The 72,089-nt window shown below is 39.8% G+C and overlaps 1 protein-coding gene across 2 annotated transcripts; it reads left to right on the top strand.

Annotated features, from left to right (window-relative positions):
* The first annotated feature begins 17,625 nt into the window (after positions 1-17,625).
* On the top strand, positions 17,626-71,768 carry AGPAT5 (1-acylglycerol-3-phosphate O-acyltransferase 5). Of its 2 annotated transcripts, none has more exons than XM_015859300.2 (8): positions 17,626-18,080; positions 32,653-32,722; positions 32,920-33,035; positions 38,093-38,182; positions 46,501-46,591; positions 55,654-55,815; positions 68,185-68,308; positions 69,207-71,768. In XM_015859300.2, exons 1-8 carry the CDS (start codon positions 17,862-17,864, stop codon positions 69,430-69,432), a joined length of 1,098 nt encoding a protein of 365 aa, XP_015714786.2. In that variant the 5' UTR covers positions 17,626-17,861; the 3' UTR covers positions 69,433-71,768. The 2 variants fall into 2 exon arrangements, with proteins under 2 accessions (XP_015714786.2, XP_085400020.1); XM_085543894.1 differs by lacking the exon at positions 17,626-18,080 and adding an exon at positions 19,328-19,544.
* The last annotated feature ends 321 nt before the right edge of the window (positions 71,769-72,089 follow it).

Here is a 72,089-nt window from a genome sequence, read left to right as displayed (position 1 = left end):
TTGCCCCCTCTTTGACCATTGCCTGTGGTCTTCTTAGTTCAAGCCAATATTTGAGCTGGCTCAGCACAGGCTCAGCCAGTCCACTAATCCTGAAAAACAGTCTGGTGGTCTGGACTTCTATTTTCCCTACTGTTTTTAACTACGCTGATGTAAAATGTTTTTCTATTTTATAGAGAAACCAGCTCAACTCTTGATGAATTTGATGACTGAAAAAAAGGGAACACTGCAACAGGAGAAATAAAATAGAAAATTCCCTTTAAGAACACCCAGCACAGTCTTAGGTAATACTTAAGAAATATGCATATGGCTGCTAATAAGGCTGTAAATGGCTGCATTACTGCCAATAAAAGAAACCATCTGGTAGGTCTGCCTATTAAAACAGAGATTTGTCTGCAGCCTTTTAGTTCTGTTTTTTTTTTTTTTTCCTTGCTGCAGGACGTTGCTTAATCATTAAAAGAATTATGGCAATGTTAATAAGATGATTTATGAAGTTATCAAAACGCCAGTCGTGATACGTTAGATCCTAAGCTTGAATCATGCTCCATTTGGGCTTTATCTGTGCCAAACTAACTTTGGCCAAACTGTGACGTGCAGTAAAAGCATGGATACACCCAATCAAGGCATCATAGTTTTCTTCTTTCAACAGTAGAAGCCAAATTCAGACCTGGGGAGGTTATTCTGTGTGTGACTACAACATCACTGTGAAGCCTGTTATACCTGAAGGAGGGGTAGATTTAAAAAAGGATGCCTTCCTTCGAAAGGCCCCATTCATTGCCCCAGGAAACCAATTTGGCCACCCCACTGTGGGTCCCTACAGAAATATTGGCAAGTTAGGGTAACGAGGGTAAGATAAAAGAACAACATGCAGGCAGTTTGAACCTGCATGTATCCACACATGTTTTTATTTACAGATATTGTAGGCACAGACCAAGGCGGTATAGGCACCTAAAGCAAATTTGCTTGTCCCAGGGGCTGGAAGGATCAAAGACAGCACAAGCAAGGGGGAAAAAAAACCAAAACACTTTTAATTAAGAGGTTATCACCTACTTGATTAGCAGGATGGTCGTGCCACTAATGCAGCAGCTCTTTGCTGATCCTAAAAACATGGCAAACTGCAAACAATACAAGGGTAAAGACACATGCACAGATCTCAACATTAAGCTTTCACTGCAGGACATTCTGGCTTAGAGGAAAAACAGTAGTAATAATGATCCAGTTTGTAAAATAGCAATAATAATACTGTAATTTTCTCACTACAGCTGTTGAAATGTTTTGTAAAACCCTTTAGAATACAACTCCCCGAAAAAAGAAAACATCATAGCAGACACCACCAAGTGTGACTGTCCCCTGCTAAGGACGGGTGGCATTGAATTAATTCACAGCTTTGAACTCCTCTGGCAAGGTCTGGGGACAGTGTCAGACACTGTGAGTGCCTTGTCCTAGGAGGTGTTCAAGACTAGGTTGGTAGGAGACCTGAGCAGCCTGACCTAGTAAGTGCCAGCCCTGCCCAAAGAAGGGAATTAGAACTGGGTAGATTTTAAGGTCTTCTCCAACCCAAGGCTTTCTGTGATTCTATGGTGATGCCGTTGCTCTAAATGCACCAGTCTGAGGTACTGAAAACCAGCAGTGGACACACAGCAGGTGCTCAGCCAGGCCCACCCCCTGCAGGCTCCATTTCCTGTTTTCACAGCACGAAGGGCATATTGGCCCTGCACTGTACCAAACCAGCACTGTACCTTGACTTCCATTGCTCCTAGTTTCCATAAGCCTCGCCTAGTCCTGACCCATGGTCCAAACCACCATTTAATGCAACCAGTGGGTAAAAAGCGTATGCAACTTTTTCAATCAGATTTCTGGCTTCACCCTTTTAACCCAAGAATAGCTATAAATAGTTTATAAATGTCTGGGATTTCCACAGCCTAAGTGCGGCTATAAATAGTTCTAAACATTTTCCCACTTCATGCTTTTGAAAAGAACATTCTCCACTTCCTTTCTTGGAGGGCCCCTGGGAATAGCGCTAGATCGCAGCTCAGAAAATAATGTATATGAAGGGAGCTGAGCAAAACAGAGCTAACGAAGCTGCTGCTAGCAGAGACTTTCCAATTAGTTTTGCACAAGGAAAGGGTCAGGAGTCTCTTCGTGTTCCTATTGCGCCCCAGGATGCTCAAGGAGGCCGTTTGTGGCGCGCCTCAGCTCGCAGAGCCTGTGAGGGCATCGGGGGCTGTTTGTTTTTGCAAGGAATCCGTTGTTCTCCAGTCTCACAAGCGATGGCAAGATTTATTTGTATTTACTTGGAGTACGTGTGTGTTCAGCGCTCGGTATTTTAAACGCTGAGGCAGAACACGTCCCTTCGGCTTATTTTTATGCACCACTTCGGCGGCCTCACGCAGACGCCGGGCGGATTGGAAGCTCTCAGGAGAGCGAGGCGGGAAGGCCGCGGCGCCCCCTGCTGGCGGGTCCCGGCTCCGGGAGCCAGTGCCTCAGGGGAGCTGGAAAGAGAAGTTTGGCCTCTCAGCTGAGTCTGTCATTCTGCATTTCATTTCCTGCCTCTTGCCTTGTTTTTATTTTTATTTTTATTTTTTTCCTCCCTAAAGTCCTGTCATGGTCTGACTCCTTTCTTATAGCCTCCCTTGAAGGCCTGAACAGCTCCAGCTCTTCTAGACTGATTTTATATCTTTCCAAAATAGAGTGCCTTTATGAGAGCATTTTATGCCTGACTTACATATGTACAAAAATCCAAATGAGCAGTAATGAAAGACCAGATTCAAAACAAACAGTTTTAAATTGAGCCTCAGAACTGGCAGGGATGCTGAGTTCCTAATATTAGATGGCAATGACTTTTGTAAGCAAAGAGCATGAGAAGAGAAAGTCCTAACCCCACAGTACTCTGGCAGCTTGGAGAACCTCCACAGTGTAAGGTATAAGTGTGTGATGACAACGACTGAGAGCACAATGAAATGGCTTGCAGAATGGATAAGGTCAAGCCGAGATGCCTCCAAGCATCTGAACTTGTTTTCTTTTGATGCTCAATTTTATAATGTGCGTCTGTGCTGTGACAACAGTGAATGTAGTAAGGCCCACTTCAAAAATGTCTCTTTTCTCCATTGACTCAGTTTTAGTTGGTCCAGATAAAAAGTTGTTGAAACCATGGAAAACTCCTCAAAACAGAGAGGATCTGACTCTGATCTCAGCCACCTCTGACACAGCCAGCCCTTAGAACCTTGTTGAAGGCTGTGGAAGTTCCCTGTTACAGAGGTGACTGCATTTTTTTCTTGGACTCTTTACAGGCAGCATGTGGAAATACTAACAAACCTTTCTATCACAGCTGTTCCACCAAAAAGCAATAACTGGACCAGTGAGTGCACTGTGGTCTTCTTACAGCACTCCATTCATCACAGATCATCTCTCCATTAAGCTTAACTGTGTGGAAAAAAGAAGCAGTGGCTCCAGGGCTAACAAGACAATGTGAGGCTAATCTCTTGGTCAGGGAGAACAGAGAGCGGCCAGTTCATACTCTCATTCACAGGATTCTGTTTCAGAATTGAGATGCCTGTGTGACCATTGAAACAATTCTGCTATTTTGATAGCAGAAACATTAACCACAATTTTCGCAATGCATTTCTCCCTCTTTGGAATAAGCACTGAGAATGCAACAAGGACTACAGTTACTTGGGATAATCCCAGATATTTGTGTGAAGTCAAAAACAAAACCAACCAAACAAACAAACCCACCAAGCATTTATGTTCCTCAGCCCATATTTTTTTCCTTACAGTCTTGGTTTTCAACTGTGACTCCTTTGTTAGTAAGTATTCATTTTAAGAGCCATAATATGAGCCTGGTCTCTGAACCAGCAATTTCATTCTTCTTTTCATGCAGGGTTTTACCTTTGCATGTTTCTATCTCTCTAGAGTGTAATGCAATTCGCTCTAATGTATTCAGCCCAAAATGCTGCTCCTATTTGGCATGGAGCAAGGTCTTACAGAACCCAAAAGCCAAACATGTGATTTACAAGCCCAATTAACATGCTGGGAGGGGATGGTTCAAGGAGAACACTTAGCACTATTTTAGGTAACCTCTAATTTGCAGCTGAATATAAAAATATGCTAAGCTAGGAAGGAGTTAAATGATTGAGCTAAAGTGTTATTTAAATATGATGAATTAAAAGCTCCGGCTTAGTTGCAAAGAATAAAAAAAGGGCACAAGCTTGGCAATGTTCCTAAGGCAGTAAAAGCACTGTTCAGAGAGAAGGAAATCTTTGTCTAAATGCAAAAAAGGAAACTCAAATTGGCAAAATGGAGCAAGGAAAATGTATCTGGGTGATAGCAAGCTGGGAGAATACAAATTTCCCTCAACACAAGGAGAATCTTCACAAGCATTTTAGTATGGTCACTATCAGAGCTTTCATAGCATAGTCAAGGTGAAACCCCAGAAACTTCATAGCCTAATTTTAAAACTTCTTTTAATTTCTAATTCTTTCTGTCACATCTCACTCTCCTGTTTTCTACTCTGAAGGAGAAAGGACACTCACTCCTTCATTTCTCTGTGTTACAAGAAGTGCTGCCTTACAACTGAAATACATTTTCATGGGTGCCACTGGGTCTTTTGCTGATTATTTCAGTAGAACAGTGACATGGTCACCAACCTCCTTGCAGCAAATGGAAAGGAACCTTAACCTGTTTTCTTCTTCAAAGGAAGGTATGATGTCTCTACATCCAGGTGGAAGCTAGTCCATCTTGGGTCCAGTGTTCTTCAATATTTTCATCAATGACCAGGACAGTGGGACTGAGTGCACCCTCAAAAAGTCTGCTGGTAACACTAAGCTCAGCGGCACAATTGATACAGTAGAAGGAAGAGATACCATCCAGAGGAATTGGACAAGTGTAAAAGTGAGCCCATGAGAGCTTAACCATGAGAGAGTCTCAGCAGTGTCAAATGCAAGGTTTTGTACTTGGGTTGGAGCAATCCCAATATGTGTACAGACTGGCCCTGCTAGGCAGGGGGGTTGGAACTACATGATCCTTGAGGTCCCTTCCAACCCGGGTCATTCTGTCATTCTGTGATTCTGTGACTAGGAGAACACGTTAAGAGCAGCCATGCAGAGAATAACTAGGGGGTTCTGATGGACAAACAGCTTGATGCAAGCCAACAGTGTGCGCTCACAGCCCAGAGGATAACTGTATCCTGGGCTGCATCAAAATGGGGGTGGCCAACAGGGCCAACTCATTGTCCCCCTCCACTCTGCCGTAGTTGAGGCCCTATTTGGAGTACTATGTCCAAGCCTGGGGCCCCCAGCACAATGGGGGATGCAGAGCTGTTGGAGCAGATCCAGAGGAGGGCCACAGAGATGATCAGAGGGCTGGAACACCTCTCCTATGAAGACAGGATGAGGGAGCTGGGCTTGTTCTGTTTGGAGAAGACTCTGGAGGGACCTCAGTGCAGCCTCCCAAAACTTAAGGGGAGATTAAAAACAGGAGGACGTCTGACTTTTTACACAGTCTTATAATGATAGGATAAGAAGGAATGATCTTAACTAAAATGGGAAATTTATATTAGATATTAGAAGAAAATTCTTTACTCAGAGGGTGGTGAGGTACAGGTTGCCCAGACAAATTGTGTATGCCATATTCATGGAGGCATTCAAGGCCAGCTTAGATGGGCCCCGGGCATCCTGATCTAATGGGTAGCAACTCTGCCCATGGCAGGGGTTTGGAACTAAATGACTTATAAGATGTTTTCCAACCCAAGTCATTCTATGTTTCTGTGATTAGCTAGAGGTGTGAGAATGCACTGAGGTAGTATGAATGCTAAAGCCGCTAGACTGAGTAGGCTGGACGGGGATCCCTGTCAGTCAGCATGGTGGCTGACTGGACAGTCCATTTCCAGTCCACAGACACAGTGAAATGGTTTTTCAGTGGTTTCACTCTGCCTTACATGGCCTTGCAGCCCAGTTCACAGCATGGCTGGCACAGAATTGCAGAATGACAAAGATGGAAAGGTATCTTTGGAGGTCATGGGTCCAACATCTGCTCAAGCTCAATAATAATTGAGCTACAGCAAAACTAATCACTTCCTGTAGCTCTCTCCTCTCTGAAAAGAGAATTAAAGCTTCATCCCAACTGGGAGAAAAGGGACATTCCTCCCCCACTGTGAATACAATGAAAACGTGTCATGGTACTTCTAAGGAAACTCCATTTAAAATGATTGTCTCTGTTGAGCTGCCTGTAAGGAAAAACCCCAAAATAACCCAGTGAACATCCAGTTTAATTCATCATTGTTGTTTGCAACCAATGCCAAACACATCCGAGAAAAGGCCATTACTTGCATAAATTCCAGCAATCGTATGAACAAGGAGAAATGTCTTCCTGGCCTGGTCTTTGGCCAATGATACATTAATAGCCTTTGTAATTTTCTTTTTGGTAGTGTTACCACAGAGCTCTACATTGAAATAAGTAGGACATCGGAGATTCCCTAAACATGCTCCCATGAGAGAAGGGTTTGTAGTTAAGTTTTCGGAACACTAGTAAATTGCTCAGGCAGGAATTTAATGCCATTATTCTGTGCAGTGACAGAAAGAAAGAAATCACCAGATAATACTGGGAATTGATCCCTCCAAAAGGTAATGTGATATTACATGACATGCTGGTATTTCTTTCTGTCTTTCTATTTTCACAGAAAAGTGGATGAATGGTACCTATCATCTACTGCACTGACAGTGATAGTGGAAACAACTCGGAAATTATCCGCTCCTAGACTTATATGCTTATTTCTCTTGTAGTGGAAGGATGGAAGTTTAACCGTGTTCAGCACTTTTATAGCAAGCTTTTCTTATGAATCTGACTTCAGTTTTACAGGACTGGGCTCTGTGAAACTAAGGAGTACACTGTGCTGCTGCATGGGAAATGTCTTGTTTTTAATGAGTTGCCAACTTAATGACCTGTGGGATTTCAAAGTTCCTTTTTGGTTTTAAAGGAAATGATTAATATATATTCTGTCTTTAATTATGGTGCTATAATTGTGTGAAAGGAATTCCATTCATTCTTTACTTCGTTTAAGTGTTTTACATTTATGAATGTTAGACAATATATTCTTATAAAAGGTCTGTCTCTAACAGAGATGTATAATGTTATTCACTTTCAAAATGAATATTGATGACTATAATGGTGTTCCTTGGTTTTGGGGCAGAATATTCGGATTCTTACTTTAAAAAGTATGTACACAATGTTTAAAAGATTGCTTGATTAAAATAACGTGGATTTATATGGAAATAAACAACATGACTCCAAATATCTACTGGTGTAATATCATCCCTTATTTTTTACAATAACAAAAAAATATTAAACAGGAACTCTCATGTGGATATTTTTGTTGATATTTAATAGGCTGCCATAGCCCACAAGCACATGCCCTTGTTTAAATTTGGATGAGTGATATTTACAATATACTTTAGAAAGCAAATCTTAATCCTGCTGCTCCACCTGCATAATCTAAAGAGTTTTTAGTTCTGAAAATGATTATTGACCTCTTTTTTTCTGTTTTTTGCCCCCAGTGACCAGGAAAATATCTTTCTGATTTATTTAACATAGTCTATATATACCACATAGAAAACCCATCCCTGCGACTCAGCCACTTTGATCCCTTGGTTATCAGCCGGTTATTTGTCAATGATCTGTGAATCTCTGGAAATAAACTCTTTTCTTTGGCTATTCTTTGTATCCAAGGAGAGCTTGATTTTTCTAAAGCTTGATTTAGATTCTTTTTATTTATTTATTTATTATTTTAAGTGCATGAAAAGAGAAAACAGACAAACAAACAGAAATACAGAGATGTAGGGCAACAAGGCTTGTGAAGGGCTTGGAGAATTAGCCCTATGAGGAGAGGCTAAGGAAGCTGGGGCTGTTTAGTCTGGGGAAAAGGAGGCTGAGGGGAGACCTTATCGCCCTCTTCCAGTACCTGAAAGGTGCTTACAGTGAGAGTGGGGCAGGTCTCTTCTCACTGGTGACAAGTGACAGGACGAGGGGAAATGGCCTCAAGTTGCGCCAGGGCAAATTTAGGTTGGATATTAGGAATAACTTCTTTACAGAAAGGGTAGTTAAGTACTGGAATAGGCTCCTCAGCGAGGCGGTTGAATCGCCATCCCTGGTTGTGTTTAAGAGCCGTTTGGATGTGATGCTCAGGGATATGATTTAGTGGAGGGTTTTTAGAGTTAGGGTTCTGGTTAGGCTGCGGTTGGACTTGATGATCTTCAAGGTCTTTTCCAACCTGGGTAATTCTATGATTCTATGATTCTATGTAGAGTACCTTTCTCCCACAGTTTACTGAGCTTTTCTGTAGCCAGTGCCACACCAACCACCTTCCAGGTGCTCAGTGTCAGTGACATCTAATTTGCTCTCCCAGGTTGTTTAGTCTATGGATCAAGATTCACACCAAAACATGGCTCACAAGCACAGCACTAACTTAGCTTCTGTGACCAGAAATCTTTCTTTCACATGCCTCACAGATCTTTGATTCTTTAGGGTTCTGAATAGAAAAAAAAAAAAAAAAAAAAGATGTGGAAAAGACATGAAACTAGCATTGGCTAATGCAGTTCACAGCTTCTCATAGGCTCTTCTCCTTCCTGCCAGAGAAAACTGGCTCTTGCCCTGGCAGCAGTGTTACCATGAAAAGAACACAGACAAGGAAAGGACCATCCCCACCAACAAATTCCAGTTGTCTGCTGTCTATCTCAGGACCATGTCACATAATCCATTTATAAATGTACCAACATCCATCTTAAAACTACTTTGGAAATGTTGCTTTTCTGCACCTGCTAGAACGCAGAGGTGTTCCCAGAGATAAGCTTCCATCATCTAATAAGAATACCTAGTATTAATCCTTCAGTGTATAGACTTGAATTTTGCATGATTACATTTAATTCCACTGCCACTTCCTCACTTCTCATTGATCCAGTTAACTGTAGGCATTTTGCCTTTACAGAACTGCATCGGGAAGGATATAGTTTAATAAGCTGATGTGCTACACAAGAACTGCATTACAGTTCTGTTAATAAACAGAAACTACTCTTCTACCCTAGGAAAGTTACAGTGTCCTTTCCTGTTACTTCGGACAGGAAGCTATGCCTGCTATTTCTGCTAAATTAGTGTGCCCAAACTCTCTGCTAGAAGGGAAGAGCAAAGTACAATTGCAATAATGCATTACCACAGGGTTATGAAAAGAATCACAGAATCACAGAATTGTAGGGGTTGGAAGGGACCTCTAGAGATCATCGAGTCCAACCCCCCTGCCAAAGCAGGTTCCCTACACCATGTCGCACAGGTAGGCGTCCAGGCGGGTCTTGAATATCTCCAGAGAAGGAGACTCCACCACCTCCCTGGGCAGCCTGTTCCAGTGCTCCATCACCCGCACTGTAAAGAAGTTCTTCCGCACATTTGTGCGGAATATCACGGAAGAAAGAAGCATCAAGGTAATTTTCACAGATGTAATTGTGCAGCAAAGAAGAATTCTGCTACACTAACCAACACAGTTATAACCTAATATATCAACTGAAGAACCCGCATGGTTAGAGACACTTGGAAAAATAGATAAAAACATAAATAAAGCTGATTTTCTGAAGCTTCTCTTCAGCCATGCTTCATGAAACTCTGCCTCTGGTTTAACTGGTTTATATACCAAAATAAACAAGACAAGCAATTCAGTAAAAAAGAAATGATAATTTGATTTCTCTTTAAGTAGGCCTGTAGTTTTCATAATAATTTCATTGTGCCCACAGGTGAACCTGGCAAAGGGAAGCAGTACACTGAGACACCATGGTGAAGGGCCACATCATCACAGCTTCCTCTGCCCTCATCCAGCTGCTCAGCTTTGCACCACTAGGAAATAACCTACTTTTGTGGCAACGACATTACAGAAAGCACTTAACAGCATCAGCCCCAAGACCAGACTTTGAGGAGCTCTGCTTTCACCCTAGTTCTCTTTTCTTTTTAGACAGTTTCTCAGTTTGCCTGCAGCTCTAACACTAATTTTCAGGTTGACCACATTTAATAATTTTCCATCTGGCACTGCATCGGGTCCTTTATAGAACCTAATGGCTCTATTGTATTTTATCAGTGACCTTACAAAAGAAAGATACCACGTTTGTCTGGCATCAGCTACTGTCACCAAATGCATTTTGCATTTTATCCTCTTATACAAACCGTCCAGAATCACAGAATGGCTGAGGTGGGAAGGGATCTCTGGAGGTTGTCTGCTCCAAGTGCCCTTCAGCTTTAGCCTCTTTAATTGCCCATTTAGCCTCTTTAATCCTTTTTTCCACCAAAAATAGATTTTAAAGTCCTGTGAAGTCAGACTGACAGACTATCCGAAATTCTTTACCTAAATATAGCACCATGTATTGATATAATTGAGACCTCGCAGGCTGTGGAATCAATGTTATCTGTTTTCTTCATGCATGCGGTACATTCTGCCTACCCTCAGCAGACCGTGAAAGCACTGCTGATAGAAGAGCAGTAATTAAAAAGTCAATACATTCCTCTGTCAGGCATTTTGAATAGATTAATAAGAAATGAATAAATTCTATATTGCTCAAAAGGAGAATTGGAGAACTTCACTTAGTTGCATTTACTCTGGAATATATTACCAGTAACTCCTGTACCAGTGCTGCAGTTCCCCAAATGCCTTTGGGGAGCAAGACCATAATTTCTGCAGTCTACAGAGTTGATTCCCAGCTATGTTTCTGACTTCTCCAACAGATGATTATGATTATTCAAATGATTATGTCTGACAAGAGGAGTAAGGCAGATGTCATAAAGTGTAGAGCTGTGGCATGTCATGTCCTCAGTTTTACAGTCCACAGTATATGTTGATTATCCTTCCCTATTACACTTCAGCCACCCTTGAGAGAACAACACTGCTCTATCTTTTATTCTTTCTTCTTACATAACTGCCTCTTTCAGAATGTCTTCTCAGACATTACACCACTGGTCCAGGGGTGTTCACACATGGTTCATCACTTTGATTCTACCTTTCTGGCTGCTTTGTTAATTGTTCTGCTCTGTACAGGGGAAGGAATAGTCAAGAAAAAAGCAAGTAGGGAGGGATTTAGTATATGTGGTCTAGAAATAAAAGATTGAGAAGATTATATTTGTTTGCTCCACAATAAGGAAGACTGAAAAGGCTTCAGGGCAAATGTCTGATAACAACCCTCATAAAAAGTGTAGAAGACTAACTAGGTATGTTTGAGATTTTTTTAATGCACTGCATCTGAAATAGACGATCTTCCAAGATCTGTCAGTTTTGCACTTCTACTCTTTTGTCTGAAGTCAGAAAGTCAGTACAATTGCCATCTGACACATCCGAGGCCTAGAGATTTCACTATTAGAGCACTGAGATGGTTATTTTCATGTATATATCTGAATAGTTTTATTTTTCTTTTCTTGAGTACCTCCCTGCCGGATACAGACCTAAAGATGGTCTGTAGCAAAAGCAGGGGCAGCCCTCCTCCTTGTTACATCTATTCAGTTACAAATTACACATGAGCATATACAGAATTATGACTTTGCCTGTGCGTATCTCCCCTGGATCTTCTGACTGTTGTAGGTCTCCAAAGGATGAAGATGAACAGAGATCACATTTGCTGATGCTAGGTGTATTATTAAAATATTACATACACTATCCTTTTTCTTCACTTTTACAGCGTCAGAAAAGGACATCACCTCTCTACTGGGAAAGCGAGAAGACAGAGTGAAGTTCAGCCAACTACTTTCACATCTGTTCTTGCACTTGGGTCCCATCATTAGGCAAATTGTCTGAGAAATGCATCTACTGTTCTGGAACTGGAAACTGTGATGAAAGCATTGTGGGAGGCAGTGAGAAGACTAACTGCTGTGTCTGCCTTCTTTCTACATGGTTTATTGCTTCCTAAGCAGATTTTTATACCACTTGTCTACTGCAGTGTACCAGCATTGAAGCAAAAGATAGTCCTGCTCTAAGAAGGTGAATAGAGAGGGGTAGCTTTGTTCTTCAGAAGACTGTGATATTTCAGAATGCGGATTCTTTCTGTCTGGAACAAACCTTTCTTTAGAAAAAGGGTATGACGGCAGCTCCTAAGATCCGCATGAGGTGGACTGTCTTACAGTCATGAGCCAAGAGTCCCCACAGCAGGCTGCCCCATGAATGAGGACACAGAGATCCCCAGCCATCAGGGAAGAATGTGCTTGGACACGCTGAGAGCCACAGCCTGCAGCACTTCCCAGGTCTTTGCCAAGGAACCAGGTCAGCAAATAGTCAGGAAGCTGGGTAGAGTTCTCATTACAACACTACGTTTTGATGACTCAGCATATGCTCAATTAAAAACATACAAGAATTTTTCCAACCAGCTCTTCTTGTAATCTGAACAAATAAAGGGTACGGGGAGGAGATAATGTCCTTACTTTATAGCAGAGGGACTGAGGCACAAAGATATGCCAGGTGCTATAGAAAGTCCACACCTGGGAGACAAACTCAGATTTCACACTGTCCCTTAACCTCAAGGGTATCCTTCCTCTGAACTTAATTAATTTGCCATTGCAGTGACCATGTGATACAAGTATTACTTTCATTTTATAAATGGAAACCAAAATAGCTTGTACAACAGCAAATAGGAAGCCTGTATCTGAGCCAGGACCATGTTTCTAAAGCTGCTAAGCTTTTGTAGCAAGCCTACCTCTTTCTTTCATGGACAACATATGCAGACAAGATATGGTCAGATTTGGTGGATGATCTTACTTACATAATCACGCTAGCTGTAGCAGTGGTATATATTCCTATGACAAAACTATTCTGCATCGTGGTTAAAGTAAAGCTATATTGTCCATACAAAAATGATGTTTTCTTAGGAAAAAAATCCTTGTATGTAGCTGTGGGTAGTACAGAACTAAAACTTCAGCCAGGAGGTAACCAATGCTTCCCTAAAATCTCATACATACAATTCTCCTGGCTTTTCTGGCCCTGCTAAGCACCAGAAGCTATATGTCTACCTAGGCACAGTATATAAGATCTTTTCCTGAAGTGTTTATGATCCCAAGTCTTTCAGACACCTGTAAGCAAAGATTAACTTTGTCCTTCAGCTGGGTTTCCACTCTGAGCACAAGCCTATCTGCAGGCAACCACCGTAATATCACTTGATATGATAGTCAGTACATATTTTATTAACGTTCTTTGATTTCAAAACATTAGGCCCTTTCTTTTCTGTTGTATCATTGCTTATCTAAAACTTGGGGCTGAAGTTTCCTGAAGTGAGTTCTTCTAGGGAAAGCAGTTAACAAAAATACGTTACTCTGCTGGTATTATAATCCTGGTAACATTTTTCTACCACTTCTGTTGTTTAAACAGGAATTTGAAAAGTGATAATGCAGTGAGAGGTATTTGTGCAATGGATGCAACCGCTGCTGCTACACTGAAAATCTGCTCAAATTTGGAGCAGGCAAACAGGCTGTGCCATGGTACTTTATTTCTGCTGCTCTTCCAGTGTTCTCCATGCCCACCTGAGTGCCACAGAGGAAGAGGTCACTCAAGTTATGTTTAAAGAGAGTGGGAGCTTGACCAAAGGAATAGGAGAAGACATAACTAGATTTGTTGGTTGAGGATGAAACTGAAATTGAGAATTGTTAGAGAAAGGCTGGACTGTGACCAAGAAGACAGGAAGTAAAAATTAGAAATGCTTGAACAACAAGACTTTGGCACAGAGAGGAGGGGATAACAGGATTAGGAGCTCTCAAGGGAAATTAAGAGCTAACTAGGATTCACTAGGAAAAAAAGAGACTGACATTGTGTAAGAAATGTGACTGGGATGCACAGGAGTCATGGGAGTAGAAGCAAGGTTTGCATGGGAAGGAGGTTGGAAATCAGCATGTAGAAACAAAGCAGCACTGAGAACAAAGGATGCAGTTTGGAAGAGAGACTGAGAATCTGAAGGGTGAAGTCTAGAAATGTGGTAAGGATTTCTTCTCTATGAAAGGAGAAAATTTGGAGGCTGATGAAAAGTGCTGTGGATCCAAATGATGCAAAAAAGATTTGTGTTCATAAAACGTTCCTTTGGGATCTCACTTAAGAGACTGGAGAACCACAGTTTCTCAGGGTCATCAAATACGTTCTAGAATCATTGGCAAAGTGTGTTTCCCCTCTTAAAATAGCTTGGTTTAATTATGGATAAACCTTATGACAGTGAACAAAATATCTCACATGAATTTTCAGTATATTTTTTTATGTAAAAGAAGAATCATTTTCAAAACATGAAACCTTAGAAGTACGCAAATGCCATGACTATCCCTGCAAGACAGAAAACACAGGATATATGGAACAAAGATCAGTAAAACTAAGTATGGAAAACAGTCTAGAGGGAATATTATAGAAATGACAAAAACTCGTGAGTGGCACAGATAAGAGGGTGGAAAGGGATTTTCCATCTCTTTCAATATAAGCTCTGAGGTAAATAAAATGTAATTAAAATGAACAAATTTAAAAACAAAAGATGATTTTACTGCTTGCTAAAGGATATTGTGCAAGCTGGCCTGGAGCATCTCCCCTATGAGGAGAGACTTAGGGAACTGGGTCTGTTTAGCCTTGAGAAAAGAAGGCTGAGAGGGGACTTGATCCAGGTTTATAAATACCTGAGGTGTGGGAGCCATAGTGGTGAGGCTGGTCTCTTTTCAGTAGTGCGTGGGGATAGGACTAGGGGTAATGGGATGAAACTACAGCACCGCACGAATGTGCGGAAGAACTTCTTTACAGTGAGGGTGACGGAGCACTGGAACAGGCTGCCCAGGGAGGTGGTGGAGTCTCCTTCTCTGGAGATATTCAAGACCCGCCTGGACGCCTACCTGTGCGGCGTGGTGTAGGGAACCTGCTTTGGCAGGGGGGTTGGACTCGATGATCTCTAGAGGTCCCTTCCAACCCCTACAATTCTGTGATTCTGTGAAGCTAAAAGTCTTTATGGACAAAGAGAAGAATGGACAGGTATATGTAAGATAAATCTACTGGTGATTACCGATGTGTATATAGAAGTCACACCTGGCTCTAGGCATTGACATACATGGAGAAGGCTGGAAGAGCATGGGAGAGGCTCACCCTCTCCTTATTCCATCTGCATATGTATGCTGTCCTTATTCAGTTGTAGGCAGGAAAAGTACAGGCAAGTAAGTAGAGGTTTCACAGGAGGCAGAGAAGGACTGAAACCTGCCTCAGTTAATGCACATCTCAACACGAGTTTCCCTTTCAATAATAAAGGCATGATGCAAAAGAATATATGAATGCAACTACACCCACTGCCACCCAGGGGCGAAAGACAGCAAATCTTGTTGTGGGACATACATTTAGCTCAAGATCTAAGTTGCTCTGCTGGATTCCTCATAATTTTCTGGTGGTAAGAGACATAGTCTCTGGGCACCTAATGAAACTGAGGAATGGAACAAACTGAACGCAGGCATGGAGATGTGTTTCTGTTGTACAGCCTCCTCATGCTCTGTCTGAGGGGCAGCCAAGGAGACCTAATTACAATAGCAATGAAAGATGTTCATTTCTATTACCTTGCATTGCTATTACCCTCCTTGGTGATGGAAGGTACAAGTCTGATAGCCCCAACAAATCGAATCCATGACTAAACCAGTTGTCTACGTATGCAGGTGGATAAAATAGGTGATACTGGCTTCTTCCTTGTCCACACTTAGAAAAACAAGAGCATCACCAGGAGAGACTTCTTTGGGTTGTGGAGCTCAAGCTGACAGACATGTTTCTGAAATTCAGAATGAGATCCTAAGAGGCAGTTGTTCAGACACAACACTGTCCTCAGCCTTTCTTTTCTTTTTATCTGACTTTACACAAATACACATTGAGCGCACTAATTTTAATCAACTTCCTGCTCAGACTGTTGATTGCTGTAGATTTTATTTCTAATTTCTACTATTTAGTTTCCTGCATGACATGCACTTCATAGAAAACCTAAGTATGCACTGTGTCTTGGATTCCAGGAATTGAATTAAGATGATAAAAAACTTTATTTGGATCAAAGGCCTCCTATGGCCTTAATACCTGTCTCATTTCTCAATACATAAATGGAAGTAAAACCTACAGATCATCTTGCTGGATATTGTTGAAGATAAGACCATGTACAAAGGAAAAATTATAAACCTTGAGGCAGTTTGATGTGTATCTAACGCTATCTGGCTTCGCTTAGTCTAATTGATAATTAGAATGAGTGGGTGACAGAGTTGTGAAACACCGTCATGGGACTAACAGCATGAGAAAATCCCTTAGCATTCTGAGTGAGTACTCAGAGGCACAGTTTATGGTTGGCATTAGAGCTGAGGGAGGTGTAATTATGTCCTATGCTTTCAGAAGAGTAAAAACACCAGTAAAGAATGTGCCTTTTAATATATAATGAATTCAGAGGGTATTGATGCTCAATTTTTATCGCTGGACTAAGTCAGACTCAAGATAAGAATATAGAATAGTCATGTATATAGACACACATACAAAAGGGCTCTTATAATCCTAAACTGAAAGAATATTATTAGGGTTGTGAAGTCATGCACTTAACTGTATCAGCAAATGTCAGATTAAGACTACTTCTTTTGAGTTCAGCTATGGGATCTGGTACCACATTTCCACTAGGCTTCCAGTGCATTCAGTGCACAGAATGTGTGTTATTTCTTGATGAGCTTGGTATTTTATCTTCCATTTTGATCAATGTGTATTTTCAGCTCTTATCTTATGTGACAGTCAAGCCATCTTCCAGTGACAGAACTGTTCATTTCTGAACATGTTTTTAATGATTCAGGTTTTACAGAAGTATGAATAAACTGATCTTCACAGTAGCCCTGCAAGGAAAGATACGTTTGTACATATATAGAATCAGATGTCACAAGTTCATTCCTTCATACAAATGCTTATATTCCTTTCACAGTCTCTTCACTCCAACACAGATTTACAGTCTGTTTACTTGAGACATCAATCCCATCTCACAAGCCCACACTGTGCCAGCTGAATTTCCCCATATTTTCCCAACCCTCTACCATTTCCCAATTCCAGCTCACATTTTATTTAACAGACTGCTGATCTACATGTTCTACTTGTAACTGCGGTGTAATTAGCCAAACACACCTACTTGCCCTGAAACCTTGTCTCTCTGCAGTCTCCTTTGTGAAGCAGCACTGGATCCTCCCCAGCCTGTCCCACCATTCCAGTTGCACAAGAGTGCTAGTTCGTGTAACCTCATTGTGTCTCCCTGGCCTCAGCTTTACCTGCCCTGCACTGACTTGGATTACTTTCTCCATCCTGCACTGTGGTGAACCGCTTTCCCTTTCATGCGGCCATACTGTAGGCAGCACTAAACAGAAGCTCCTTCCTCAGTTTTCCATTAGAAAATAGGATCCATATAGGATTGTGTGGACTGTAGCTGATAAGGAGCTGGTGAAAGCGGCACATCTCCTGTTCTTAGTGCTGCACTAGCAGAAAACGAGAGGGTGAAGGATAAAAAAAGAAAGAAAGCTGGCTTTAATTGCAGCCTCAGCTCCCAGCCAGATCCACCCCTCACCCGCCCGGAAGTTCCCCTGTGCAGCGAGGGGCCGCCTTCCTGCCGGGCGGCTCCTCCCCCTGCCGGGCAATATGGTGGCGGAGGCGGCGTTCGTGGCTCTGTGAGCCGGTGCCCGCTCCGCGCCTCCCTGCTGGGGGCGGCCGCTATTGCTGCTCCCCCCGCACCGCCCTCGCCCGGAGGCTCCGCTCTGCTCTGCTCTGCCCAACGCGGCGGCGATGGGGCCGGCGGGCCCGGCGTGCCGTGTGTGAGTGCGCTGCCCATGTGGGTGTCCCGGTGAGGCCGGGAGCGAGCGGGAAGATGCTGCTGTCGCTGGTGCTGCACACATACTCTTTGCGCTACTTCCTGCCCGCCGCCGTCATGATGGGCACGGCGCCCACCTACGTGCTGGCCTGGGGTGCCTGGCGCTTGCTCTCCGCCGTCCTCCCCGCTCGCTTCTACCGCGAGGTGGACGACCGGCTCTACACCATCTACCAGAGCATGGTGCTCTTCTTCTTCGAGAACTACGCGGGCGTGCAGGTGAGCCGGGGGCGCGGGGCTTCCTCACGGCGGCGGAAGGCAGCGCTGAGCCCGTCCTGCTCCCCGGGCTCCCCCCGGGCTGCCCCCGCCCCCGGAGCTGTCCCCGCCGTGGGGTGGAAGCGGGATGTTGCTGTGTGCAGGTGCGGAATTCGGCCCTTCCCTGCCCGAAATTAACGCTCTGGGTGCACCAGGAAGATTCATACCCGTGTCCTGACCCTCTCAGAGTGATGCTTTTCACAGAGTCCCGGTGATATGTTCATTTTGCAGGTTGGAAGCTGAAGGGACGTGACATCAGTCATGCGCTGTCAGTGCTGGGATGGCAGCCTGCTTGAACCATGCGGCCTGCTTTGCGCATCCATGGTGCTACACTGGTAGTGGATAAAAATATAGCTGGCTACAATTGCACTTCATGCATCTACATCATGTTACTACACCTTCCCACTTCTGTCATAGTTTACCTGCTGTTGGGTTTTGCCCTCAGTTTTGGATCAGCCACGGGCTGTGGTTATTCAGTACCTCAGAATGTGGAGCACAGAGGTTCAGCTTAATGCAGAGCTGGCAGCCTGTCCTGCCTTACCAGAGGGTTTGGGTGCAAGTAATATTACTACCCTACATCATTTTCTCATCACATGTTAAATGTTTGTAAGAATTACATATTTGTTTACAATCTGTAAAGCAAATAAGGTGACTTTTAATTCGGTATTCAAAGAACAGCTAAGCAAATGATGGGTGCTTCCTGAGCCTCAGCCTGTCTGAGGATATTGAAATCTATTTGAAATTATTGTCAGCAGCTTGGAGGTAAAGAATAACAAGCGCTTACGTGTTGATTGGCAAGTTACAGAGCTGGTACAAATAGGCCCTTGATATTTGCAGCTTAAGCTGTTTTATTATACGTTTCTTTCAAAATCAGGCTAGGTCTCTGCTAATTTCTGCTCCTGACCTGCAGTTGTAGGCCTCGCTTAATAGCAGCTCTCATGGAAACCCACAAGGCCAGCTGGGGAGAGAGAGCAAAATGGCACGCTTTGGCATCAGGTTGAATGGAAAGAATACAAGAGGAAACTGAAGTCTTCTCTTAGCCTTCATTAGTTATTGATTGACTCAGCTTGTAGCTTGTGACACCTCACCCTTCCGTCTTGTCTGAACTAGTTAACTTGTGATTTAATTAAAAAAAAGCACACAAAAAGCCCAGCAATTCACAGGTGAAGTACTTGGTGTTTTATCTCCCTTATTTTCTATCTTTATTGCAGGCATTTTGATGTGTAGTAATGCACTTCAGTAATCAGCCGCCACAAGCAGCAGCACAGTACTCCAATTCAACCCCTTGAAAGATGAGGGAGAAGAAAATCGAGATATAAACTGTAACAGGGAAATTATTCAGATTTCCCACAAACTATGTGCACACAGTAGCAGCCGCTTAGAACTTCTGATAAGAACTTTTCCACAGAAGATGCCTGACGTGTTAAGGTACAAAAAGGGCAATGATCACCAAAATAGACAAAAAGGCCTCCATTGTCTGTCTTTATTTTCTTTGCTTACATGGATGAAACCTTTTTCATGTAGGAAGAAAGGGGAGGCTGGTACAGGTGATCAGTTAGAGCAAGGTGAAAGTAGAGGTGCTTTGTTTGTGAATGGATGATCTTAGGGGTAGATAAAGTGATAGAGACAGTGCTGAAAACAAAGCAAGGCCCATAAAACCAGCTAGGCTTATGTCATCAGTTAAGATAGTAACTGAGACTCAAAGCTAAATAAAAACATATAAAGCGTGATATGTTTACAGAGAGTTAAGAGGGGAGAATCCTTAAGAGTTGTGTTTCATTTAATTGGGAGTATCTCCCATTTGCTTGAGGAGGAGAAAGAGGGTTTCCTTCGAGACCTGCTCATGCAAATATGAATTTGTTTAACTTGAAACTCACAACATATGCCTGAGTATTTGAGGTTGGGATGGTAACTCAAGAGCTGCTTTAAGGCATTTAATTGGATGCAGAAGTGTGGCGCTGTTAAATGCTGTCTCCTCTCCAAAACATGAGAATATTATGTACCTTCATAAAAACACTTTTACCAAGCTTAAGACATTGTAGTCTCTGAGAGGAAGAATTCAGCTTCATTTTTGAGGTGTGTTATTTTTTTTTCAATCAATTGAAATTTTCTGGGCTAATTTTTGTGACTAGATCTGTGGGAAGCCAACAGATTCATCCATGAGAGTACTGTAAAAGAATGACTTCAGTGAGACCACGCAATGAAATTACACAGGTGCCTGAAGTGAAGTTTTCTTAGCACTATCACAGCCTTACCCCAAAACAAAGGAAGTCTTTAATATAATGTTCTGCTTGGCGTTCTTTGGCTTCTTATGTGTAGTGCCTTTGTGATTTTTCAGTACTACAGCACTCCAAGGCTGTTAAGAATATTTGAGATGTCTTATCTTCAAATAATAGCTTTGTTGAAGTTTCCGTGTTCAGTGGCAGGGGAGCGCTAATAGGCTAAGAGTTGCTTTGAATCTTGAACGTGGATTACTTTTGTACTGAATAAAATAGTAGCGTATCTTGATTTTATTTTTTAAACCTTTATATATTAGGAAATGAAGTTTCTTTGCACAGCTTTTCAATCATAGAATCACAAGGTTGGAAAGGACCTATAAGGTCATCTAGTCCAACTGTCCTCCCTTTACCATACCTACAGAAACACCCCTAAACCAGATCTCCTAGCTATGCTCCTAGCACCAACAGCTTTTAGCCCATGAAGTGCTTTATCCTGTCTTTCCTTCACAACCATACACATGAGGATTTTGTTCTTTTGTTCTATTTGACTTGGGCGTCTTAAACTAAATTTATTAAAACAGAAATTCCAGTTGGTTTTAGGAAGACATTTCATCTTCATAGCAAACACATCAGTAGTGAAATGTAGCTAGGTAGGGTGATGCTCTTAGCTGCAAGACAGGAAGCCTTGAAAGAGTAAGAGTTTCCCTTTCTCTTAAGTATTTGACCTGAGATCTAAGATAAATACAGAGCTATGCTTGTGGACCAGTACTGAGTATTTACATTCTAAAGAGTGGCATATTAAATAAGTAGAAGTTGTGAGGTGTGTGTTTTTGTTTGTATTTTTAAGTTTTCTTGTACTATAATACTTTCCTGTCTTACATTTTTAGTCAGATTTGTTAATTTTGTTTCTACCTAAAGGATTTGTTTTGCCAAACCCAAGTAGAACTTGAGCTAAGAGGGGGGTTGGTAAAGGTTTTCCAGTAATATTAGAATCCTGTAAATGCGTTAATTAAATCAGTTGCATTGAAAGGATGTCATGCAAGGTTTGGCTTTAGAAAATTGAAGTACCAGTATTTAGTGTACCAAAAAAACCAAGCCAGGACCTGCCAGTCCTATGAATTAGATAAACTGGACAGAAGCGTTATGACCATAAAACACAAATCCTGCTGTGTTCTGTAGATTTGCTGGTGCAATTGCAGCTTGGCACATATCCATGAATTTTATTAAGGAGCTATAAATACATAAAATTAATCTGTGCCTGGCATTGTGACAGTACTCTTCAACGGTCTCCAGGATTATAAAGTCATAACGAAGCAAATCTGTAAAGGTGACCTGTTGAGAAGTGGAGCAGGAAGAATGGCCTTGTTTTTCTGTATGTTGCTTTGGATACAAGTGCAGTTATGTTGAGTCTCACCTGTCATGCTGGATGCTGCAGAAGGTGCTACTATACCCTTTTCGAGAAAGAATATGTAGGAGATGCTTGAACTCAGTGTGAAGTGAGTAGAAAGTCTTAGAGAGTGAAGAGTGTTGATTTATCAGCGATGTGGCAGCGCTGTCACTGATGCAAACAGGTGCAGTTCTTGTGCTTTGGAGGACTTAAATTTGCTTGTGCTAACTGTAGATTTGGCCCCAAGTTTCCTGGTCATCCAATAGCATGTGGATAGTGTGACTGTCTGACTGCTTTTCTCTTCAATGCTTTAGGGGAGTTCAGACTCCTATGTTCACACAGCACAGACAATGAACAATTGGATCTTAGCATAGAATCAGAAAACTGAAATAACTGAGAACGTGCCCTTGATTAGGCTGTTTGAAGGGCTGAAAGGACGAGTAATTCAGCGTGATGAATGCTGTCATCTCCCTGTGACCCTTAGCATCTTATCCCAGTTGCTGTCAGGGCAATGAAATTAATGCCTATTGTGTTTGTGCACATGTTTCAGATCAGCTGAGGACTAAATGTTCTTCAGCTTTTTTCTTTTTTTCTGCTTTTTTTCTTTTTCTTGTAATGGTGTTTGATATTTTGTATGGAATGACGGTGAAGAAATAATAAAGAAATCATCACTTGGACCTCTTCCTAAAGGATCGTTTTCCATCTGAAAGACTTGACAATTGAACAAAATCCGTGACTGAATTAATGTGTGTGGATTTTGTTCGATGCTTGTGTCAGCTCTTGCCCAACCCCCCGCTTCCTTCTGAACAGGAATTTTTGGAAGTGGTGCTTTCATTAAAGGTACTATGAAATTCTGTTTTTCCTTGTCATCACGGGACTCTGGAAGGGCTGCTGGAATCTAACAATGATATTGAAAAACACGTGGGATCCCAGCTAAGCAATGAAATACTTTCAATACTGCATTTGATATGAACTTCCTAGGTTCATATTGAAGCTTGGACTGCCATGTTTCAACAAGGTTGAAAACTACTTAGGATTTGAACATATTAAAACTTTGCAAATGCACCGTGTTACTGAACTGTTGACTGTTCTATCTTGTGAAGTAGAGCCTGGGCTCTGTGATTGGCTTCCTAAGAGGTCCATGAGGAGAGCTCAGTGCAAAAGGTGAGGATAGAGATTCCCACTGTTGCAGCTTTCCGTCTAGAAGTGAGAGTTAGGAGGCCTGTGTCCATCTTTATTGCCAGGACAGCAGCTTTGCTGGTGAGACAGCTTGGTTGAATCATAGAATCACCAAGGTTGGAAAAGACCTAAAAGATCATCCAGTCCAACCGTTCACCTATTACCAATAGCTCCCACTAAACCATGTCCCTCAACACAACATCCAGTCATTTTGTTGAGAATGGGAGAATTGCTTTCTGTCCAGAGATGTGACAGGGGCTGAATGCCTATAGGATAAAATGCTTCAACCAGAAAGTTAGGAGGAAATGCTGCTTCTCATCCTTCCCTGGTTGTGTTTCCAAGGAAGGTGCCTGTAGCTGAGCTTCGTCATTTTTTAGCCTTTTTCTGTAGGTGTGTGTGAGGTCTGAGTTCTCCCCCCAGCCTGTGTGGCTGGCCTGACAGCTTGGAGGATGGGGGAGTGAGTCGTGGGAGGTTCTGGAGCTGGGAGACAGAGTACTGCAGATAAGGCAAGCCCCAAGGGCAGAGGGAGCCTTGGAGGGCTTGCATCTTCCTTCTTAGTCCTGAACTGTGCTTGGCTTATGGCATGCTTTGAAAATAATGTGAATGGGCAACAGCAGCTCTCGTAGGCGGTGCAGGCACAATGTGAAGCTGTTAGCTCTTGGGAGGCTTATTGCAGGGTAAAGGTAGTTGTAAGCTATAGTTTGTCTAAGGGTGAAAGTAGTGAAATAAATAGAGGGAATGTGATGAAAAGAGAAAAACTGAGGGTGTAGCCTAGTGATTCATTTTTGTGTGGTAAACTTCTGAAAGAAGCCCTGCTCTTTGCAAAGAAATGTTCTTGGTGTGGTGCTGGCTCCGTGAAGGCAGCTTGCCCTGGCTCGTCTCATTAGAGATTTCAGACAGCAGTTCTCTCCAGGTGTGCGAGTCTTTTATAGTATTACAACAAAGTCCTGTGTACTATAGTAGAAGACATTAAATGATACCTGCTAAGCCTAAGGGATGCTGCCTTCACACTGAAATGTATATCTAATTTTAGACTCCTACGTTCAGCTGTGGTGTGAGGCAACGAAAATAGATACATGAGCTGTGTAAGCTTTGCGCTCTTTCAGATTTTGCTGGAGATATATTTGTGTGTGTCTTAATTTCTGTTCAGGCTGCCTTTGGTTACAGCTGTGAAGGTGAAAATCCACCGTGGCACCGGTTCTTTTGGACATCAGCTAGGATTGTTGTATGCTGCAGCTTCTGGCACAGGGACAATCTGGAGAGGATGTAGTGTGGGAATACTGCATGGTCATTGCAGGTTCTGCTCTCCGTCCCACCCCCTGATATTTGAAAAACAGTTTTTGTTTACTCATTTTTATTAGCTGCCTTAGAAACAAGTTATCAGTTACCTGCACCAAAACTACTGCAGTCTGGGTTCATAATTCAGAAGTTTTATGTGGTTGTTTCCCTGGCATTTATTTTCTAATTGACAAGTCAAAACTGAACCTGAATTTTATGTCATCCTTGCCTAATACTGTCTTTGATTTAAAACTAATGTCATAGAACCATTTGGATTGGAAGGAACCTTTAAGATCATCCAGTTTCATCTGCCTGCTAATAGGCAGGGGCACCTCCTGTAGACCATGTTGCTCAAAGCCCCATCCAGCCTGTCCTCGAATGCTTCCTAGGAGGGGGCATCCACAGCCTCTCTGGACAACCAGTGTCTCATCACCTTCACAGTAAAGGATTTCTTCCTAATATCTAAGTCTAAATCTACCCCCATCCAGTTTAAAGCCACTTCCCCTAATTCTGCCTTGTATATTTACATTTTAAAAACAGCAATGTATACCTCAGAAAATCCCAGTGTTTGGTGGATCTTGATCTATGGAGTTCTGTATGGATTTTTTCCATGGTTTCTTCACTAGAAGAGTGGTTAGGCCCTGGAACAGGCTGCCCAGGGAGGTTGTGGATGCCCCGTCCTTGGAGGTGTTCAAGACCAGGTTGGACGGGGCCCTGGGCAACCTGATCTAGTAAAGGTGTATGTTTGGTGGCCCTGCCAGGCAGGGGGGTTGGAACTACATGATCCTTGAGGTCCCTTCCACCCCAGGTCATTCTGTGATTCTGCAATTCTGTGATTTTCTTTTGTTCCCTGTCCTTTCCTTCATCTTGCATAACACATCCAGATACTTTACGTAAGGGTGGTTGTTAATTGAGAAGTTTTTCTCCTGCTGCTAAGCCATCAGACTCTTGAGAAGATTCTATTCCTAGTTAAATGTTTGACTCCAATTATTGCAGTCTATTTACCTCAGGCTTACAGAGTGTCTCTTTTATTCTCAGTTTTAGTTGTATTAGATAAAGTAGGCTCAGATGTCAAAGATTTTGATGTTACAATTATGAGGAAGCATAACTTCTCCGGGGAAATGTGTTCTTTAATCTTTGTTCTGTCAGTTTGAATTTATGCTCTGAAGAGATTTGGGATGAAAAAACGGAAATTATTTTCTTCTTTTCTTCATTTCATATCTGTCACTTGCTACTTGTCATCTGCCCTGTTACAGTTTAGCTCCTCAGCGTGGGACTAGAAAACTGTGCTTCATGCTGGCTTGATGACTTTCTCTCTTATTTTTTTCCTTCAGTAGTAAAACTAAGTACCTATGATTTGGTTGAACTCCTGTATTTAGGCAGGTACCTAAACATGAGGAAAAACAGTACGACTTCCAACTGTATTGTGGTAGTTGTTTTCCTCTTGAACTTGAAAACTTGGTCCCATTTTCTGAAGCTTCTTGGTAATCTGGAGGGCATGTTCCTTTTGTGTAAGCAAACATGATGCACTGTGCTGAGTGAGGTGCAGGTGAACCAGTGCATTTCTGTGCTGTGATGGTGAGGGAAGGTACAACAGGGATGTTAGCTTCAGTTTTTCTTGAAGCTGACTTAAGTTTGCTGTTTTTGGGTCTGGAGCCAAATTAGAGCTAGCTCAGACACCTTCCTGCCTGTCTTCTGCTGTGTAAAAGGTGGGTTTGCCTCTTCCTAGAAGCCCATTTTGCTGAAATTCTAAGTATGAACTGGAAAAAAATGTATGGAAAGGCTTATTCCAGAGAAAGTGGAGATTTCTTCATCATCCCCATGCATCACTCACTGATAATGTTGTACCAGTTCAGTCTGTACTTGGTGTGCTCACTTGTATGAGTTTTACAGGTAAGGATTTAATGAACTCTTCTTTAAGTACTGGAACAGGCTCCCCACGGAGTTTGTTGAATCGCCACCCCTGGATATGTTTAAGAGCCATTTGGATGTGGTGCTCAGGGATATGATTTAGCAGGGATATGATTTAGATTTAGAGTTAGGATACTATGGTTAGGCTGCGGTTGGACTTGATGATCTTCAAGGTCTTTTCCAACCTGGGTGATTCTATGATTCTTTCTTGGAGTCCTTCACATTTAAAAGCAGAGAACCCATTACTAAGAGCTATAACTGGAGGAATGATGAGAATAACGTCACTACCCAGGGTTTCTTGATGATACGAGATGCCAAATGATTAAGTTTTCAGAATGTGCTTAATGTACCAAGTCCCTGTATTTTTTTAATTGGGGGGGAAGACATTTCGTACTTCCCATTACAGGTGAGTAGCAAAGTGAACAATAGTTACATTGACTGTGGGTCATTTTTTTCCTTTCTTTTAAGGAAATGACAAAAATCTGAGGAAAAATTCTTCAGAGATGCCTATGGATTGCATGACAATGTCATTCTCTTATAACAAAACACGTGAAACTTCCTTCCACTCTTGTGCTGGAAGGCATGTGCTGGCTTTGCATCATACCGAGGTGCCAGATGTTCAGAAAAACCCTCCTGTGGAAATCTCAGTTTATTAATAATCTCTTTTCACATCACATATGTTATATGTGTCTGAAAAACATGCAGTAAAAGAGCAGATTCAGATGGTATTGATTGTATGCCGGAAGGGCTGGGAACCTTGAAGACGAGGTTTGAGCTCTTTTTTTCTATTTAAGAAAAGAAAAAATGAAGAAATGATGGTACCTCTCTTTAGCTTAATGAGTTAATGAGCACAGGCTGTACTGATGCACTGCAGCAGTTCTGTTCTTTCAACATACACTTCTTTGAAAAGCTGCATTTAGCGGTGTGTTTTCAGAGGAGAGAATCCCTGTCCTCAGATGAACCTTTTGAAAGCACTGAGCAGTGTTTTAGGGCAGGATGGGATTTAAGATCTGCATCTGTTTTCAGTGGCCTATATCCTGGCAATTCAAAGCTGGCAGGCTCAGTAGTGCAGCATTGTGAATCCCATTCTGCAGCACTGAGCTACACCAGAAGCCAAGAACTCCTGCTTCTGGGTTATGTTCCGTATCTGAATCTGTGTAGTTGAGGATCATTGTTTGAGTAAATACAAACTGAAATTGCCCCGACATACTTTGATTGTGACAGCTTGTTCCCTCTGAAATTAATCTTTTGGTCAGATTGGAAATAAATCTGTGAATAAAATTGTCATGTTCTGTTGTAAATCACTAGATGGGGCTTTGGGGAGGGCTATAAAAACAGGCAGATAATGCCTCCATAGAGGTCTTTAATGTCTCAGTCCTCTGTGTAGCATATGTAGAAGATCCAGGCAAGCAGGAATTACTAACAAAACTAGTCCAGTTAAATGAATGATAGTGCTCATCTATAATAAGTGCTTCATTCATCTTACAGGACTGGGCTTGAAATGAGTGCGATACTTACTGCTGTTGCTTGGTTTACTGTCATACAGTGGTGGCAATGAAACTACCTAACTATGAAGTTTCATATCTTTGTGGTATAGAAATAGGTGTATTTATTAAATGAGAATAAAAGTGTTTTCCTGTCTCCCGTGGAGAAAGATAACCATTTTCAAATACTTGTAGTAGAGCATCTGGAAACTTGTGTAATCTGTGGCATCAAGGAGGGGCCCCCCAGTTGTGTCCTGCTTTGTCAGTCAGGACAAATAGGTTTTTGTGACCTGAGATACTTTGTTAAGATCAAAACAGACGGTTATGTCACCAGGCAGATGAGAAATGGGAATTTAAACAATTTCCCACATGATACCTGTGCTATTAAAGTTCAATACATTACTGTTACAGTAGCTCTCTTGCCACAACAGCAGTGCTTCAGAAGTCAACTTGCCTGGGGTTGAGCATTGACTTTAGAGTCATATCTAGAAGTTCCTTTGGAGGTTTGTTGATGCAAAACCCACCCTTTTGCCACAAAATTATTTCCAGTCTCTTTGCCAATAAGATGCAAAATTCATCTTAGGATACCAATTATTTTAATAAGCACTCCAGTTGTAGCAGTGCACAGCTAACAAAGAAGCTCTTGTTCTGAATAGCTTGCAGTCCAAGCTCTAAAAGTAGTCAGGCAGAAACAGGGAAGTGGAGAGAACTGTGTGTTTTAAGGGGAGCAAAGCTGAATGCATAAGGTTTATATGGCTTTTTTAAGTAACACGTTGGATTTCTGCAGTGTTCTGTTCCTCTTGTCTTCCTCTAAGAGAGGGAAGGAATGTTCTGTTACTGTATCTCTGCTTTTAGTCATCTTTCCAGTCAGTGTTGCCTTGGTGTTTGAAGCTAACTTTTTGACTGTTCTGAACACTCCACCTTTTTTGCTGCAACATGCCCCAGCGCACATCCCTTCCATTACTGGAAAAATAGTGAAGAAGTGAGCAGTATTCTACAATTCATACCTGATTTCCATGAACAGGGAGAAGGATGTCAGAGGAGGTGGCCTGCATTTTTACCAATAGCCAGCTGTGTTGCCTTCCTGCCATTGAAGCAGAGGTGCCAGGTCTGTGTATAGGTCAGCTCCTGAACTGCTCACATGACTGCCCACATCCAATTATCGTATTAAGGTAATCTCTCTGCTTGGAGTTTCTTGTGGTCACCAGCTGGCCTGCATGCAGGACTTCTGATAGCGTGATTACTTTTGTCTCTTGAATTAGATTGCCATGGCCCAGTTTTCTGAGACAGTGTATCTAGGATGTGATTAAATAATCTATTTAATTTCCTTTGATGTATGCAGGCTTCCTAAACAAGAAATAGAAGCCTAATTCAGAGGTGTCCACCTTGTTGCTGTGAAGCCTTTTGCAAATTATAGTCTGTTGATGTGTGGCTTCCATACAGGGCTGCTTTGCATAGCTATGCAAGCTACCACACATGTGTAGAATAAATTGCACTGGAAGAAGCAGAGGCTGTTATGTACATAGAAGCTGCATTACCAGATCACCCAGGAGCCTCTGTTTGCATGCCTGGATCAGCCTATCACTGAGTTGATAAGTTTCCTTTGTAGGGAAACTTGTGGCCTCCTCTATCTTGACTCCTCCAAGATATGCTTTGTGCCCGCTGAGCATGTGGATATTGGAATCCTGGCCCTTTTATGGAAGGGAACCCATTAATATCCACTTTCCTTTATCTGTCCCAGTCTGAATTGGATTTACCAACAGTAACAACCTGCTATTGCGGACTGGGCTGTGTAATAACTGTAACATGACTGAAAGAGCAGATTTTGATGCTCTGTACTCAGGTTATGTTTGTAATTGTAGACTACAAATCTGCGTTTTAACTACTTTCCCTCAGATCTCTGTTCAGTTTGGCTTGCTGTGTTGAAAGGAAGAGCAACTTATTTTCTCTGCTGGACCTTCATTGTGCTTTTTTTCCTGCTTTTTTTTTTTTCTTTTTCCTTTTTTATTTTTAATAAACAAGAAAGCACCTATTCAAACAAATGAGTGCCTTACTTGCTTCACTGTGACAACATATTTACCTTCTCAGTCTCTCCAACTGATAAGTATGTGAAATATGTATTTATGCTGTTGGCATTTGGAGAGCTTGCATAAAATATCTTGAATGCAATGTGTTAGGTTCTCCTGGAACTGGAAGTTGCCTCCCAACCACATCCTGTGCCTCTTACCTGGTGCTGGCCGACCAGTGTCTGCAAATGTTCCCACCTCCTTCACTTCATGGAAAACCGCTATGTTGAACTCTTCAGATTGCTTCAAAAGGGACATGTGCGTAACCTGGCACCGTGAACACTTGTTTTTCCATTTGGTAAAGCACTCAAATGCTTGCCTTCACTGTGTTTGTTCCCCTGATACCTTCTGCACCAGCAGTCTGGAAAAGGGATTGGTTACTATTGCGTGGTCTGTAGCAGCAGGGAATTCTATGGAGACATTGCTGGAAGGAATAGCACAAATTCAGCTGGTTTTCTTTTCTGCAGACCATGAAGAAGAGTTTTGTGTTGTGTCCTTCAGCTACAATTTTTACTCAGTACTCCAATTTATCTAAAGGTTTTGGATTCACAGAAATTGAAGGCTTGCTCTGAAGGGATTTCTCCCCCACTTATCCCCAAGCAAATGAATTCTTCATACATCATTTTAGAGGGAAGAGACCAACTTTTCTGCAGGATTCAAAGCTTTTCATGATTTATTACGAAAATTCTGAGAATCAGCAGCTTCTCGGAAGGAATGCTGTATGGCTGCCTACAGAGCAGGAGTATCTTGTGAGTGCTCAAGAAACCTCAGGGCAATAAAGGCTGGGAGGTGCTGCTCCTATCTGATTGTAGTATATATGATGTAGTTTATAGCCCTCATTTCCTGGCCATGAACATCTAATCTGTGAATAGCTGTTTGCTGGATTCTAGTGAACTGTAGAAACCTTTTCTTGAGATTGCTGAAATGAGTGATGGTGTGGTTAAAGCTATTGAATTCTCCTCCTAGGCTGAGCCAGTTGAGCAAGCAAAAGAGAATTTTCAGAGTTTCTCACTCCTTCCTTTACTCTGGAATAAAATATCATTTCTTGTCTTTAATGAGAACTAATTATAAATAGAGCTTTTTTAGTTCTGTACCATCATATGGCTGTATGTTTTATCTCAGTTACAAGATGTTGGTTCATTACATATAAACATGTTTTGGCTGTTACGGTAAGGCTGTATGTTGTACACAGAAATCTACTTACAGTAACAATGAGAGGGTGTTCCTCTGGGATTAAAAAGTGAACTACATCCAATCCTATTGAAATAAAAAGTAATACAGATTAACTGTTATATTTGGCAGACACAATCCATTATATTTGTTTTTACTAATGCAGTAGTCACAAGTGAGTGCTTTGAATTGTAGTTCTGATTACGCTGGAATTTTGATTTTATGCACTAAAAGTAGAAATGTTTAGAAGTTGAGATAATGATTTATGTATTTCAAACCCTGCTTTGTTTTCTTCTGTGGGATAGAGTGTCAAGGGCAGATTTTGTTTTCCTCTTGTTCGTATTTCCTTACCTTTTATCAAGCACAGATAGCATTCAGGACCTTCAGTTGTTGTGATCTGTTGTGTCAAACCTTTTCCCTTCCTCTAAATTCAAATAAGTAGCATTCTCTTTACGGTATGTTGGACGATCTCTTGTTCACATATTTACTGAATGTCTCAATTTGCCAATATGTGGCTTCTTGTCTTGAAAACAAATTTGGTTAACAGCGCAGTTGTATTTGCAGATAAGTAACACTGTGAATGTAAACACAGATTTTAGTGGGGTGTTTGTATAGTGTTAGAATACAAAAAGTTATCTGTTTGGTGTAACAGGGTAACAAGTTATCTCATGTTCAACATGAGATGCTGGCAGATTTTTCAGAGGTGCTTTTAGACATGCTGTAAAGATGAATGTGAGATCTGGCACACTAAATAATTTTAATCAAGTTCTGGATATTAGATGCATCTTCTTGATGAGTTATCCAGACAGTCCACGCTGTGTAACTGGTGGTGATATGTGGGTAAAGCTTCCAAGTAGTGCTTTTGTTTTGGTGACTGCTATCCTGTCAAAGAATTTGTCTTTAATACAGCTAATTTCTAGAAACAAAGAACATAACCTATTAGTATTGGGAGAGTGGGTGAGTGGGATTCTACCTGAAGTGTACTGATTGGAAAACTAAGCTGATTAGATCATGAAAGTATTTATAATATATTGCTATAGACATTCTTCACTTGAGAACTGAAATGGTTTCATTCATTTTATATATGTGAAATAAACCTGAGTTTATTATCCTCTTTAAAAGCTGCTTGGATTACTAATTCTGCATCTTGCTTTTAATCACACTCTCAGCAGGTTGTCCCATTAATAAATACTTGGGAGAAAAACTGCAAGGTTAAAAAGTGAATCTTAAAGTAATGGAGAAAAAACATTACAAAATTATAATAAAACCCGAAGCCCAACTTAAAGACATTCCCACCCTCCTTCCCCCTCCCATCTTGTGATTTTTTATTTATTTATTTTTTCTTGCTCTTGATGGTTAAAATTGAGGCAAATGGTTGATATATATATAATATCATATATATTAAAATATATATTTTAATTTATCTGATTCAGGAAAACTTCCGGCTGTAAATTTTAGCGAACTCATAAGTGTGTGTCTGGATGAAACATGTGCTGTATGTTGGATTTATGAACTTAAACAATGTTTTAACGCATGTCCAAAGGCTGCTTTTACCTTTAATTGCGTTAGTTATCTTGTGGATGTAAGCTGGCTTCCATGGATCCCATTCTGGGACTAAATCGTAAGAACAGAATAAGCTTTTTGTGCGCTAATTAATTAGCATTAACTTCCTTGTTGATAAGTAGATTGTATGCATGATGGATTCTGATAAATTAATGGGATTAATGATGCTAGCTTGCTGGCAGTTTTATTAGAAAATAGGTAGTTACCTCATTCGCTCTTATCACTGACTAATACAGTGACTATAAACAATAAAGTAATGCTTCATTTTTTATTTTTTAGGTAATAATCTATGGGGATTTGCCAAAAAATAAAGAAAATATAATATATTTATCAAATCATCAGTGTACAGGTTTGTATTTTTTCATAATGTTTTTATAAATCTGCTCGTCTGTTTGCTGTGTCTCTTTCCAGCCTTGATTAAATGAGCTTTCCATTAGAACTTCTAGCACATAATTGATATTTCTTTGTACAAAATGTGATTTTTCTTTCATCAGAGGCAGGTGCAAAACTAGTTTAACTAAACATTCTGGGCTTTTGTCTTTGCAGTTGATTGGATTATCGCAGACATGTTGGCAATTAGGCAGAATGCACTTGGGCATGTCCGATATGTTTTGAAAGATGGATTAAAGTGGCTTCCATTGTACGGGTGGTATTTTTCACAGGTAAGCCCACTCACTTCTTCCTTCCTCCGTGCAGGTCAAATATATGTGATGTACTTCCCTTCTGTTTATATTCTGTTGGGAAGAATGAGTTCTGAGCTAACATTTGTTACTTGAATGTGAAAGTAACTAATTTCACTCAGTGTGATTAGATGTGTATCTGAGTTGAGGCAGTCATTAAAGAATCTATTTACTCATAAGTACTTGTTATGGACAGTGTTAGTAGCTACAGATATTGCTGTGGAATCTGTTAGTAGCTGTTTCAAAATATTCTGTTACTTTATTCTTTTTACCATGCTGTTGTTGACTTAGCAGTGAGAAGATACTTTTTTGGGTTGGTTTTTTTTTGTTTGTTTGGTTTGTTCTTATGCTGCAAACTGTGAGTAAATTCACATTTTTACTGAGCTGTTTTTGTTTGGTTTTAACACAACATAAAAAAGGGATGTAGTTTCCATGGAAATAAATAAGAAGTCATTACTTTCAGAGTGATCAACTTATTAGTTTGTAAAGAAAAATGTGGAGAGTAGGCAACTTACCTCTCCCTGTAACTGTTATACTGTTACAGTGTTTGACATTTTTAGTCTAAATTCAAAATAGAACAACTTCCCTTATAAACTGTATATCAAACATGAAATGCCCAACGTTGGTGATGTATGCTTGACCACAGCCAATCTTGTTGTGAGCTTCTGTGCAAATTGCAAGTTTGCTCTCTTTGTTTTTGGCTGTGTGTTCCTGTCTATGTCTCAGCACCCTCACTCTTGCATCCGAAAGTTAAGTCAGAACAATTGATTTCTAGAGCAGCAAAAGGAGGAAAAACAGTTGAGCATACAGCCACTGGTGACAAAAGGGAAAGAGGCAGAGCAGTCCTTTGCTGGTATCAACTACAGCTGTCATTGATTGACCCGTATTTTGCCTTCAATAAGCTAGTGAAATTTGGATTGGGTTTAGAGGCTGTTGGACGAGAGGAGGCTCAAATCCATGAACTGCCTAATTTAGTTGCTGCGAAGTAGGAAGTACCTTAAACAGCGGCCTTTCCCAGTAATCTGATTAGGTGTTGCTTTCGCTTGGTTTAAGTGCCTACAGAGGTTCAGAGCTATGGATCATGTCACCTAAAATGCCCATCGCTAGGGAGTGAACTATCTCACTGTTTTATTTTGGAGTACAGATACTGTTGAGGTTCCTGCTTTCTGTTCAGTGTGTAAGTAATTCAAGTGTACACAAAGGTAGATCCAGGTTCAATCAGTGTTGTTTTCAGCCTGAAAATGGAATGTCTTTGTTGTCCTCTGGATGAGTGAGCTGTAAAGCTAGGCTGTACTGTTTAGAAAAAAATGATGCTGCAGAAAAAATAAAACCATTTGTGATTTGTTTTTACTGGTATAAGACTTGCTCCCCCAGTCCCTTAAATAAGTGCAAAACATCACAGTCCATTGCCACATCCACCATCTCACTGTACTCGCATCTACTGTTTGATCTCTGTAAACAGTCAATAAGTGTCAGAGAATGTCAGTGCACGGTGCCATTGTTTCCACATGGAGGAACTCAGTAGCACACCTTTGCTTCATACGCACTTCCGTGTCAGACACCATTTTGTCAGTCTGCCCCTCTGCTGCCATCTGTCACACGGCAACAACATGTAATGGAATACTGGGGGGAAGGTTCAGCCTCTACTGCCATACCACCAACGTCTGCCTCTGACATCATGGGCCAACACAGTAAAATAGAAGACATTACTTTCTGAGTAGCCCTCATTCTTGTCCCCACCAATGACTCCAGATCTCCACATTCTGATTCCACTAAAGGGATTATGACTGGTATGCTACATGCTGTTTCTATTTGCCTGTAGTCATTACATTGGTGATGATTTAAGTCCAATTAATTAAATTACAGGACAGGATATCTATTCCATCTGCTTTCGCTAGGTGTCCAATTTTTATTTTTTTTTTTCCAAAATTTTGGAAAATGACTATTGCTTTGTGGAATATCCGGTGCTCAGTTTCCTGTCTGCTGTACTGACTGTTAAAAGAAGGTTCCTGTGGAAATTAATCTGTACATGAGCTACACTTTTAATTAAAATATAATAAGTAAACCTATTCAGCTTCATATTCCTCAAAAACATGCGGCTACTATGAGACATAGTGGTGGATATACTTTTATCTGTACAGATAGATAAGTAAAAGTATGTATAAAATGTAATTCATTGACATAAATGAAAGGCTGCTTACTGACAGTGGTGATGCATGTGTTTAGGTTGCGGATACGGGATGCAGCAGGACTGCAGCACACGCTAATAGGTATTTTTATTGTTTTTATCACACCAAACAGTGCAAAAACATAAAACACTTCCTGCCCTTCCTGTTGATGTTCTGTCAGTGATGTCACTTACACTCCACTAAAAGTTTCCAGAGCCGCGTAATTACGACATGCTCACAGAATTCATATTCCCTGCCTCAGGTAAACATCCTGTTTGGAAATAAACGTGGTCTGGATGTCCAGGAGAGTGAAATTCAGGCACAAAGGAAGTATATTTGTAAACATAATCCATTGTTGACCAAGAGAGGGGCTTTTAAAGTACAGCGGAAAAAAATTAAAAACTGAAAAACAATACTTCCAGAAACGTGTTTTGAAAAGCATTCATATATTTGATCTCTTACTGAAAAGGAAATGCAATACAAATCGGGGAATTTGAGCTGTATACAGTCACATAACTGACATTCTTCTTTGAAGGCAGATATCTCATAGCAACAAAAAGAAAGGAACTACTTAATTAACCTGTTATGTTCCGAGTTTGATTTATTAGGCAGTGAGATTTCAGAAAACTAACTTTTATTATTTTTGGATGGACCTAAAATTTGTTTTGCCCTATCTTTCCCCACCAAAACGCAGCTAGCTTCTATTCATCTTATGCCACCTGGTGAAGCTGGGACATAACTTTGATAAATATTTTTGATCTCTGAAAGTTTTTGCTTGACTCTTTGACAGAGGAAGTAGGTCCTTTATGTTGTTCAGCATCAGCTCACGTACACTTTTTGGTTGTTTTTTAGCCAACTATTTAGCTAGTGTGGCATGTTGCCTCTTTGGCTTTGTATCTCTGTGCCGTAAGGGAAGTGACATTTTTCTAGTTGGGGTGGCCTTACAGTGGGAACACTTGTCTGTTCATATGTCTAGTGTCTGTGTACTTATGTGTACATGGGAAGTACAAGACTATTTCTGAGCAAGAAAGTAGTCTGAGGTGGGGACGCTGGGTTTGTCATTGGTGTTGTGGTGTCCCTAAGAAACTGTGCAGCGGTAACTCGGTTTCTTCATGTTCACCGATCTTAAAATAAGGAAAAGGTGGTTCAGCTGGTTAGTGATTTGCTAAGTAAAGGCAGACTTTGATAAATGAGACGACTGTTGTAAGTGCTAGAGATAGCTGAGAGCTGAGCTCACACAGAGTGGTGTGTTACAGATTATATGGAAGTCTTGTATAGTAGATGCTTCATTTCTCATACCACACTGAGTTTGCCCTTCATTAGAGCAGCACGTGCGTGTGTTTGCTGCACAGCTGATAGAAGGTTTTTCTGTTCATGCTGTAATCTGTCTGATGCTGGTGAACTGCTCACGTGCTGGGGCTGGTGTGGTGCACCATCCTGCTTAAGCCCCAGTTTGGCAGACTGGGCATTCTGTTTCCTCTGTAGTTCTGATCTCCTGCCAGCCAGAGCCACACAACAAAGCAAAGCATTGCAGCTGACTGCTGCACCATGGAGGGAAGAGCATTTAATATTGGAGTTAATGCACCGTTGACTTTTTCCTTTTCACTGCATACTTTGGAGGGCAGTGCATGTCTTATCAAATATCGCTAGCTGAGCAGTTGCACAGCAGTCTTTCCACACGATGAAAAGCAAAGAGCTTCACATAGCCTTCTCTTCTGGCTGTCTCCTTCAACCCTCTAGTTTTAGTCCTGTCCATGCCACACCAATTGGATTATACCTCACCCCAACATCTGCACCCACCACAACAATGTAGTTTCTGCAACATACTGTATCTTCTGAGATTGAGGTTCAGCACGTGGAAGTTTTTATTGTCACCTTTCAATTAGTGCTATATAAAACCACAAATAAACAGAAATTATCTGACAAATCCTAGTGCCGACAGTCAGGGCAGGCAGAGAAGGGTGTGACTGAGTTAGGGAATGAGGTAGAGAATCCCTTAAGAAGATGGCATTTAAAAATGAAATTGTTATTTGGAAAATATAATTTTTTCTTTTTAATTAATTGCATCAGTTGTTTATTTTGAAGCACTTCTGTTTACAACGTGACAAAGGCTGTATATAAAGCGAAGTTATGGAAGGAGGAGATGTGATGAAGCAGATTTAATTTCTTTATAATACTTGTGTGTGCTTTGTCATAATCCTTTTATTGAAGCTTTTGTGATAAACTGTGTGGAACAAGTTATAAAATGAATCTTTTCCAGGAAATGGTCTAACTTCTTATAATGGTTGGAAGTAATAATACGTTTATAGAGTCTTTTCCCTTATTCTGTTTTTATCTTGGTATTTAACTTCTTTATTAAAGGTTTAGTTCTCTAATAAAGCATGTGAAGACATTTTCATGACCCATGAGAGTTACTTTAGTGCTAATTTTTGGGTGTATAGGTATAATACATGTAACTCCAGTGTTTGCATTAGTCACTGCTTGAGGGGAGGCACATAACATTGAATAGGTTAGCTTATAACTACTCGTGAGTTAATTCTGTTGTGTGATTTCCCATGATCTACAAGCTAATGAGCTTGTCTGTGGTCAATTCCATTGCTGTCTTCCATTCAATTATTTAGCACCTTTAAGCAAGGCATTTATAGTATCTTATAATATTCTTTGTAGATCTGATCTTTATATAAACAGTTTGTGAAACTTACTTGCATGCAAATACAGTTCTAAGTGTTTTCATCCTAGTAGAAAATGTCTTGTGGGCAATGTACAGCATGAGTCATAAGGGTGAATGTTACAGTCATCTTCTTTGCTCTTTTATCAAATATTCCACGTTAAACTATTTAAATATTTAATCCTTTTTTTTTTTTCTGCCAGCATGGAGGAGTCTATGTAAAAAGAAGTGCCAAATTCAATGAAAAAGAAATGAGAGCGAAGTTGCGGGCCCAGATGAAAGCCGAGACTCCGGTAAGATTATACCTTTCTTTCCTCTCCTCTCTTCATTTCATTGGCATTTTTAGCGTCAAAGGCTCATTGGAGAAATGAGCTCATGCTTCATATTCCCCTATCCATAAGAGATCAGTCATGGATTTGGATTTTTCTGTGTTTCTACAGTTATGTTTTGTGATTAGAGTCAACTCCCCAACGCAACTGCTGGAAATTAGACTAGTCCTTTTATGAGTGATAGGAACTTTTTGATTCTGTCTGTAGAGGCTAGGGGGGATTTGGATGAATATTAGGACTTTTATTAACTGCTGATGTAACTTTTTGGCAACCATTTCCAATGTTCCCCATGTTTCAAAAGACAACATTTTAACTACTGCGTTGTCCCTTGTCAGAAACTGGCATTTCTATAGATTTCTATAGAGTACCAGTTGTTTATCTTTCTGAAAGTCAAGAAGTATTCTTACCAATTCTTGATTAGTCATCCCCGCAGTCAATTCACTGCTGGTGATGGTGGCATCTTGGAACTGAGCAACTTTGTCTGCTACACTTACAGAATGAAAAAAAACAATCAAAAATTGGAAAAAAAACAGCTCGCAATAATTTTCTATTTGAAGAATGATTGCTAGTGCCAAGTGACTTTTCTCATGACTCTCTTCATGGTTTGTGGCTCAGTGGTTAGAATCAGTGAGTTTCGTTTCCATTGCTTGCTGTGCTTTAAAATCTTTTTTGCCTTTTTGGCTAAATTTATGAAAACCAGTTCAGGCAGTCTTGATATAGAACAGTTACACTTTCATTTTATATAAAACGATTAGGACTTTCCACTCCAGTTACTACATGGTCAACCTCTTAAAGCTGAAGCCTGGGTGGAAAGAACATATTGATTGTTGTGACTGTCTTAATATTCCTTTTTGCTGGAGATAATGTGTTTGTGTGTGGATGTGTCTGTGTTGGTCAAGTAAACCGTTCATACACTTAATAAATACTTTGAATTTGTTAATGTTTTTAAAATGTTTTTGCTAGTGGAAAATAGAAATTTAGGATGGAAAGTGGCTTAAACATTTTTAATATAATTTTATTCGTTACTGTAAAGATGAATGTAGTACTTGCTGTTCGTTGCATCTTCGTGAAACACTCTTTTAAAGTGTGTAATTTCTTTGATTAGTATGTTTCCTCTTCCTGTTACCATGCCTCGGTGTGTTCTATGGGACTGTTAGCACAGGAATCTCCCTGAGAATTCATTTTCTGTTCCAGAGTTTGTTGGCGGTTGCTTAACTGGTATTAAGCATAGGCATATTTAGACCCATCCATCTAATAATGTCTGTAGAGAAAAGACAGCCATATCCAATAGCAGTAAATTGTGCCTGCATTACCCAGGAGAGTTCTGGAATGTTGGAAATATTGCATTACGTTGTTATTTTCTGTATGTAAGTGGCAAAGATTCTGCTTCCTGTAAGATCTGCAGCGTAATTGGATAAACAAAGACAAACAGAAAGATCTATGAAATGTATTTCACATGTAATGTCATTGAAATGTCATTCCCCTAAGCAGAGCACTGGTTCGGTTTGCTTTGGTTTGTCTGGATGGAATCTCCTGGCAGGGTGTTTTCCCACAAAGACCCATTGATTCCTTGCTAGCTAAAAAAGCAACTTCTATTTGTGTCTGGTTTTCTGACTTCCCTCTGCATCCACTAAAATACAAGGGGTTGTTGTAACAATAACATTTTGGTTGCAATAAGCATTCATTTAAACTCTGTATTAAATCACTCTGCTTTATAGAACCATTTGGATTTTTTTATTTTTTAATGCAGTCTTAGGAACACGTCTAGAAACTCATCTAATTCTGCATGTCTTTTGGAAACCTGTAAGTACTGTTCAGTGATGCTCCAGTGCTATACGTTGACTCCAGAGTAATGAATGAGTTGCAGTGTGAAGGGAGGGTGAAGCATAAAGCTTTTCTTTAAAGCTGCTCCCACTTTGGGTTCTACTTTTTGTGGTGGATGATATTTAAAAGTGATTAATAAATGAAGCAAGTCCAGAAGGTAAGTCCGCACACAGATTTGCGGAAGAACTTCTTTACAGTGCGGGTGACGGAGCACTGGAACAGGCTGCCCAGGGAGGTGGTTGAATCTCCTTCTCTGGAGATATGCAAGACCCAACTGGACGTCTACCTGTCTGATGTGGTGTAGGGAGCCTGCTTGGGCAGGGGGGTTGGACTCGATGATCTCTATAGGTCCCTTCCAACCCCTACAATTCTGTGATACAATTCTGTGAAGGCTCTTTTCCTGGAATCTTTTTCTTACTCTTTGATTGTGTTTAGATTGAAAAACTAACCTGTCTCAAGTAACGCTAAGTGAATTTGGGACCACTTGGCTCTGTTTGATTTTTTTGGTGAAATTTGGATGTCTGGAAATTCCTTGGAGTTGGAAATAAGGCACAAAAACTGTATGTGCTTACCAAGCAGTTGCTGCCATTGTCCTTCTATTATTCAGGGTAGCAGTACGGTAGAGAATAATGTTTAACCACTGTAAAAATGTGTACTGTTTTAAATCTCTTCCAGTCAAACCATATAGGAGGGGACACTTACACTTTACAAAACTGATATTGCCCAAAGCCTGTTTACTGAGACAAATGACTGCGTATGCTGGGGTGAAATACAGAGTAAAATATATATAGAATAATCTACTTTATCTGAGAATTTAGATGTAGATGCCATAAATGCTCTTTAACCTGCAATTACTACTGAGGGAAGATGTGATAACCTGTGTCCTTAGTGCATTATTCATGAAGAAACTTTTTGGCTCTGACTTAGTGGGGTATTCGCATCAACTGTAATGCTTTTAAAATGAAGACATTTTAATCAGTAAAACAAGTATGCCCTGAACTCGTCAGCACAAGAACAAATTGCTGCAGGCTCATGTGAAAATAATGAATGTACTACTCTAAATTTCTGTTAAAATTTATGCACTGGATGCTGCAGTTCAGAGTAGGCTTTTGCTCTGCTTTTGCTCTGCTTAGTGAGCTGCTGCGACCACTTCATTGCTGTAGGCATGAGTGGTGGAGGTTTTTTCCTTTAATGTAGTGCTGGAGAAAATCTTGCCTTTCAGCCACTAAGAGAAGAATTATTGCCAATAGAGAGAGATGGAAGTGAATCTCTGTTAAGGGTCACTTGGTTATTTACAGTTTCTCTGCACATAAAGTTTAAACAAAAGAATCCAAATGATTAATGTTCAGTCTGTCCGGAGCCATCTCTGTTCCCATTAAGAAACCTAAGATGTGTAGGAAGACGGAACCAGCTTTGTGCTCTAGTTAGAGTTGCAAACACTTTTGTTGTTTTACTACCTCCTTTACTTGGTTCATTTTTGATTTTTCTATAATGAAAATTAAATTAGAGGTGGATTAAGGCTGCCTCTTGTCCTCTCACATTCGCAGTAGGCTTGGACTAGTGTGGCTGATTTCACGTTAGGGCATGGGCTGCATGGCGCTATTTCCTCCTTTAGGACCTCACCTGCCTGCCTTCAGCATCCCCTTCTGTCCAGCTGCTCCACCATGTTCCGCCTTACTTCCCAGAGGCAGTGCACTTTTAGCTTGGATGCACACTAAGCTCTGATGATAGTCCAGAGCTCTCCTCCTCCTCTGTTTTCATAGTAAGGTCTTCAGCTGCTAGATTTTCTAATTTCTTCCTTGAAACTGTTTTACATCTCAGCTTATCATGTAACTAATGTAACTATACACACGTCTCATTATTGGACCTTTCATTGGGAAAGCTCCCTGAAAACCGTGGCTTTGTTCACAGGACATAAAATGTGATTCATAGTTAACAAATTGCAGCCTAACATCTTGTGAGAGAGTTTGAAGGGCACTTTCGTGTTAATGTTGATTTCAAATGAGTTGTAAAAGGATAGAAGCATTTTGCAGTGCAACAATCTATCCAGCAGGTACTTTATATGCTCAGTCTGCCTGTTTTATAAAGAAAGTTGGCTCTTCTGAGCTGCAAATTTCAGTTTGAAAACATGCCTTGTGTCTCATACCCGGAGAGAAGGAAATCCACCCTGTGAGATGCTGTATCTGGTTGCCCAGAGGTGGTGGATACCCCATCCCTGAAGGTGTTTAAGGCCAGGTTGGATGGGGCCTTGGGCAATCTGATCTATATTATTTGATCTAGTGGCTGGTAACCCTGCCCATGGCAGAGAAGATGGAACTTCGTGATCCATGAGGTCCCTTCCACCCCAAGCAATTCTATGATACTGTGTTCTAGCCAGTACAACCAGTATTTAGCTGGTTACTATGAGTCTTGATTTTGTCATTCATGTGACAACAGTATTAATCTTTGTCACCTGAAGCAGTGCCAACCAAACAGCAGGAGCCTGAGGAGGACAGATACATTAATACAACTGTTATAAGACTTAATGTAATTATTTTGTCACATGCCTCCTATTCTGTAAATCCCTGGCAATTTCTTTATAAACTCTGGATGTCTTTGTTTGCTCTCCTTATATTGATTTTTATATTTTGTTCAAATTATGCCAGATATGCTTTTTCATACCATATCTTTCTCAGTTATTGATCTGAGTGTTAATGTTTCTCATTCAGTTCATCAGAAGCATATCTTTCAGGCAGTAGTCTACATAGATTCAGATATAAATCCATCTAGTCGTCAGGATGCAATAATAAAAATAATAAATGTAAGGGGAAAAGTATGATTTAATATGATTTGGAAATTTATAAATCAAAAATATTGTTTTCTCATGTCATGCTCTTGGAAACAGTGCCATAAATGCAAGATATCTTCAGGCAGTAGTACCACCTTCTTGTTGTCTTACGTTCTTCTGCAGAGTGGCAGCTGCTGCCTGCAATGACAGCCTCCAAATCCTTGTGTATGGACAAGTTTTCTCTTTAGCATCTCTTCTCCCTGTATGCTTACAGGGCTGCCTTTGTTCTGTATTCTGGGGACTTGTCTTGCTTCATGCCCTCTTCCCTAGCAGCCCCACTGAGTCCTTTTCTGATGATGTGCTGTCTCAAGGACTTCCTCAGCTGCTTCCTCCCCTCTATAAGAACTGCTTTGCCCCCCTCTGTGCCATTGCTAGGAAACATTGACAGCACTGAGAAAATTAACAGAGATGCTGTACACGTGAAAGCAGTTGTTGTCATCCATTCCTTTCATTTATAGAATAAGAGACAGAATCACAGAATTGTAGGGGTTGGAAGGGACCTCTAGAGATCATCGAGTCCAGCCCCCCTGCCAAAGCAGGTTCCCTACACCATGTCACACAGGTAGGCATCCAGGCAGGTCTTAAATATCTCCAGAGAAGGAGACTCCACCACCTCCCTGGGCAGCCTGTTCCAGTGCTCCGTCACCCGCACTGTAAAGAAGTTCTTCTGCACATTTGTGCGGAACTTCCTATGCTGTGCTTTCATCCCATTACCCCTAGTCCTATCCCCACGCACTACTGAAAAGAGACCAGACTCACCACTATGGCTCCCATAGTTTACTCCCAGACAAGTTTACTCACTTCACACTGGGAACTCCTCAGGTAACCTGTGCTTCTTTTCTGGTTTCCTGGCTTGAACCAAAGTCAGTAAAATTCTACTAACTGAATTCTTATCCACTCTTTGAAACTTGAACTCATCTGAGGTAACATCCTGACATTTGTCTGTTATACAGAAAGAGGTATGAAGGGTACGACTTCCCTCTGAACAGAGGGATCTATTTAGCTTGTGTAAAATTGGTTTATCAAAGAACTGGGGACTGTGATAATGCAAAGGGTTTTTTGTCTTTTTCTAATGTTTCTAAATGAAACATAACAAAAAAAAAAAAAAAAAAAAAACAACAATATAATAATAATAAATAAAAGGCCTTAGCTGCATCTAGTGATTCTAGGCAATTAAAACACTCCTACAATTCAGCAGTTCTTAGTTTCTTAATCCAAGTTCAGGGGAGCTTATATAGTTATTAAAATCTTAGAGATTTACAGTTCTTATAATCTCTGGAAATAGTGCTTAAGGTTTTAACTTCTGTTGCCCATGCTGGGAGAAGAGAGGAGCCAGTGTTGCAAGTAGCAGTGTTGGTAGGCTGGGTGCACTAATAGAGTACCATGAGCAACACTGTCTGTGAACATAATAGGGCATCTGTTAGCATTCCTGAATATTACTCAGGTAAAACAGTCCTAATGGCTTGCGTGTTAGGTTTATATATGTTGAATTTCAAGCATAAAGCACTTCTTCGTTTTGTTAGTATGCTTTTAATTCAGAGGTTTCGGATTCTGGTCAGCAAACTTGTTCAGCTGCTTGTGTTTTAAAGGTTTAGCAGAGTAATTAAAATACAATTTCTCCCCTGCTTTGTATTACACACCTAGTGCTGCGATAAGTAGATTCTGTGCTCTGTTCTGTAAGCAGCTTTCAGGGTTGATTTGCTGCTTTTGAAGGCTGTTAGTGGTGCATGTGTTAAGTGCTGATCTCAATACCAGAAAAGGTTTTCTTCTCCTGTGCACTTCACTTTCACATTATAACCACTATATTACACTTTGGAGCTGAGCATTCAAGTTGTAATGAGGGAGGAAGTATCTTCATCTTGATATGCTATTTTAAGAATCCAAATGATGTGGTTTGAATATAAGTGCCTTTATGAAAAAAGTGCATCTTAGTTTGAATATTACACATTTTCCAGCTAATTCTGGAAAGTTCTCATTTACCAGTTAGGTATTTTCAACATGCATGCATACATGACTTGAGGAAGGTGCAAATTTTAACTGCTTTGAGAACTCCTGTGTTTGTCCCCCTGGTTATGCTGCTGTTATGTTAGGATAAAATGCAAACTCCGTGCCTCTTAAACCCATTTTCATTTGCTGCTTTTTGTTGTTGCTTTTTCATTTAGTTGATGCTGCTTTTTATGTTTATTTTTTCCCCCTGTAGTATCTGTATACATCTTGGCTCTCTGCAGATCTTCAAAAATTCTTGGACTTCACCAGTCTCTGCAGTCTGTCAGTTCTCCTCCTCTGCAAACACACTGTTACAAGTGCAGCCTTTCATCCAGCTCCATTCAGAAAGTCTTGCGGCTCATCTCTTTAACACACTCTGCTGACACTGGTTTTGCCATTTTAATTATTTTTTTTCTCCTCTGCTAGATTCACATCTATGTACTGCATTTTTCTCTTTGTTGATCTTGTACTGACCTCTCCAGTTGGCTCATTTCCGAGATTTCTTTCCTTCTCTGCATTTCAGCACATTTGCATCTTCCTCTCCGCAGTAATTCTGGAGAGTTCGCTTGCTTGGTCCTTTCTTTCTGCATTCATTCTTTTCTTTTACTGTTCTTCCATCATCAAGTGCAAAATGCCAACATAAATTTTGTGGGCCAGAAGCACATTATAGTCCTGTTTATCCCTTTTCAGCTTTTATTTTACTGTGCATCATTTCGTGATGCATTCTCCCACTTGTCAAGGTCTTTGTGTACTCTACTAATCTTTCTTGTACTGCTTTGTAAATCCAGTATCTCATTTCTTTCCAATGTTTCTTGAGACTCGTTTCTGCAAAGATAGCAAAGAAACTAAACAGGCTAGGCAGAGTAGGCATGATTTCGCTGTGTGTTAGTTTATATTCAGTTCCGTCATAGTTACTGTTTGTGGCAGTAGCCTTTTCTTCTGCAGGTGATTCCCCAGAATGAAATTTTCACAATTAAGTGTTGCTTTGTTCTACTTTTGTACATAGGAGGCGATGCAAGGCAAGGTAGGGAGGAGTGTTGGAAATCTCTGTTGTTTCAAAAGCAAATTGAAAGTTCATCTAATTATGCTAAGCTATTGCTTTAGGTTCATAATATATTTGATAAAGGCACAGTGTAAAGGCACATATCAGAACCATCATAATCAGGAATACTAATAATTGAAATTATGAATGGCATTGAATTTAGACAATATAAAGAAAGATTAGATGTGAGATCTGTATTAAAGCAAAACACTTTTAATTTAGATCCATTTTGACATGGACAGGTGTTGTATTTCAAGCTGAATATTACTTTGGGACTTCTGAATATCTCCTCTTATTCCACTTAGAAAAACAATGCCGTTATTGATGTCAGCTGTTGCTGACTTCCTTGCTTTTGATAATGCATGTTATCTTCCTTCCCAAATCACCTGGACACCTACAGTGTACGTTCTAAGAAAATTATTTTGAAGTCCAAACAATGAGCTAAGACATTTTTAGTTCAAATATTCTCATTTTTACTTTCCACACCTAAGGGGTGAACTAAATGCAATGTGGACTTGTCAAGTGTTGGTAATTTCTATAAAAGGAATCAACTTGAATTCTTTATAAGAACTTCTTTTTTTGCTTTGCTTTTTCATCCCACAGATGTATTTAGTGATTTTTCCAGAGGGGACTCGTTACAATCCAGAGATACCAAAAGTCATTGCTGACAGTCAATCATTTGCTGAAAAAGAAGGTAAGCAAAAAGATCTTGATAGCATTCTTTTATTATGGGGTTAACAAATGTTATATAAAATGTTATATAATACAAAGATGATCTCACCTTAACTGGACTGTTAAGCCTGCTTGCTTGATGCTTAAAGGTTAGACTCAAAAAAGCCAATGTTTCTCATACCAGAGTAAGATGAATATACTTTGTGTATAGACGTTTTATGCATTTTACATCATAAAGGAGTCTTAATTCACAAGCAAGTTCTCACTAGCTTTTATTGATATATATTTTTGAACACGCCTTTTCCTACTCTTCAAGGACATAGGAATAACCTACATTGGATCAAGTCACTGATGGGTTTAACTTGATGTTATAATTCCATTTAGGGTTGTTATTGACATAAAGGATATTCAGCACAGGAAATGTTGCGCCTTAAAGGAAGGTCTTCCATCTCATTCTCTTGAATTACTGTCAATACTGCTGTTTCTTTTGGGTTTGTTCCTCATTCCCCTTCCACTCTTACCCCTCCTTGGTTGAAATTTATCCTGTATTTGCCTCAGTGTGATCAGTGGCATCTTCTCCATAACCACAGATGAAATTATTTCATCTTTGGAATGTCTTGCAAAGGTCCCCAAGCTTTTTTATTTTTCTCACAGCATATGCACAATACACATAAACTTGTAACAGTTCCGTCAACATATTTCCTGGTTTTGTTTTTTCCTGTTGATGAAAAGTGAAATAATGCATTCTGAAGGTAAGCAAAGACTCACAAATAGGTCTGGTAAATTCATTTCTGTGACATGCTGAAATGAATTCAGAAGTCTGTGAATCAGCCTGTTGATATCATCAAGCTATTAAGCATTGTTAGTTCTTGTCCAAAAGGATATATGCTTTTCTTCTCCTCCTTGGGAAGAATGGAATTTGTTTGCGCGTATGTGGAAGAGAGCTGAAGTCATAATGTATTTATTCATCACTTCAGCTTCCTGTCGGAAATGAAAGTCAAATGTTTCATTTAGTTGGTGGTTCTTTGTGAGTTCAGAAGGGGTGTTGGATATGAGGTGTTTCTTTCCTCTCTTCTCATTTTTCAGAGAAGAGAAAGGGCTCTCACTGTCATTATTTTAATAAACCTCTGAATTATATATCTACAGTTTGAAAAACAGTAATAATGATAACCTGCTTTGTGCTTTCAGAGCGCTTGTTTGTTTGTTCTAATACTTGCCTCTAGGTTTAGTCTGCTTTTATTTTGTAAGGGTTACTGCTTTTAAAAGCACTAAATACTTGTACTTACTAAACAGGAAGCACCTTCTAGTTTAGCGTAGAATCCTCTTGATCTGCTTTTCCCTGTTACTGAATTCTGTTGTTTTGATCGTTCACAAAGACTCTCCTCTTTTTTTCATACGGAGAGGGTGGGAACTGTCCCTGCAATTCAATGGGAAGATTGATACTCACTTGAACTAGAGCATCCCCAGCCAGGATGGCCAGCCTGCCTGACGCTAAAAGCTGCATACCAAAATATCCTTATGGCTGGGAGCCACAAGGCACAGACCACGTATGTTGGGGACCTCCGAGGACAGGAAACTCTTGAGTGACTGCCAGCAGGAGATGACAGCTACTCCCCAGAGCCCTCCCAACAGTGCCAGCCATGGCTTGTGGCTTTTGCTTGGTAACCCCATTGCCACCAGGGTCGTAGCTGCTGACTGCAAGCAGGGACTCCAGCACAAGATCTGTGACTGAACACCTCGCTGGCCACATATTTTGCTATGGTTTTCTAGAAAGTCACAGTGCCCAGTAGCTATTCCAGTCAGAGAATGAGGGCATTCCGTAACTTCAATTTTGTCCTTCAGTCATCATGCAGAAATAAAATGTCTGATAAGTTTACCTGGTCTTTGATACAGAGCATGCTGTTTCAGTGTCGTTTTTACAGACATGCGGGGGAATTTTGTTGTTTTATATGAATACATCTTGAAATGTGAGCAACTTTATAATGATATTTTTTTCCTACGCTTTTGCACAGTTTAAGTATTGAAGAAATAATGGAAGTGTAGTATAGAAAAAGTGGTTTAATTTGCAAGAATTAAACTTTGACTTAGTGCTGTTTTCGCTAACAGATGGAACCAGAGATATTGTAACCAAAGATAACACAGCTATTCCTAGGGCACAAACATAACTCATGTTTATTATTGTGCTGTCTGAAATACTGTTTTTGACATAATTGTGTATATGTTTTATTAGTTTTTCAGAGAGGAAGTATAAAAATGTTTTGTGAGTTTGGTGTTTGTTTTTATTCTCCATGGTCTGGATTCTCTTCTAGAGAAGATTCACTGGCTTAAGCAGAATTACTGAGCTGAACTGAATTACCTGGTCTTAATGTGACCTATTGAGTTGCATCTCATACCTTGATATTATTTTAAAGAAAGTACAAGTAACAGACATAGTCACTGCTTCTTACAGTTGGCCGGAGACCAATTAAAATATGTATAAAACCCAACCCAGGAACAAATGCTGGGTTCACATCCCAGAAGCTTTTTTTTTCAGATTGCTGGCTGCAACTATTATGTCTTTATCATTGGTACGAATATTTAAATAAATCTTATCTGTCTATGAATAGGATGAAAGGATATCAAACAGCAAAAGAATATAGAGGTGATTGAGGCCCCTCTTGAAAGGTAACTTTTTAAAAATACTGATTGTATTTTATATTACAGTTTATTCTGTCATTAGACTTGGGTTCTATACAAAATACCAAATTTTTTTCCACTGCAGTTATTTTCATTGAGGTGCAAGAAATTGCTTACTTCCAGGGATCCACATTGTGTGGTGATAAATTGAGAATGTTGTCATCTAAGGGCAATGTGACCACCCTCAGAAACAGAGGGTTATTTATTCTACGCACTTTACAAGTGCCAGACAATTCCAGTCCAATCAGATTTTTACCCATTGTGGAGCAGGCAGCATCTATTAATTTTATTTTATTGTGGAAGGAAAAATGTGCTGACTGAATTTTGAAGGCAAAAGTTACCTCTTAAAACTAAGGTTGGTGTAGAAGCTATTTGTGGGGAAAAAAAATTCTCCACGGAATTTAAATTGTTCTAGTATTTAACTTTGTTGCTTCCAATCTGTAGTACTTGCTAGAGTTTCACAGTCAGGAAGCCACATAAGCAGTGTTGCCATAATTTCAGGTGAAAACATCTGTGAGGTTTTCACATATCTGTCAAGTAAATGATGACACCTCCCCCCACCCCCGACGCACACACACACACTTCCAAGCCTTTGGCATCAGTGCCATCTGTGTAAGTGGATTTGAACATCAGGAGAGAATAGCAAGGATAATCATGAGAAGTAAGTGATCGTGTGAGATGCTTTCAGCAATTGCTACCTGGATGCTCATTTTTTTCCCCTCTGTATTTCAATGTGGTTGGTTACTCATCTATTTCCAATGATATATCTCCTGAGAGTCTTGTGATCAAAGGAATTATTTCTACTTGCTGAAGATCTAAGCATGTGAAGGCGAGTTTTATCTCTTTTCCTGGGTTTTTGCCTTCCAACTTCCATTACATAAGTATATAGTCAGTAATCTTAAAATTTGCTTTACTTTTTCCACTGTGATGAAATAGTCAGCTAAGATGATTGTCATCTACACAATCTGGGGTGGTCATGCTTTTGTTCTCCCCATGCTAGTCAATTGGCTTGAGTTTTTGAGTCTAGGAAATTATAATGTGTAGATAAGTCTTATTTTCATAGGGATATAACTCAAATCTTGTAATGTTAGAAGTGGTATTTTTATTGTAAGTATTTGTTTTGAACAATTTTTTTTGATGTGAATTACTGATACTGAACTATAGAACAGACTTTCAATGGAACACACAAAATACTGGACTTTTTTTTTTGTACCAACTTCTGGCATAAGGTACATTTCATTTATATGTTTCCACAATGTATGTGTATGGATTTTTAATAATTTTCTAGGACTTAGACCTCTGTAATGTTCCGAACAACCCTAAATTTCTTAGCTTTAGTAGAATATTAACTTTATCCAAATGTTAAGGAATGACATTTCAAATATTTGAAAACAAATGTGAATAATCCGCAGTCCTCCTACTCCAAATGTTACTATTAACTTCTGAAAAGTCAAAGAGAACATGATAAGAAGCTTGGTAGATTTAGCTTGGTTTGCTGTGCTAAATGAAGACAAAACAACCTTTCTGAGTCAAAAGCATTTATGGAATTCTGTATTAATGTTTCATTTCGAAGCAGGGTCATTTGACCAAGGAAACATTTCAGGTATTCATTTACTATCTCCCTTGTTTTTGTGTGGAAAAGTTGCAAATGTAAATGTTCTTTTAGTGCTAAATTTATCTTGACTAGTATCGTGCTTTCTACTAAGATGTTTGTGCGTGCAGGATATGCTTATCACAAAATTGCTTTTACAGGTCATGTGAAAAAGAGGTGTTTCTACCAAGCTAATTAAAAATGTTTCCCTTCTAGATCTTGGCATTGGTTATAGATTGTATCTTAAAGCAATGTGAAGTATTTAATATCCAGAAATATTATGTGAAATGGTCTTTAAAAACTGTCTTTTGATGATATGTTTTTCACACAATTTGATGTAAGCATACACTTGTTGTAAGGGGGTGCACTGAATTTTGGAAAGGAGAGTAACGTTTTCATAAGTGCTGTGTTGTGAGTGCATCTTAAGTAGCATTTGAGAGATGTATGCTTAGGATGGAGAAAGGACTTCTGTTATCAATAGATGTCCTTAGAAAATCAAGTTTAGGAAAGTAAGAAACTATCTTATATTCTTAACTTATTTCTGGGTTTGCCCATTACAGAAAACAGTGTACCAAACTGCAGTACCTTCTGTGGCTTGCTGTGGGATTGCTGTACTCTTCTTAAGAGGATTTCTTACTTCTCTTGTACTGCTGTTCATAAGAAAACTCACTTTTTTTCAAGAGCATGCAAGTTTTTAAGGTCTTCTGCTAAGACTTTTGTATGCAAGTCAATGCAGTACTACCATACAAATAGATTTATTGGTATTTTCTCTAGTTTTTTACATTGGCGAATGATAAGAAAAATGTTTTTCAAAGTTATTAAATGAAACGTAAAATGGCAAAGATCCCCATTCCTACATAATTACCTATTGGTTTGGTCTTCATCAAAGAGATGGGAAAGCATTGCTAATGCTTCACATTAGCAATAACTGAATGTTATTCCAAATTGTTGTTCCAAATGGATGTTTCTTAATTACCACAGTCTCATATTTGTCTCAGTGTTCTCAGTGTATACTTACATTCACTGAGGCATAACACATTTTGAAGCAAAGCAGTAGATGACTTGGCAGACTATGCCTAGAAAAATTAAAAGTATGGCTTTTAAGAATCTTACTATTTAAGAACTTTTGAAGCACACACAAGCAAATGACTTTATACCTTATATCTGTCATTTTTTAAAACTCCTCTTGCCTGTTGTTCTTTTTCTTAATATTTTTATTTCCATAATGTGTGTGTTGATTGATGCCTCTTTAATGCTTCTCAGCCATCATGGGGATTTGTGGTCAATTACTGTGCTGTCTACTGGTTTGGTAGCAAACTGTGCCTGAGAATACTGAAACTATAACTGGAACTTGCTACTGTACACCTAACTTTTCACTATGGGGTTGGGAAGATGCAGTGTATTATAACTGTTTTTTATATGAGCACGTTTCTTGTACAACTTCATTGGCAGAATTTCTTAAAATCTGCTACGTGAGAGAGGGCGTATAGGACGTTGGAGATACTTGCAAGCTGGGAGAGGAAGCTCCATCATAAACACTGAGCACTCCCACCATATGTAATTTTGTATGTCATTCTGGGTGCTGGTTTCAGTAACCAAACCTTCAACTACTGAGGGTGTTCCATTACGCTGGGAGGAATGTCGTGTTAGGTGTGTGCATAGGACACCAAAAAGCTGCAAAGCTTTTAATCAGATATTACTACTGCAGGAACATGTGTACACACACACAGGGAAAAAGAGGCAAGAAAGACCTAGCTGGTATTAAACTTAACTCATTTGGTTTTTTTTTGTTTTTTTGTTTGTTTCTTTAATTGGTTTAGTTACAAAATATGGTGAGTGCGCATATCAGAAGTTATGACTAATGGAGGAAGTTCTGTGAGCTTTTGGCTCAGATTAAAGGAAAAGCAAGGGAAATCTTCTCTATAGAAATCACTGGAAGTGTGGCCTCAGAGATCATCTAATTCCAATCCCCTGCCATGAGTAGGGTTACCAATCCGCCAGATCAGGCTGCCCAGGCCCTACCCAGCTTGGCCTTGAACATCTCCAGGGATGGGGCAGCACATTTGAGTTCCTTACCACACTCTGGGTGAAGAATGTCTTTGTAGTATCTGTCCTAAATTTTCTCTTCTTTCAGTTTAAAACCATTCCCCCTTCTCCTGTCACTATCAGGCTGTATAAAACGTCAGTCCCCCTTCTGCTTATAAGCTCCTTTCAAGCACTGGAAGGCTACAATGAACTCTCCCCAGCTCTCAGCTTTTATATCTAACTTCATCCTGAGAAATAAGGTAAATGGTGCCTTTGCTTTTTTTTTTTTTTTCCTCCTTTTCTTCTTTGTTTCCATTAAAAATAAAAAAATAATTATTATTAAAAAATCAATCCTGGAGATGCTGATGTTTTCCTAAGTAAAACTATTGTTTCTTTCAGAAAGTCTGCAACAAAATTTTGCATCTTGTGTAGCTTAGTTACAGTTGCTAGTTGAGGTACTATTATTCAATCTACTTATTCAGATTTTCATATGATTTTAATGATTTTGAAAGCCCCTGGTATGGTTCTCCTCTATGCCTGCATCAAGACATTGCATTTTTCTGGTATTTTATGCTTGTTAGTCATTTAAGTATCAGCTAACATAAAAGAGCAAAGCTGTAGCATTTTAAGGTAGGGTATTACATTATTAGACATCTAGTTTGTTTTCTTTGGCATTTAAAATGAAATCTCATGACCTCAAATACTTTGACAGAGAGTTCTAGCTTAGTATTGCTCAACATTAAAAACAGTTTAAGCACACTGTATTTTGTGAATTGGATGGAGGCAGCTTGCCAAGGTAACTACACTGTAGCTACTTGGGTTTAAATTCTGTTATGTTGATTTTAGCAAAGATCATCAAGTAATTGCAAGATTCTTTAAGAGGATGTGTTGAACTCCTATAGCTGATGCTTGTTTATCATGCACTGAAGCCATATTAAATAACAGATTATGGTCTTTATTAGATGCATACTCATTTTGAATCTAGACCTTCAAGAGTTCACAGGTAGCACATGGCATAAGAGAGACTTATTCTACAGTTGGACTTCTTAGACTGTCACTGACAATCTTCACCACCAGAAATGTCCATGAATTAATTAAAAAACTTAATTTAAAAAAAAAAAAAAACTGAAAAAATTGAATAGTCTTAGATATGTGTGTTATTTTATCGAGAGGACTGAGTTCAGTACTAGTTTGGGTAACGGGAAGGTGAAATAGACAGGAAAGGAATGGCAGTGTTTCTAGGGCAAAATTATTGTGTTAGAGAATTTGGATCAACAAGAGTTATTTTGAGTGCAGTGTCCACACTAATACCATTGCTGTCGCAACACTAGAATATTCAGTGCTTCATTTACTGAGTAAACATTTAGAAACATAACATAATTAGCTGTTTGATGTAACAGTTCACAAGCTAAAAAAACATTGCCACCATATTATCCTTCAAAATATTTACCCATTCCATATAACATTTTGTATAGACGGTTATCGCTACTGCCGGTAAGGCTTAGAACAATGACTTCAGAAAGAGTGCTAGTAAATAACCTTTTATCTCCCTGTTTGATCAAAGAGGCTCTTAGCAGATATTAAGAAATCAAGGTAATAATTTATACTGAAATTTTCAACTGTAGGAATCTTAGAGAAGTTTATTGTTCAGAAGCTATAGTGTTCAGTAGGTAACTACGTAGTCTTACATCAGAGTATGTTTTACCCAACAGAAGAGGGACAGAAGTTCAGTACAAAATCGGGACGTAGTATATGATCTTTTGTGTTGATTTTTTCCATGTGGAAATCTACCTAAACCAATACCACAATATTTTGGCTTAGAAAAAAATCTCCTTTTCTAGTATCAGGAATCAATAGCACTGATGAGAGGTGCTATTAGAAAAAAAGAAAAGTAAACACATAAGTGATAAGGCTAGAAAGCAATAATCACAATCATATTGTCTTTGAGAAAAATACACATTGTACAGCAAAATAGTGATTTCCCCCTCTCACCCCCCCAGTAAAATTCAGGTCTGTCTGTAGAAGCATTTTCATGTGAGCGTAGAAGATCTGTGTTCAGATCACAAACGGATTTGCTGTATTTTCATCTTGCAATTCATTGTATATTAAAACTTTGGAAATAGAATAAAGTTTGTATTTTCAAGCCCAATGTGCTTGTGTGTTTTTCAGTGTGCTTTTGGTGGAAGTGGTGAGCACCATAGCTTTAGAGAAGTCTTTCAAATTGTTTAAGCATGTGTAGTCTGAAACAACTGCTGTTTAATTACTGTGGGATGGTATTAGGATTCAGTATGTTGATGGAATTGATTTGTCCATTGGAAGTAAAATGCTGGGTAAGCACTGGGAGTGCTTAAAATTATCTGTGCATATGTCTTATCCACCGCATCTGTTTCTGAAACAGGGTCTCAGGTGGTGATAATCTCTGTTTTGTACTTCTCAATTATTAATTTTTTTTTTAACCTATGTTGGACAAACGTAAACAGTAAGGAGAAATGCTTCTTTATCATCTTTAAGGCACCTTAGAACCATCACTACTAGAGCAGCAGCGGTAACAAGGACTCTTCTGTCGAGCAGCCTGTTTGTCATTAATATTCTGCAATAACTGTGTTCTGTCTTCTACGTGTGTTCTGTAGAGCAAATGTGATGTGCATATGTGCTCCCTCAGCTGAGAAATGAGATTAAAAATCATCCTTCAGTGATTTTGAGCGGGGGTGCTGAAGTTTGCTGACATGATGTTCATTTTGGAAGTATTGCTCAGATTACCTCCAAGCACTTTCATTTTCTTTTCTCTGTAGGACTTGCTGTATTGAAGCATGTGCTAACGCCACGTGTAAAGGCAACTCATGTAGCAATCGACACAATGAAAGACTATCTGGATGCAGTGTATGATGTGACTGTGGCATATGAAGGTACTGTGGACCACAAAGGACAAAGAAAACTGGCACCATCTATGACAGGTGAGTTGATGTATACTAGACATGCTGCAGCCATGTATATATTAGCATGCAAAGACAACTTCTGGTACTTCTTAGTGCTCTGAAAATTATGTCCACAGTGCTCCAGACATCTCACCACTCCTTGATGGGGCATCAGTGATTAGTGACTTGGCTTGGTAACGCTTACCCACAACATTCTTTCCTTCTCCTTCCCTTCCCTACTTACACACAGAATATTTCTGTGGTCAGATTCTGTGCACCACGAGTGCTTTTTCGAATTGAAATGAACTTGAGTGTGCAAGCAACAGGGTATACAGGTAAATTCTTAGCTATCTTATCGATCCTCAGCTGGTCCAGTGTCAATGTAGGGCTAGGACTTGGTTCCTTCTGCTGAAAATAGTTGCCAGTACAGCCATTTCCAGCTCACTTAGTTAATGGGCACAACTTCTTGAGGTGATGTAAAGTTCATCGTTCCAGCTGCTGGATTTTAGAAGTTCTGGAATTGTCTGTTTTTAAGTTTCCACCAAATTTAAAATTTTTCTAAATAGGTAAGAAACAGAACTACTAATGCTGTGTATTAACTCTTGTAAGTTCTTAGGATAGATTTCTGGTTAACTATTGAGAGTGATTTAATGTGTTTTATTTAGGACATAATCTTCTTTTAAACTTAGTTTTGGAGACTTTTATTATTTAGAGTTTGGGTTGTTGTTGTTTTTTTTTAATTTTTTTCATTGTTTTTAAATATAGTCCCCCTTGAAGATTGACAGCCTCCCTCTTACTCTGTCACTCAAGATTCCATTTAAAACAAATAGAATTGTTTCCCCTTGCCTGTAGCATATCTTGCTTTATGGCTGGATTATTAGATTCTCACACCAGACATTTTAATTAACCTGATGGTTAATTAAGCTATTAAAATATCATTACATAATGATAAAATGGCAGGTGTTCAAATTCTTTACAAACCCTTTTCACTTATTGAGCTTTCAAGTTTCTGTGAAATATGGTATAATTACCTAAACAGAACTAACAAACTGAATTTCCCTGTTGGCCATTTCTTGTACCTGGTGTCAGGTGGTAATTGGGTAGTTTGGACCGACCACTGCACATCCAGCCTTCTCAGGATTCCAGGGCGGGGAGCCCAGCCTTTGTGGCAGGGCTGCATACACATCAATCAGGGATATATCAGACTCACTGGAGAGGCTGGAATAATTACTGTCTCAGGAACAATAAAGCTAGTAACACGGAATGAAGTGAAGCCAACCAGTTGTTATCCATTACAGAGTAGATAAAGGGAATATCCATCCAGAACATTCCAAATTATTGTGGCAGTCACATATACTCCATATAATATAAATTATGTAGATTAAGGAGGCTTTATAAATTACAGAGGGGAACATTCCTTTAGACCCTCCAGACACAACATGGAAGAAAGAAAGTAATAATTTCTGTTGTAAAAGGTCAAGATCATTTCACTGTTCTGCAACAGTCCAACAACTGGTCTGTTCAGTAATATAATACAATAAAAAGATTTGAATTATTATGTCATTATTTGGATTGTATTGTTATTACAATCTTGTTTAAATCAACTTTCTTAGGAAAAAATGATTTTTTTTTCACCCTAGAAAACTGAAATATTGTGTTCACCTGGTCAACAGGATCAAATCCAAGCTCAGTACACCTTCACCATCTGCATTTGTGCTTAGAGTAAAGCCATGAATGCCAGGAACATCTGATAGTATGCTGCCTTTTTAGAGCAGGCAAATTATTGTAGTATATCCTTTCAAATGCATTGAAATTTTTGTGGCTGTCTATGCACTTAAATATTTTATTGTCACTTTCCAGCTGGAAGTTCTGTTTTCAAGGGCATAGATTTAATTAGTAGCTGTATACAGTGTCATCCCTTGTTGTTAGTGCTTCACATCCAGTTATGGCTATTGTTTGCAATTTGTATTTTGTACTTTTTCTACCATCTATTCATTATTCATTCCAACAAGTTTGGATCTTGTTATGTTTCCAGTGGAATTTTTCCCCACATGGCAACCTCTCCAAAGAATAATAGATTCTCACCAAGCTCTTCCCTCTACCAGCACTGAAGATGGTTTGTCCAGATCATTAAAGACAGGCCATGATGATTCCTCGCAGGGAGTGCCATGCTGCTAGGCTGTATTTATTTGTGGTCCTTAGGATCCTAAGATCCAAATAATCACATGGGCAGTTCAGCACAGCTAAGATGCAATTTGTGTTTAAATTCTTCAACAATTTACAAGAAAAAGAGGAAAGAGATAAATGCTCATGCTGGATTTGTTGGTACTGTTTTACTATAGCAAAAGCATATATTATCATTCTTCTTAAAAGAACCTGATTTTCCTTCTTCCAAATGAATGTGCTGAGCGTTCACATCTCACGTTCTCCCACGTTGCCTGGTGTTAAGGGGTAGCTCTCACAGGACGTGGGAACTGTTGTCGTTCTTGCACCTGAAAGAGCGTTATGCACACATTTACATCTTTATTATTTTGCCTGCAGCCTGGAGGTTTTACCATAACCAGATGGTATTTATCTGGCCGTTGTAGATGAAAGAGTGTGTGAAATAGCAGCATGTGACAATGGTAAACATTGAGCAAAAATAGAAAATACATGTAGACTCTGTCTTAAAGAAGTCAGAGGAATTCCTGAGAATTATTGACTCTGCCGTATATCAATTCCAGAACAAACACTTTGAAAGCATGTGTGTGTGTGCACAGTTCTGAAAATCAGTACATCACTTTGATGGGTATAATTTGAGGAGGTCAGACTAGCCAAACTTCCCCGGGGGAAATTACACTTTTCCAAATGCCTGTGCTTTTATTAGGACCCAGTTAGGCAATGAAGTACAGAACAATAGCAAAGAAACTAGAGCAATGGAAAGCAGTCTTTGCCTGGACTTCAGCCTGAATTTGGTTGTATCTGCTGTCTATTAATGTCCAAAGAATGATAGCAAGCACATAGTTATAGATGTATCAAAAGAATTAAAAAACACACTATATATGAGCTGATAACTTTAGAGCAGTTGAAAGGATGTGAATTAGAAGTGTGAGGCTGGACAACAGCATTGCTGACATCTCTGGAGGTCCCTTCCAAGCCCTGCCATTCTGTGATTCAGTGAGATTTGCAACAAGTGTGGGATAGCTTTTATGGCTTTATGACTTTTATGGTAAATCTCATGCCATGAATTTGTAGTGCTGCATCTGTTTAAACAAAATTTAAGTAACTACCTTTCATATTTCATAATGTAAATTTTCCATTGAAATATTTGCAGCAGTTTTGATAATAACACTGCTTGGCAGCAAAGTTCAAATGATATTCTATCTTAGAATCATGCTTGAAAGGAAAACTGATTTTATTTAGTATGAAGTATTAAAATATGACATTTTTAATACAGTGATTTCACCGCAACATAAGTAATCAATCAGATTTAAACAGGATGCCTTGTCACTTTTCCTCCATAGATCTGTCACTTTAGAACCACTGTCATTTCCTATTAAAGGTAGTTCAAGGAGCACAAAAGCCTGTCTGGTAATTTCTGGATGACTTATTTGAAGTGGCTCTTTAGGTGCAGATCTGTACTTGTGTGTCAGTATTCTGCACATAAAGACTGTCTCTGTAAATGAAAAGTGTTTTAGTTGTGTAACAATTAAACACTGTGCTTCCGTTTGTAAATAACAGCATTCACCAAACAGTGGCATCAGCTCATGGGGATGTATGCAGGCCTTGCTGTCATTCCCTATTGGACTCCAAAAACCAGACAAGATAAGTCTTCCAGAGCATGATTGCCAAAAGGAGTAAGGACATCTGATTATTTTACCTATCTCAAAGTAAGGACATAAAGAGATTTGGAGTCCTGTAGCCCAGTTTCCTGCTCCTTGCAACAAGGAAACTTGGATGCCGAGTGTAGTAAGAATAAGGCAAGCATAGGTGATACTTCCTCTTCCCAAACAACAATCACTTGTGGATACTGCTTCTGTGTGTTACAGATGCACCTTCAATGGGGATGATAACCCCTCCAGTTTCCCAGTGAGCCCAAGGCGTGTGCTTGTCTGACCATAAACAAGAGCCTTGTGTGTTATCTTGAGGCAGTACCTACTGAAGGTAGATGTCTGTGGCTTCCCTTTGAGAACATATAATCAGAAGACGCAATGGTCACCAGCAAACCTTTGCTAAACAAATTGGATTTCCAAAGTGTTTACCCTGGAGGCTTATAAAATCACTCTGCTACACGTGCCTCGTGCGTATGTGCAAGGAATGCACACGTAGCCTTGAAGTGCAGCAGCTTGAGGAACTCCTGATCCTTATGCAAACGTGTATCTAAGCCCTGAGGATAACAATAACAACTTTAACTTCTTCACACCAGCAGGTTTTGGCCAGAAAAATGTTGCCGCACTGAAAGCCTGTGTTTGGGTTTGGTTTTTGCAGGGCTTTTTTTGTACATCAGAGTCCCTTTTTTTTTTTCCTTTCCCTGCAGTGTTTGTGATGCTGTTCTCTGTTTATCAAAACAAACTGGCTGAAGAAAAGGGAAAAACAGAAATACTAACAGTACTGGCATAGCTCCTACCAGATCCTGTTTATTGCCTAGAGAGATTATTGTTTTGCCTTGTTCCAATCCTTGTGGTTCTTCTTTTTTTTTTCTTTTTTTTTTTTATGTATGTGTATTAATATTTTTTTTTTCCATTTCTGGAACTTAAAAAATGTGTTATGGAAGGCTGATATGTCTACATGGGGAGTCTCATAAATCTTATCCTTTCCAGCCACCATCTGTGAGACCCTTTAGGTGTAACCCACAGACCCAACACAATCTAGGCTGTTGCTGGCAACCTACTGATCAAAACTTTTATACTTCTGTAGGAAACTACAGAGTTTGGCCAGCATACAGTATTCACAAATTGTAATAGAGCAGCACAAAGGCCAGAGTGCGTCTGTTCCAAAACAGATTAAAGCCATTCAAAGATTGCTTCAGTGAACAGTGATGTGCAAGGACTGTGGGCTTTCATCAAGGAACATCTTGTTCCAGCAAGGTAGCTTACAATGACACTCTGCAGCTCTCTGGTGCTGATACCAGTGCAGAAAACTGTATGCACTGTTTTCTAATAGTAGTTATAAAAGGTCCTTTACGTCTGGATGTCTTTAGAAAGGTACAGAAATATCATTATCCACACTTGAAATCACAGGATTTGTTAAGATGTAGTTCTTATCTGACATATTTGGGATCTTTAGTGGTTTTTTTAAGCTTTCACATCTTTCCCTCAGCTTTTGTGGTGCTCGGAGACATGATTTAGCAGTGAGCTGTTAGGGTTGTATGGTTAGGCTGCATTTGGACTTGATGATCTTTAAGGTCTTTTCCAACCTGAGCAGATCTGTGATTCCACGATTCTATGATAACCTTCTCCAAACTGAAAATTCAGCCTTTTAAATATTGCCTTGTTTATAATGGAGGTGCTTTTTTGCCTTATTTAAGGCAAACATTTGTTTTAGTTGTTCCTTTTGACTGTATTATTTTCTAATTCCGTATTCTCTTTGAGACAAAGAGTTCAGAATTGCAAACTGTTTAAACTGTGGGCTTACAAGCTGAAAGTGGCTCTTTTAGCCCTGCTCTCAGTATCCATGCTAATGCTGACCAGTATTCTAAGGGGATCTGGGGCTGCTACTATCTCATTGAGAGGATAGTTTCAGAGAATCATCACTGAGCTCCCAAATTGTAGCCACCAATTCCAAACTAAGCGTCACATTTCAGTTTCTTTTCCCTGTACTTATTTGGTCTGAAGCTCGGCTGCCACTCTTTTCTATGCTTGCTCAACTTGGAGGCCCTTAAGATGTTCCTCTTCACCATCTGGAATTTGATATCCCAGAAGAGCTTGCTGGAAAAGATCTGAAAACCTGGAGACTTCATTGTCTGCTCATTGGTCACAACGAGGACTAAAACCGATCCCAGCATTGGTCTCTAGAGAACCCAGCTGCTGCATTTTTTCCATTCTGAAAAGTGACCGTTAAGTCCCTCCATTTGTTTCCTCTCCTTTAAGCTGCTTTTGGTCTATAAAACATAATTTCCTCTAATCCCGTGGCAGCTTAGTTTCTTTAATAGCCTCCAGTGTAGAACCCCGTCAAAAGCTTTATGAAAATTCAAATATATCATGGCCAGCGAATCCCCTTTATCCGCCTGCTCCTTGACACCACTGTAGAAAGCCATCAAATTGGTGTGGCAGGATTTCCCTTTACAGAATCTATGCCAGTTCTTTTCCAACAGACTGTGATTATCTCTGTGCTTAGTGACCTTACTACAGAACTCTGCTGTCTTACCCAGGGATGTAAGACTCTTTGGTTTGTATTTCCCAGAATCATCTCTAAAGCTCTCATCTGAGGAAGGGAAACTTCTTGTTTTTCTGGCACAGTGTCTATTTTTGATGATGGGTTACACATTTTTGTTTTCAGATTCCACGTTTGAGAGCCTTTGGATGAATGCTGTCTGGTTTTGGTGACTTCCTGGCATCTAGCTAGTTTATTTAGTCTAATACTTTGTCTGTTTACTTATTGATCGAGTTCCTTTGAGCAGCATGGTACAAAGAACATGATAGGTGTAGTAGTAAGACAATTTCAGCCAGAAAGACTGGTACAGACAATTATTTGAGCCCCTTTTGTACGGTGTTACACTTTACCACACTCTTCATACCTTTGTCATCCAGCAGTCCCACTAGTTCCTTGGATGGTTTACTGCATTTGACGTATTCAAACAGTTTAATCATTAGTGCATCCTTTGCATTTTTGTGTTCCTTTTTCATCCTCTTAATTTTATGTTTACTTTTGGCATGAGCTGATCTGTGAGTTTTCCTGATTTGGACAAGCTTTCTATTTTTAAAAGAGAAGGAATGTAATCGTACCATCCTTAATTTTCCTAATAAGCCATACAGATGGGTATCGCACTTTCAGTTTTCCAGTGTTGCACAGGTTTTATTTGAGTTTCTAATACAAGTTTTGCTAAGTTTTGTTATTTAAGGTTTTTTTTGTTTGTTTGTTTGTTTTTTCAACAGCCTGTAAGGCTGCCTTCCTTTCTGTTTCTTCTTCTGTTCGAGAAACGTTTGGATGTTGTACTAAGGGATGTGGTTTAGTGAGAAATGTGGATGATAGGTGGACGACTGGACTGGATGATCTTAGAGGTCTTTTCGAACCTTGGTGATTCTATGATTCTAGAGTATTTTGACACTTTTCCTTCTCCTCTGTGCCCTCTCCAATTATAGAGATAACATAGAGATTAATTGCATATGATGGTTCTGCATTTATTTTACTGTTGTTATGGTCCACTTTTCACTAATGCTGTGCACTACTCTAGGTCCCATTAGGAATGGCATTTTTCCTTGTGGGTTCTGCAAATAGTTGTTCCAAGAAGCCATTTGCTCTTTCGTCCTCTGCACCTCATCTTGATGTAGCACTGGTGTGGCTCAGTAAAGGAATAGTTGGAATCTCACACTCCTGCTACCATTCCTGCAATTGTAGCTCTCAGTCTGGCTTTACAGCCTCACCACTGTCATCAAGCTTATGATCTTGTTAATACGGCAATCCTGACACCATCTAACATATCTCTCTAGGATGTATTTTTAGAGGATACACCAGGATATTTTTATGTTACTGTGCTGTATAAAATTCTCCACACCTGCTGCTGTGCCCTCACCTGTATTTCCCATTCAGTCAAATTCTTGTCCTCTCATCTTCATGTCAAAATCTCCTATTTGATGTAGAGGTTTTTGAGCTTTGTCCTCACATTACATTTTAGCCATGTTCTCCTCCTAAGTTTGGTCAACCTGAATAGTTGCTTTTCCTGGCCTTTTACTTCTCCCAGCTTCTAGTTGAAGTACTCTCTAAGGCCTTTTCAGTTTTCACTGCCAGCACCCTGGCATACTTAAGATTCGAGAGAATCCCATTTTTCTTGTACCTAAAGGTCCTCCAGCTCCTAACACACTTACTGCACTGTATCCCTCATAGGTTAACCTGGAGAAACAGATCTGTCTCTTGGTTTGCTTTCCCTTCCGATGCTGTTCTACTTCAGTGTGGCTTTATTTTTCAGAGCAAGCAATGAAGTAGTTTCCTGGCAGCTCCACTTGAGGTGGTGGAAAGCACAGAGCTGAGAAAGAATGCATTGCTTAAATCTGTGTTTATTTTGCCAATTGGTGGTTAATATGGTATAGAAAAATAAATGACAGCAGAGAGATAGGATTTCATTCTTTTGAGGAGGAGATCACTTCCAAACTGCTTTGATAGCTGAATTTGAGTCCACACTAATGGAAATTTAAGAAGTAAAGAAAGCATCTGCAGTTCAGAGAGGAATATACATTTGCTGTCATGAGATTGCCTGTAAAACTGTACACAGGACAATACGTAGTGTTTTGTTATTGAAGGGGGTTCATTGTTGTGTTCTTAATATTAGTTCTTTTGAGTAAAAATACACTATTCAGATCTCAGTTTCCTGTGGTGCCACCCTCACCCTACTGCAAACATTACTGAAGTCCTTCGAAATAGCAAATAACTGGGGGTTGCTGAAGTGGTTTTGACTATATCAGGCTTCCATTTCCCATTTTTCAGTTGTGGAGGACTTTGGCAGTAATGATGGGGCAGTCAAAGAGCCAATGTAGGAGGCTGGAATCTGAGCTACCCTATTGCTGTCATGTTGCAAGTGTGTATAAAAGCAAATTTCATTAGTAATTGAATACTGGAATATCTGTTCAAGAATAATGTCACTTCCACAACTTCCGTAAGGGGCAAGACAAAGAATTTGGGGTGCTGAGATAAACTTCCATGCCATCATTAGGGAAAAAGTGTTCTGAAGCCATTTATATATCCCTATGCAAAATTAGGCATGTATAAGTTTTGGAGCTTCTCTCCTTCCCTCACTTTCTCTGATAGTGCTGTTAACTTAAATAGAATTATTTGACTCTTGAATGTGAGGAGCACATACAGAACTTTGCCAAAGTCCCAGGAAGCAAAACACTGCTTGCAAAATCTTTGTTAGCAATTAAAAACTCTGGGAAACTGGTCCCTATCCTGGAAGTTATTGCATCCCTTCCATTAATTCTAATTCTGCGTTGACTCCTTCATTCCTGGGTTAGCATGTATTCTGTCCCACAGGGAGAGGGTTGGCAATTCACAGTTTAAGAACAGAATTGTAAGGCTTCCTTTATTCTTTCCAGTTCTTTCCTTCTGCTGTGATTGGTCATTTAAGGCATTACAAACATCCTGCACTTGTATCCATTATTTAACCAGATAGAAATCAAAATCAGTCCTCTTGGCCCCCACACAAGTTGTTGATGGTCATTTAAGCCAAATCATAGTGGATTCTTGATTGACTAACACTGTCTCTGGTATGGTGCTTGATTATAATGCATGATTTGCACTTATATTTTGTCTTTAGAAGGAGAGTTCAGCCTTACTTGTTCCTGCTGTTAATTACAACAAATTCTGGCAAATTTAGGGATCTGAAAAGCCTGTCAGATGTTGGCCTTAAGGGCTGATGTCGCTGAAGTTGGATGTAATTTGCACATAATAAATTGCTTCAGTAAGATTTTGTTTCTTAGCTAAATTACTTAAGTCTTTTGGGAGTTAAGCTAATGTGAAATTAAGGGTCATGGGACCACCACAAACCTTTAGAGGCTGTGTTGATAAAATCCAGCTGTTTCTTCTCAAAAACAACCTGTCAGTAAACCGTTCTTATCCATTGGTGTTCTTAAGTGATTGCAGTGACATTATGCACCTTAAAAAAAAAAAAAAGAAAGAAAAAAGAAAAAAAGAAAAAGAAAAAGAATCAAACAAACAAAAAAAAAATATTAGTTGCATTAGACCATTAAATGAGTTGGATAGTTAAAGACTAATCAGGTTCCTTGACCATTGTAATTGCATGTGTTACAAGGTCATCTGCAGATGTACTGGATGTCCAGGCTTTGGATAAAATGGCTTTGAGTCAGTGGGTGGGAATACTGATCCTCTCTGGGGAAGCCTCTAGAGATGCAAATCACACGGCTGTATTTAATTGCAAGGCTGTAGAGAAGAGCGTTGGGATTTACATAGGTGGGAAGAGGAAGCTTTAGGATCTTCACATCTGTGGACAAAATGTTGGCTGACTGAAGAAGACCAGTAGAAGAAGATGTAAGAAGCATCTTGCACTGGAACTTTAGCGTAGAAGAAAGAGCAGCAAAGGCTTAAGTATTTTTGGAGCGGAGGGTGTCATTTCAAAGCAGATTAGTGGTATTGGTACATTTCATACTTTGGGAGAACGTATTCCTTTGGAAATATCGCTATCTTACTCCATTTTTGTTAACTTGAGTTTAATAATGCGCTCTGTTGCTATCTTTAAATAACCAAATACCAGTCTTTTTTAAGAAGCATGGCGTTAGTTTTAAAATTATCACGTGGCTGTTAACAATCCTCTCATCTAACTTAGAATTTCACTTTTGTGATTTTCTTTAATCATTCATGACTGAGGTTATTAATAACATCAGGAAGGAGCCATTGGTTCCTATACAGAACAACCTGCGTGCTATGAATAGAAAGAAACATTCACCATACAACGCATAGAACATTTTAGATATATTTTAGAGCTAGACCTTCAGGTGGAGCTGAATATGTGTGGCAGAGATGTTTTTTGTAGTAGTATAAAAACACCATACCATTTGGCTTCTAGGCACTTGTTTTCTACAATACAGATCTGTGTATTTTTAGCATGTCCCACGTAATAGGTACTGTCCCTCCAAAAGAGGATTTGTACATCAGTGACCATTATAAGCAGTTAAGATACAGACAATATGTCCATCCTTTTGAAATATTGGTATTATACTTCTAGGTGGTTGTACAGTGAATGACCTTCATAAGGTGTCTTGGACAGTATCTCCAGAGAATCAGACCTGGAAAATCCTTTCTGACCATTAAAAGCAGGCAGGAAAACCTTGGATACATGAACCTTGATTTCATCCTGGCTAGGAAAAGCACTATGCATGAACCTGAAGATAATTGTGTGTATATACCACCATTCCAGACCTCTAAATCCTTCACTTGCATGCCATCTAATAGCTGTAGCTCGGAGATGACTTTGCTAAATCTTTAAGAGCAGCGCTATATTTAGTGTTGGTTATGTCTGCCATAGCTAGGAGGTGTGTCTGCTTCTGGTTGGAGCCCTTGGTCAACCCTTGAGCCCATGGCAGTGTTGCTCTCTGTGTGCCAAGGTCAGTACAACGGAGGACTCTCTCTGCATGAGGACTAGGCACATTCTGCATTGACATGCCATAAGACTTTACTGATCCCTTTATCTCTTCTCCTCCCATCCCCCTTTACAAACACACAAATGCATTTTCATGAACAGGCTTTTAAAATTCCTTCAGGCAATTTCTAGTATATGATAAAGATTATAATGTCCTTAAAAATAGAATAATCTTGCCAAGAAGGAAAGCAAATGTGGGGAATATCTGCTTAGACAGACAATAATAAAGATGTGCATGCAGTGACAATTATTTTGCACAGACATTCTTTGAGATACCCCTAATAATTATGGGTCAGAGTCTTCTGTACATGTACATGGCTATCCAAAAAAATGTCAACAACCTGAAGGGACCACCCAGTCTGTGTTAGATATTTGTTGCCTATCTGTATAGTAGAAAGGCACTTCTCCCTTTTCAGAATATGGAAGTTGTCCAAATTTCCAAGTACTTCCATGCACACGTCATTAATTTTTTTCTATGGGGATGCTATCATTCCTACAATCCCTGTTGCTACTGATATATGCATATTAATGGACAAACGCTGATGGATTTTTCATGCCAAGTACAGTATTCTACCTTTTATTACTTGTAAGATATTCCATAAGGCCATTTGGGTAATGGAGTTTTATCAGTAACTGACTTAATGCTTGCTTGCTACATTTTTCCAGGGGTTAAAAATGAGGAAATGGGGAAGGGGAATTGCAGTAAGGCAATTTTTCATAATCCGGGAGCAAACAACATTTAGCTTTTATAACGAGAAGAGGATTGATAACTTCGATCCAAATTGCAGACTGGATAACTTCCTTGCAGAGAAGTCATGGCATCAAACAATACAGAGTGAGCAGCTTGCTGTTGAGGTAGATGTGCAGTGTTTTCCTGCTGTGCTTTTTAGAATGTTCTTCCGTGCCACACCTGGTAGCGGGCCCTTCATAACAGCATGTAGGTCAGATGGCTGCTAAGTTCAGTGAGGTGCTCAGAATTCAAACATAAATAGGGAATGCTTTTGAAAACCAAACTTGACCTTTCAGGGCATTTAACAGCTGTGAGGGCAGACTTTCAGCACATCTTAGATGAATAAATGCTGTACAGTGTTTCTTTAACTCAGTCCTGTTTTGTTCTCTTTTAGAGTTCCTTTGCAAGGAATGCCCAAAAGTTCATATTTTCATTGATCGAATTGAACTGAAGGACATTCCAGAAGAGCAGATGTATATGAGAAGGTGGCTTCATGAACGCTTTGAAATAAAGGATAAGTGAGTAGCACTGAGCTGAACTTTATGTTTTAAGCGGCTTGTTTTCTTCATTGATGTCAATAGATATGTCTGTGATCTCTGTGTTACTGGCAGTACAGGCTGTAGGTCACTCTGCAGACAAGTGGTGTTGGTACTCCTGTGCATGTTATTTGTAATGCTTCTGTGATTAAAGCTGAAATCTATAGGTTTTAGGCCTTTCTTAGAGCTGCAGAAGCATGTTCCAGACCAGACTCATACTCTCAGTTACACATAATTTATGTTCTTGAGACTGTCACGTACATCCAGCAGTGCAAGATTCTCAAGGCAGACAAGAAAAGAGAAAGGAAACTGGCTCTAGCTTAGTAGTTAGCATTATGGCTGGGCCTTCCTAACCTTGGTAGATCTTGGTCCAGTCTCTTTTGTCAAAACTGTGTATGCATCTTCCATCAGGTAGTGACTGAATAAGAACAAATGTAATCCACAGACACCTATGGTGTCACCTTTTCGTCATGCGTGTTTGGCTTCCACAATACCTTGTCCTGTAAGCCCTTGTTATTTATTAGTTTATTTCATGAAAATACTTTACATCCCACTTCAGTTCCTAATGACTAATCGTATGATATTTTATCTTAAGAAATTGCCCAGTACTCTTGGCTTATTTACTGAAACCTGAATTAAGAGGGTATTTTTCAACCTTTATATCCAATACTGAGATTGTTCCCTAAGGAAAATACACTTTTACTGCTCACAAGGCTTCAGGTTGTGTACTCTGACGCTTGATGTTACTTTTATACCACATTCTTAAAGCATACCAATTGGTTGAATGTGCTGCAAATGAGCTGCTACCTACTGTTAAACTGTTAGATAAGTAACGTCATCAGTAGCATAAATGTGACCATCTACTTTTCTCTGTTCATAGGTTACTAATAGAGTTTTATGATGCAAAGGATTCTAAAAGAAGAAACAAGTTCCCTGGAAAAAGCGTTCATTCCAAATTAAGCCTCAAGAAAACGTTGCCATCTTTGCTGTTTCTGGGTGGCCTGACTGCCAGTATGCTTCTGACAGAATCTGGAAGGAAACTTTATGTAAAAACGTGGATCTATGGGACTTTAATTGGCTGCCTGTGGGTTAGCATTAAACCATAAGCAGCTGTTAGTCTCCGCTCAGTGGGATGTGCTGTCTTTTCTTGCACAGTGCACCAACCTTTTTCCCGAATTTATAGTAAAAATGTGTAAATAAAGCCTTATCGACTGAACGTTGGAAATAATCAAATTTGTGACCTAAGCCTCCGTGTGGTTGGTCTGGGGAAAATCAATGTAGTTTTTCAAATTTGCTACTCATTTTTGCTGGAATAACGGCGGATAAACCGAGTCATATGATAAATGGCTTTCCCCATGAACTAACACCCATCTCTATCCGCAGATGAAGTCTGAGCTATGTGTAAGGGTGTCTTAAGTGGACCTGTGAATGTATTTACAGAGATTAATTTAGGTTATATATTTATTCTTCTGATATTCATGTTGAATTTTCGTTACTCGTTGGTGCATTGCAGCAGCCCAGTTGCATCTGCCCCAGCTGTATCGCAAGTAAAATCAAAACCTTTTTATTTCCTCCGGAATTTTGCTTTTCAGTTTTAACTAAATGCTGTGTTCTCAGAAAGGGCCTGGAAAGCTGGCAAATGGTGAGACGCTGCCTAAAGCAGAATAAGACGTTCATGGGGAAGGAGAGCTCTGTTTATCTAGTGCATGATTTTTGATTCTCTTTCAGTATTAGCCAGTTATTTTACATATGCAAAACATTAAACCTTACTGAGCAAACAGCTTATTTTGCGCACCCCGTGTTTGTGCATAGAAGGAATGTGTGCAGTATAATGACGTGGGTTTTTATTTTGTGGCCTAACCGGGCTGTACCTTCCTTGTGTCTGCGTTGCCCATAGCGTGTCGGGCCTTCCAGCTGGGCTCACGGAACCGCCATGTCCACGTGCCATAAGCAGCAGTGAGCGCTCACAGCTCCCTGCACCTCACCAGCGCTGGGTGTGAGCTGTGCCCTCTGGGTAACACACAGGCCCACGGTAGCTTCAGGAGCGTGGGTTATGGTAACAAGCAACCTTCAGGTGTCCCTGCAAAACACAAAGCACGTGCCTTTTCCCGCTAACCTGACATAGCCTGATGTCTCATAAGCTGGCACCCATCTCAGTGTTGTAGTATCACATTAGATTTCCAAGGCATCCCAGGCGATGCAGATTTCAGGGGGACTGAAGTTATGGGGTTGATGTACACAACTTGCACAATGGTCTAGGAGTGAAAGAAATGTGAATCCTTTCACCTGCCTGAAAATGTACTTCTAAAGGCAGAATCACCAAACCTTCACTACCAGAAAGCCTGCAATTGCCATGGCTGGGATTTTTGTTGGGAAAATGCCATTTCCTGATATCAAGGGAATTGTCCATATGTACAGCATCAGGGTAGGAAAGAGGGTGTATTTTAGCTCCTTTCACTAAAGAATCAGACTCCCTGTGTGAAAATGAAAGAAGTAGAGAATATTTTTGTATCACACGAGCAAGCTTTGAATGTGCGCCTCTTTTTCACTTCAGTATGATTTGTCTCGCATTTAAACCCACTGTGAATTAAGATATCTCTCTTAAGATGATAACTCCATTTTTCAGATTTCACTGTGTGCCAGTTAACTGGAGATACTGCTTCTACTGTGGACTTTGTTTCTTGTTGGCTTTTTCTTTTGTTTGATAGAATGATGACAGTTCCACCTTAAAATCATTCGGTACAGCTTTCAGGTTGCAGCTCCGTGTCCTTCCATAATGGATTTTGTCACTGGAGTTATTTATATCGGTGATTGATTCAGGATATGTTGATGAACCGTGTTAAAAACAATGACTGGGAACAATGTTGAAAAACAGTATTGTTATGAGGCTGTGAAACCAGAAGAAAAAAAAAGCCCTTTTATGTAACAGCCAAATGTGCTCAGATGTAGCTCTTCCTATGCTCTGCTGACCATTGCCAGTGAGTGTAACCTGAAGGCAGTGTTATCGGGTTAGTTTGATTTCGAATCACGGAATGAAGTTTTACTCTCTCACGATTGAATTTCTTTGTAGCAGCTGAGAATAACATCGAGTTGCACATCAGAAATGTGTGCAGACAGCTTAACTCATTAGTAGGAAAATAAATGCTGTTTTGGAGAGCCTAATTACCACAAAATACTGGACCTCTCTTACTGTTTACTTGTCAGGAATATAATTGACACAGTGCAACAAGCAGGATGTTTATTTTGAATGTTACTTTCTTCGTTACTCTTAGTTGTTTTGGTTGTTTTTTTTTTCATTGCAATTAATTTATAAAGTTTTGAAACTGTAATTTGCTGATGTATTTGGCACTGGGAGTATCACATGCTATTTCTAAATATGCACTGATATTAACTTGAAATATTTCTTCATTAAAATAAGAAGAGCCGATGCTCATTCAACTTTTCTGTCCTGTCTGCGTGCTCCATTTTTTCTATGTTCTCATGTTTGCTACTTGGGTTAACAGGAACAGTTCACAGAAGAAGGTGGTGTGTGTGGTTTTGAGTCCTCAGTAGAAGTGTTTGTATGAGAGGGAGCCAATGAAATGAATACAACTATGTCCTTTTCTTCTTTTCTTTGCAGCTAAAATGTGTCAGAACTGCTTTGTGCTTTGGGTCCCAACTCAGTACAAGAAAGACATGGAGTACAAGAAAGACTCTTGGAATGAATCCTGAGGAAGGCCACTATGATGATCAGAGGGCTGGAGCACCTCTCCTATGAGGAAAG

Source organism: Coturnix japonica, chromosome 3 (assembly GCF_054131305.1).
Source record: "Coturnix japonica strain WE chromosome 3, WE-NBRP24, whole genome shotgun sequence".
Lineage (NCBI taxonomy): Eukaryota > Metazoa > Chordata > Aves > Galliformes > Phasianidae > Coturnix > Coturnix japonica.
This window is presented reverse-complemented; position numbering and strand designations above follow the sequence as displayed.

Bases quoted from the DNA above. Each gene is read 5' to 3' on its own strand.
- AGPAT5 (XM_015859300.2), top strand. From the start codon at position 17,862: ATGCTGCTGTCGCTGGTGCTGCACACATACTCTTTGCGCTACTTCCTG. The intron at 18,081-32,652 runs GTGAGCCGGGGG...TTTATTTTTTAG, and splicing joins AGAACTACGCGGGCGTGCAG to GTAATAATCTATGGGGATTT. The intron at 46,592-55,653 runs GTAAGCAAAAAG...TTTTCTCTGTAG, and splicing joins ATCATTTGCTGAAAAAGAAG to GACTTGCTGTATTGAAGCAT.